The sequence below is a fragment of the Procambarus clarkii genome, chromosome 4 (genome assembly GCF_040958095.1).
Source record: "Procambarus clarkii isolate CNS0578487 chromosome 4, FALCON_Pclarkii_2.0, whole genome shotgun sequence".
In the NCBI taxonomy this organism is placed as follows: domain Eukaryota; kingdom Metazoa; phylum Arthropoda; class Malacostraca; order Decapoda; family Cambaridae; genus Procambarus; species Procambarus clarkii.
The window spans coordinates 8038223-8110311 of record NC_091153.1 but is presented as its reverse complement, the minus strand read 5'-3'; the positions used below and the strand labels follow the sequence as shown (position 1 = coordinate 8110311).

At 42.1% G+C, this 72089-nt stretch overlaps 3 protein-coding genes across 3 annotated transcripts; all 3 read right to left on the bottom strand.

Moving 5' to 3' along the window:
* Positions 1-9370: 9370 nt before the first annotated feature.
* LOC123751404 (uncharacterized) lies at positions 9371-25920 on the bottom strand. The gene is made up of 12 exons (XM_069332777.1): positions 25809-25920; positions 23617-23732; positions 23186-23382; positions 22699-22897; positions 20408-20557; positions 19559-19674; positions 17894-17981; positions 16286-16467; positions 15134-15244; positions 14695-14931; positions 10357-10495; positions 9371-9906 (listed from the first exon to the last, which is right to left on the bottom strand). Exons 1-12 carry the CDS (start codon positions 25840-25842, stop codon positions 9694-9696), a joined length of 1782 nt encoding a protein of 593 aa, XP_069188878.1. The 5' UTR covers positions 25843-25920; the 3' UTR covers positions 9371-9693.
* A 5504-nt stretch (positions 25921-31424) lies between these two features.
* On the bottom strand, positions 31425-51532 carry LOC138370568 (mucin-2-like). Its single transcript, XM_069334963.1, has 3 exons — positions 51504-51532; positions 49770-50659; positions 31425-32107 (listed from the first exon to the last, which is right to left on the bottom strand). The coding sequence occupies exons 1-3, from the start codon at positions 51530-51532 to the stop codon at positions 31425-31427; spliced, it is 1602 nt and encodes a 533-aa protein (XP_069191064.1).
* A 1189-nt stretch (positions 51533-52721) lies between these two features.
* On the bottom strand, positions 52722-59767 carry LOC123751414 (uncharacterized). The gene is made up of 3 exons (XM_045733507.2): positions 59281-59767; positions 56001-56284; positions 52722-55026 (listed from the first exon to the last, which is right to left on the bottom strand). The coding sequence occupies exons 1-3, from the start codon at positions 59282-59284 to the stop codon at positions 54523-54525; spliced, it is 792 nt and encodes a 263-aa protein (XP_045589463.2). The 5' UTR covers positions 59285-59767; the 3' UTR covers positions 52722-54522.
* Between the last annotated feature and the right edge of the window lie 12322 nt (positions 59768-72089).

Genomic DNA, 72089 nt, shown 5'->3' with positions numbered 1-72089 from the left:
ATTGTCACTTTATTCACCTTCGTGTTTGTTATGATATCCTAGTAATTTTTTCCAGTTTGATAGTGTAGATTATAATGGGCAAATGGTCCTGTTATCTCACCATATGTGAGTTGGGGGTTTATTTAACATCGGCTGCTTTTGACACTCTGTGCAACCTTTCACATAGTCTAGGGTAGCTGCATAAATGTAGTTGTATCTAAATATGTTGGTAGCTATATAAGTAAGTTTATACTTTAAGTAACTTTCGGATACTTAAAGCTGTTACACACGACCGATGCTGAGCCTCGGGAAATCCTTCAGATAACATATCACTGTTAATCACCTGCAAGCTTCACTTTCATTAACCAGTTTTTTACTGACTTACTCCTCCACTCTCACTTTCTCCTTCCACGTCAGTCTCACTAACTTCTTTCTCACCTCACTCTCAATTAACTCTCACCTCACATCTCTCCCCCGACCACACTCTCACTAATCTTCCTCAAACTTCAATTTCACCTCTTATCTCAAGCTCACTAAGCTCCCTCTCCCCACATGCACCTCATAAGCTTCTCACTTCAAGCCTCACTCTCTCTCACCTCTCTCTCACCCCTCACTGACATTCTTCAGACCTCGAACTCATCCCGCTCTCACTAGCCTCTCATCTCTGTTTTGCTAGTAAGAGTTTTTCATCAGAACATGTATATAGCATTTTTTTTATCAACATTGAAATTAATTTGCATTCTTGCACTTAGGACATTGTCTTTCAAACATACTAACGGCATTGAGCATATATATATATATATATATATATATATATATATATATATATATATATATATATATATATATATATATATATATATATATAAATCGTAATAATAAATTAACCTTTAGTCCAGGGAGTCTTCTCAAAACTTTCTTTTTAATTTAGCAATATATTTTCCTGATTACTTTCAGCTCATTTTTAATTACACATTAAGGAACAACCAGCCAGCATCTCCGGGTCGGCAACATTAAAACCGTATCAAGTCAAGATTTCTAATCGCTCCTATCCTAAAATAGATAATGATGAATATGTACAGGAATCCTGCAGTCACTCACACAGATGTAGTCGAAGTTAAACCAGTCAGTTAAACCAGTCGTTGCAACATTGCATAACTAACTCATTAAAGTAGCAACCACACAGTAATGTAATGCTCAGGTAACCCAATGAGGTTACTCGCATAGTTTAATTTATGTGACCTAAGAAGCCAGATATTACACAGAGAAATGGTGTCAAAGTTGCTTATAAATGCCAATAAATGGCGTCCCAGTTGCGTTATAAATGCCAATAAATGGCGTCCCAGTGGCCTTATAAGGCCACTGGGACGCCATTTATTGGACGCCATTTATATCAATATTCGCCATTTATTATTTATATATAAATGGCGTCCCAGTGGCCTTATAAATGGCGTCCCAGTGGCCTTATAAATGACAATAAATGGCATCCCAGTGGCCTTATAAATGCCAATAAATAGCATCCCAGTTGCCTTATAAATGTCAATAAATGGCGTCCCAGTTGCCTTATATATGCCAATAAATGGCGCCCCTGTTGCCTTATAAATGCCAATAAATGGCGCCCTTGTTGCCTTATAAATGCCAATAAATGGCGTCCCAGTTGCCTTATAAATGCCAATAAATGGCGCCCCTGTTGCCTTATAAATGCCAATAAATGGCGCCCCTGTTGCCTTATAAATGCCAATAAATGGCATCCCAGTTGCCTAATAAATGACAGAAGCCAGAAATCTTCTGGGTCAATGAACACGCTCAAATGTCGAGAGGAAGATCATACCTGGCTCAGCTTACAAGACAGAATTAATATACACATTTGTTAATATTCTGTTGTATTGTGTATTGTCCTCTCGTGTCCTCTAGTGTTGTGTATTGTCCTCTCGTGTCCTCTTGTGTTGTGTATTGTCCTCTCGTGTCCTCTAGTGTTGTGTATTGTCCTCTCGTGTCCTCTTGTGTTGTGTATTGTCCTCTCGTGTCCTCTAGTGTTGTGTATTGTCCTCTCGTGTCCTCTTGTGTTGTGTATTGTCCTCTCGTGTCCTCTAGTGTTGTGTATTGTCCTCTCGTGTCCTCTTGTGTTGTGTATTGTCCTCTCGTGTCCTCTAGTGTTGTGTATTGTCCTCTCGTGTCCTCTTGTGTTGTGTATTGTCCTCTCGTGTCCTCTAGTGTTGTGTATTGTCCTCTCGTGTCCTCTTGTGTTGTGTATTGTCCTCTCGTGTCCTCTTGTGTTGTGTATTGTCCTCTCGTGTCCTCTAGTGTTGTGTATTGTCCTCTCGTGTCATCTTGTGTTGTGTATTGTCCTCTCGTGTCCTCTAGTGTTGTGTATTGTCCTCTCGTGTCCTCTAGTGTTGTGTATTGTCCTCTCGTGTCCTCTTGTGTTGTGTATTGTCCTCTCGTGTCCTCTAGTGTTGTGTATTGTCCTCTCGTGTCCTCTTGTGTTGTGTATTGTCCTCTCGTGTCCTCTTGTGTTGTGTATTGTCCTCTCGTGTCCTCTTGTGTTGTGTATTGTCCTCTCGTGTCCTCTTGTATTGGATATTGTTGACCACCATCAATATAGAAAGATAATTTTCTTGCATTTCTACCTCTCATTTGTGTATCCTTCTTCCACGAATATCCTCTTTGGTTGTCTTTGTCTATCTTATTATTTTGTTTCAGTATCTTTTATGTTGTGATCATGTCTATGGTATGGAGCTGTGTTGGTTGTGGTGGCATGTCCGTATGTGTTGATTTTCATTTTATGCTACACTGTGTGACCTCTGGATGTATGTGACTTCTACACTATATGACCTCTATCTGAATGTGACCTCTCTATATATGTGACCTCTATACTATATGACCTCTATATGAATGTGACCTCTCTATATATGTGACCTCTATACTATATGACCTCTATATGAATGTGACCTCTCTATATATGTGACCTCTATACTATATGACCTCTATATAAATGTGACCTCTCTATATGTGAGACCTCTGCACTATATGACCTCTATATGAATGTGACCTCTCTATATATGTGACCTCTACACTATATGACCTCTATATGTGAGTGACCTTTACACTAACCTCTGAATACCTAACCAATATATGTTTAATCAGCATAGTTTATTAATTAGTGTACCGGACGGCCACACAAAACGAGGCAATTATGTTATGAATGAAGTCTGGCCACATGAGAGAAGGGTTTAGGCAGCATGATTTCTTTCATTCCGCACTTCTTTCATTCCGCACTTCTTTCAGATTAAGCTTTGCGGCGTGGCTCTTTAAAGCTAGTTGAAGGTGTACGGTGATCGAGGCTCTGTGGTGAGGCTCTATGGTGAGTCTCTGTGGTGAGGCTCTATGGTGAGTCTCTGTGGTGAGGCTCTATGGTGAGTCTCTGTGGTGAGGCTCTATGGTGAGTCTCTGTGGTGAGGCTCTATGGTGAGGCTCTATGGTGAGGCTCTATGGTGAGGCTCTATGGTGAGTCTCTGTGGTGAGGCTCTATGGTGAGGCTCTATGGTGAGTCTCTGTGGTGAGGCTCTATGGTGAGTCTAAAACTTAACACAAACAAACACTAACCCATAAACATCCTTCAAGTGTCTTCAATTATTTGTTTAAATAATGACAATTATCTTGTTAATTATAATTAAATAATGAATAATAATAATTTTATTACCAATTCACTTCACCGTTTAATTTTTTACCTTAAACATTCCTTCTCATGTATCGTATTTTACAAAGAAATATTAAACTCTGGAGCGAAAAAAAAACCGAGGATTCCGCCACAGATTAACGCCATCTAGAGGTTATCTTGAGATGATTTCGGGGCTTTAGTGTCCCCGCGGCCCGGTCCTCGACCAGGCCTCCACCCCCAGGAAGCAGCCCGTGACAGCTGACTTACACCCAGGTACCTATTTTACTGCTAGGTAACAAGGGCATAGGGTGAAAGAAACTCTGCCCATTGTTTCTTGCCGGCGCCTGGGATCGAACCCAGGACCACAGGATCACAAGTCCAGCGTGCTGTCCGCTCGGCCGACCGGCTCTTCCTCTAGGTGCCGCTAAACTGCTGGAAGGATCTGTTGCATATCGTGGTTCAGGGGTTATGGTGTGTGTGTGAGGTTATACCCAGGGTGATTGGTTCTATTCCGGGTCGTGGTTCAATGATTTTGTAAGAGATGCATCACGGTTTTGTCATTTCCTTCGGTAATAACATGACTCTTAATTGATGTAATTATGTTCCAGCCCGTCCACATAACATGGTAATGGTGGTAGTAATAATGTCGTCCAAAAAGAACCCCAAAAAGTGGTCCAAAAAGAACCCCCAAAAGTTCAAAAAGTGGTCCAAAAAGAAACCAAAGAGTCCAAAAAGTGGGCCAAAAAAAGAACCCAAAACGTTTAAAATGTGATCCAAAAAGAACTCAAAAAGTCCAAAAATGGTCCAAAAAGAACCCAAAAAGTTCCAAAAATGGTCCAAAAGGTTCCAAAAATGGTCCAAAAAGAACCCCCAAAAGTTCACGTTTTGTATTACTGAGTTTCCTATATCTAACCTTAGCCTAACCTAACCTTTTCTAACCCAATCTAACCTAAGCTATGGTAACCTAACCTAACCTATCCTATGATAATCTAACCAAACCTAACCTAACCCAACCTTAGCCTAACCTAATCTAACCTGTCCTATGGTAACCTAATCTGACCTAACATAACCTTATATATTTCGCTGATTTATATCATATAATAAAAACAACAACGTCAGTTATGACAGTTAAGACAGAATTAATTGTAATTAATTCATTAATTTTCTTAATTAATTAATTAAGAAAAAACAATTCTAAAATCATTCATTCTTATATTATAAAAGTCAATCGATGCCTTGAATTATCGTCATATAACATTTATAGCGAGTATGGCTGCTACTTGTACTTTTATAGCGAGATATTGTTCATTCTTATACTTCTATAACGAGATAATGCTGAGTCATATAATTTTATAGAGAAGGGGGAAATGAACTATGAGGGAAAGTGCCAAGCCATTACGACTATATAGCACTGGGAAGGAGTCAGGATTAGGATTTGGGATGGGACGGGGGGGGTAAAAGGTATGGTGGCCAACCACTTGGACGGTCGGGGATTGAACGCCGACCTGCATGAAGCGAGACCGTCGCTCTACCGTCCCGCCCAAGTGGTTAAGATATTGCTGATTATTATCCAGAAGTTTGGGTTTAAGGCACAAATTAAAAATATGTTTCTTAAAATCAGGCGGCACATGTGCTGGCAAGGAAATACAATCAATAAAATACGTAAATTTCTTTGTTTGTGCAAGTGAATTTATTTGCGCTTGTACATGTGAACTTTTTTGAGTGTTGGACGCTGTACTTCTTTATATAACATTACCAGACACGACAGGAAGAACGAAAGCCTACCAAACGTGCCACCGAGAAATGCTAATGCTGTAAATAACGCAGACGAGGAGTCACAATAACGTGGCTGAAGTATGTTGACCAGACCACACACTAGAAAGTGAAGGGACGACGACGTTTCGGTCCGTCCTGGACCATTCTCAAGTCGATTGTGACTTGATTTTATGGGCACCAGAGCTGTAAATAATCTTTGATCTGAAAATTCTGCTTCGGCAGCAGATATCTATAATGGGTGGATTAGATAACAAGACACAAGAGAAGGAAGAGTAACCAACCCAAGACCCGGCCCACAGACCCAGATCAGCTGGAAATCGTAAAAAAGGGCACTGAATCAGAAGCCCTGCAGTAAAAATCATGGCATGCAAATTGCTCATCGGAGAAAATCTGCAAGATGGCAGCGGACCCGACGCCAGCATCGGATTTGAAGTCGACTGTGCAAATAGAAAAGTGCGTATTGAGCTGAAGGTCCCAGGAATATCTGGCGGAATACACCATAAGGAAGGGAGGATTGACCTCCGTCGGAAGAGAGGCGTCAGGCGGCCATCAGATGGTCTTATCGGAGCCACTTTCGCCTCCTCAGCAGTGGAAATTTTGACTTGGTTGAAGGGGGGGGAGAAAAGTTAACTTCAATAATGTTGTGGATTGTATTACTCAAGCTTTTGTGGACTTAGTCTAAGTTATGTCTATAGAAGAGAGTAGCTGTTTGTCCGTTTGTTTGTCTGTCTTAGTTTGAAGGCCAGACTGCAAGATTAAAAGTGATTTTATAGAGTGTTATTGAGGGGGGAAGAGGGCCGGCCCCTATTCCCTCCTTGAAAGAGGGGTTGACACCAGAACACCTTTACGAAGTGGTTAGATGTACCTCCAAAAAATCGTAGAGTTTTACACTGGTTTAAATATTAGTGCATTCAGATATTGACCTGCAAAATGTATGTTAAGGTAACAGATTTACATTTAGGCTGCAACCTTTTCGTTACTGTGATTGTGACAATGTTTAGAAGAAATTATGTACAGTGTTGGCGAGAAAGAAAGGTTGGGAATGACAAGTAGGATGTGTGTGTATGGGGGGAGGGTGTATGGGGGGGGTGTATGGGGGAGGGTGTGTATGGGGAGTGTGGGGTGTATGGGGGAGGGTGTGTATGGGGCGGGGATTGAGATGGAAATATTTATAGTGTTGAAGACAGTGTAAAGTCTGCATAGTTACAGCAATGTGGGGAAGGCTGAGAGAGTATAGTGCAAAAACATAAGATTTTGGGCGAACATATGAGTTCTTTTAACCACGTCGTGACATAGTCGACTAAAACGCATCTTGGAACATCCTGGGTGTAAGTTCGAACCCTCATCACAGCCCTTATGGACTTGTTCAGATGATGATGATGAAGATTAAGCCACCCAAGAGGCACGGGCATGAATAGCCCGTAAGTGGTACAATTTTTTTTCTCAGTATTCTGAGGTTGCATTTAACCATCAAGCTGTTATCGCGGGGGAGGATACTGCTTCACAGTCTTTATGAGGGTGTCCAGCTGCTGGACACCTTTGTTGACCAGGAGAGTGGCTGTGTTGATGGCTTCAGGGTGGCCACTGCAAGATTCAGGAACTCTTAAAGCTCTTCTAAGGTCTTGATGCAGGGCAATAAATAGGCAAGAGAGAGAGGTGGCAAGGAGCAGGGCAAAAGGTACAAACGTTAAGGTGTAGTAGGGAGGATAGTAGTAGGAATAAGAACTGAGGCAGGCACACTCAGGCAATCTAAGTGTGCCTTTTGGGACGTTAATTGGGAGTACAAACTGCATCCCTATAATCTCTGTCTATTATCATTCCAATGGTCTCATCTACAGGCAAGAGTCATTCTCTCTCTCTTGACACCCTCGATCGCCCTGGTGAGTCAACAAATTCCTTTGAAGAACGAAAGCGCAGGGCTGAAAGACTGAAGCGCAGGGCTGGAAGACTGAAGCGCAAGGCTGAAAGACTGAAGCGCAGGGCTAGAAGACTGAAGCACAAGGCTGAAAGACTGAAGAGCAGGGCTGAAAGACTGAAGCGCAGGGCTGAAAGACTGATGTGCAGGACTGAATGACTGATGTGCAGGGCTGAAAGACTGAAGCGCAGGGCTGAATGACTGATGTGCAGCGCTGAAAGACTGAAGCGCAGGGCTGAATGACTGATGTGCAGGGCTGAAAGACTGAAGCGCAGGGCTGAATGAAGCGCAGGGCGGAAAGATTGAAGCGCAGGGCTGAAAAACTGAAGTTCAAGGCTAAAAGCGCAGGGACTGTATGGAGTTTGCAGAGAGCTCGATTGCTTAGCCAGTCCGCACTGTTGATGCCCAAAAGGTTCGGACTTCACCAGCCGACAGCTACTGGTGAGACCAAACCTGGATAGGGGCCTGACAGCTGAGTGGACAGCGTTCGGTATTCGTAGTCCTGAGGTTCCGGGTTTGATCCCCGGTGGAAGCGGAAACAAATGGGCAGTTTCTTTCACCCTGAGGCCCCCGTTCACCTAGCAGTAAATAGGTACCTGGGAGTTAGACAGCTGCTACGGACTGCTTCCTGGAGGTGTGTAACAAAAAGAAGGCCTGGTTGAGGACCGGGCCGCGAGGATGCTAAGCCCCGAAACCATCACAAGATAATCAAGATGGTTAACACTTAATACTAAACGATAAATAACTTAACATATAGGAATTGTTAAAGAAATTTAGCACATGATATACAGATTTTAAGTGATATATAATGAAGAAAGACGTAGACGACTATGCCTATGTCTTTATAGAAGACATAGACATAGAATATATAGAATCGGTTGTTTCAACAACAGAACAAAGTAATTTGTTTTAAATTCCTGTCTGGGTGCTCAAAGTAACCCAAAACAGACCCCTCAGCCTTTTGTTACGCATTTTTGTTTTATTTTTGGCTCTACTTTTCTTCTTGTTTTGGGTTTCCTTTGTTTATCTTTCTGTGTGTATGTCCAATGTTTGTCCTCATGCTCCTATCCTCATACCGTAGAGTGACTTTATCCAGACCCTCTGCCGCAACCAAATTTTCTTAAGTATACCATGTTATATAGTTTTCTTTGATACAGGTTTCTCTCCATTCTTTAATATATGAGGGCTATCTTATCTATATCTGTTCCGGCCTCCTACACGCTGGATCTATACAACTCGTGAAGCTATTGAACCATTTTAGTTGTCAACCGAATATGACTCAAAACCGCATGAACTAATTACAAAATTATAAGCAGTAGCAGATTTATTGAACTGTATACACACCAATCAGTTCATAGTTTCTGCCCAAAATGCTAAAAGTAAAAAATACTAATCTTATGTACTCTCACAATCCCATTGTATCTTGCGAAATTAAAATTATTATTATAAATTCTAGACAAGTAGGGTCTCCGTAGTAGAGTGAGCTTCGTTCTCGACTCATAATCGTAAATCCTGGGGTCCTAATTCCTTGCGGGACCAAAATGGTTGACTAACGTTTCCTATCACCTAATACATCTGTTTACCTAGCAGTAAATTGTTACCAGGGTGTTAGACAACTGTTGTGGGGCTGCATCATGGGAAAAGGTGGGAATTTCGACCTTAGGGGGGCGGGGACCTCGATATAAGTCTAACGTATATTCATACGCATACACAAAATTAATCATATCATATCAATCATATCAAAAGCTTTATTCGTAAATGGTGGAACAGCAACTACGGGCTCACCATAGCCCGTGCTACTTGGAACTTTTTGTTCTAGGTAGCGAATCTTTAACAACAACAACAACGTTAAATTAGTAATGCATGTTATAGAATAAGAACATTTTGGTAGTTATTTGATTCTGGTTGGCCGTAGTAGGCCTAATAATATTACTGCAATAAATGCCTTTTTAATTTATATAATTTGATTTACTTTATTATTCCCAATTAAAATTGTTTTAATAAAACTCATATATATTCCTTTGGAAAATGAATCACTATTAAGGTGAAGAATTTTTTTATTTAATTAATATGGGGGTTGAGCTCTAGCTCTTTGGTTCCGCCTCTCAACTGTCAAACAACTGGTGTACAGATTTCTGAGCCTACTGGGCCTCCCTGATTCCTGAGCCTACTGTATATACAAACTCTTGTATATTCAAATATATTTAAGGGTTCAAATCAAATCAAATATTTATTCAGGTAAAGCACATACATACAAGGTGAGATACAAAACACTGATGAATTTATTGATAGATCTAGTACATACAATGCCTAAAGCCACTATTACGCAAAGCGTTACGGGCAGTTCTTCGTCAAATCCTAATCATACGCCTCCAGCTTCGATCCAGGCGTCGACCTCCTCCTCCACCAGGGCCAGAGGTCCCACCGAATCCAGGACAACGTCGTGGAACTTCTTAATATCGAAGACGTCGCCAAGCTGGGAGGCAGCTTTCTCCCTGAGTTCCGTCAGCTTGCGTTCCCCGACCTTGTATGCTAGTGCCTGGCCTGGCCAGCTGATGTAGCGGTTAATCTCATGCTGTTGAGATAGTTATACTTAGAAATATTAACACTAGCAAGCACAGTTAAGTCAGAATGTGCTTAGACACACACACACAGTCTAAAAGTTTTAAATAAGTAGAATGGGTTAGATGAATATTGTGGTTGAAGCTAAGTTAATATTCAGTTTTAAATGTAGATTTGATAAGTAGAACTATAGAATGGACTGATTGTATTGTTAATGGCTCGAATGGCCGGCCTCTGGAGCAGACATTAGACTTTGCAAACACATTTAAGTCTTTACGCTTAAGTGAGTGCGCGCACACACACACACACACACACACACACACACAACACACACACACACACACACACACACACACACACACACACACACACACACACACACACACACACACACACACACACACACACACACACACACTCGTCTTAGCCAACACCAACCCACCCTACGACAGCCGAGGCCTACCTCAATGTCGGCTTGAGCGAGGGCTGTGTGGAGGAGCATGTAGTCGACGGCTTCCTGCCGTGTCCAGCCGAAGGTGTGCATCCCCGTGTCCACTACCAGCCGACACGCCCTGAAGATCTCGTCTGAGTAGTGGCCGTATCTGAGGACACGGAGACACGCACAGTAATGTCGGTTTCTCTGCACATGAGGACACATTGCATTGTTAGTACGTGTGTACATGAATGTACTCTGAACTGACTGTACCTATGTAAACAGGCACGCACCTCTGGTTTTACAAAGTCACCCTTACTGACAAATGTCAGTTGATAATAATTAAGCAATAGAGCATGGTGAGTAAATTGTAATAACTCCATAATAAAAGTAAGTAGTTAAAAACAGCATATATTGGAGTTGCACTTTACTGGAGAGTAATAATATATTACTACAAGGCCCACCAGCGCCAGACCTGCCTTGTTCCTTGAGTGATGCAACACTTCCCCCCTCCCCCTCCCCCAGCATGCAACACTTCCCCCTCCCCCAGCTTGCAACACTTCCCCCCTCCCCCTCCCCCAGCATGCAACACTTCCCCCTCCCCCAGCTTGCAACACTTCCCCCCTCCCCCTCCCCCAGCATGCAACACTTCCCCCCTCCCCCTCCCCCAGCATGCAACACTTCCCCCCTCCCCCCAGCTTGCAACACTTCCCCCCTCCCCCAGAATGCAACACTTTCCCCCTCCCCCCAGAATGCAACACGTCTCCCCTCCCCCAGAATGCAACACTTCCCCCCTCCCCCCAGCTTGCAACACTTCCCCCCTCCCCCAGAATGCAACACTTCCCCCCTCCCCCCAGAATGCAACACCTTCCCCTCCCCCAGCTTGCAACACTTCCCCCCTCCCCCTCCCCCAGAATGCAACACTTCCCCCCTCCCCCCAGAATGCAACACCTCCCCCTACCCCAGCTTGCAACACCTCCCCCTACCCCAGCTTGCAACACCTCCTCCATCACCATGGCATCTTCAAATACTTGTATGCAGGCACAACTAAACTTGGTATATGCTGATCTTAAATCAAATATCTACGATAAAACTAATAAACAAAAGTACTTTAATGACGTCTTAAGAGGTTCAGCAACACGCAAAACATTGGACAACAACATTGCAACATTGCGAAGTCCCCCCCCTCCCCACCCCCCCTCCCCACCCCCCCAAAAATTGGTCTTAAATTAAGTACATTCTTTAAAGCATAAGTATTTCACAAATTCTAACACACACACACACACTATTTATTGTGGGTTCGATTCCAATGGGATTCGAAACGTTCAGGCACATTCCATTATATTTTGATGCCTCCGTTTACGTAGCAGTACGTAGGCACCTATGAGCTCGTCAACTGTTGTGGGTTGCATCCGGAAAAAGGAGACTAAACAGGGTATTTAAAATAGCCAAGAGTTAGGTTAATGATTCAGGCAATAATAACCTAAATATTTCCTGAGCTCTTAGCTCGGAGAGAGAGAGCGGAGCGGAAGTAATGCTTCAAAACCTAGGGGGCCAGATTCACGAAGCAGTTACGCAAGCACTTACGAACCTGTACATTTTTTCTCAAATGTTTGGCGGCTTTGTTTACAATTATTAAACAGTTAATGAGCTCCGAAGCACCAAGAGGCTGTTTATAACAATAACAACAGCTGATTGGGAAGTTTTCACGCTTCTAAAGTGTTTAATAAATGTAACCAAAGCCGTCAAAGATTGAGGAAAGATGTTCACGTTCGTAAGTACTTGCGTAACTGCTTCGTGAATCCGGGTACTGGGCGGAGGTAACGCTTTAAAACCTGTTACATCCTGCCGTAACATTATCTTCCCCCCAGGATTGCTTTTCCATAAATAACATGTTACATTATGTCCCTAGCAGCCTAAGAATTAAGTGTTACTCTCCATTTATTCCTGTTAAAAAGGAATTACGTATTTCGAGATTAAGAAACCGAAGGGCAGCTGAGTATATGAATCGGGTGCGTTCACCTGCCGGAATATACGTCAATATTTGCAATATATCCATTATACCACAAAACTATACTCCCCCGACTTGCTAAAAAATACTAGTAGGTTATATTGTTTAAAGTAATCGCTACTTAACAGTTTAGAATGGTAATTGTCGTTCTCGCAGAGCGGCGAGTTCAGTCCATTGTTTACATCCTGGGTGATTGGACAAGGAGGAGCAGTTACCTCTCGACTGTCATATCGTGAGGATTATAAACGATTTATATATTTTTGTGGTATAAATCGCCGGTTTTAGTGAGGATTATAAACGATTTATATATTTTTGTGGTATAAATCGCCGGTTTTAGTGAGGATTATAAACGATTTATATATTTTTGTGGTATAAATCGCCGGTTTTAGTAAGGATTATAAACGATTTATATATTTTTGTGGTATAAATCGCCGGTTTTAGTGAGGATTATAAACGATTTATATATTTTTGTGGTATAAATCGCCGGTTTTAGTGAGGATTATAAACGATTTATATATTTTTGTGGTATAAATCGCCGGTTTTAGTGAGGATTATAAACGATTTATATATTTTTGTGGTACAAGTCGCCAGTTTTCGTGAGCTCCGTTATCAGTAAGTAGAGCCACGTGGATATTTAATCACAAGCCATCCAACAGCGCAACGTCACGGCCCCAGATAACAGGTAATGTACAAGTCGAAGCTTTAAGCACATTCACACTAGTATTTTGTGTTTTTCCAGTCCATACTGAAGCATTATTCCCATATGGAACTATAAACTCTTGTAAGCATTCTCTCTTGGTCAATGAATACGTGCAAATTTGTGATTCTCTTCATCCATATGTCAATTGTTTTTTATTTTTGTATCGTGTTGGATCTTCATTATTGATTAGGTACTCTTCTTTTGTGTGTGTTGGACGTGGTCTCCTCTAACACAAAAGTATGATAAATCTTTAACTAGAAATTAAGATTTGACATACTGAGCTTTTTTGTTTCTTTCAAATCGAGTGTTTTTCATAGTTTCTATGGCTATATTCTCGTGAAAAACGGTAGATGTAAATCACTTCACCAAGTTAATATGGCACAATTGTGAGAAAATCAATTGGAGCCATGAAGCAGGATTCGAACCTGCACCCGATTACTCCTAAGCATATAGTTTAAGCCAAATGAACCAACATACGGTATAAATAATATAACCTGGGATTACACTGAATCAAACAGGGTTCTTGAGGCACCAAACTGATACCAAATAAAGTTTTTACACATTACTTCCTACACTCTGGTGGGTACAACGAATAGTTTCAAATGTGACTTAGGAAAGTGAACTATCAGAGGAAGCGCCACGTCATTAGGACTATATAGCACTTTGAAGGGGTCAGGATAAGGATTTGGGATGGGACGGAGGGGGAAAGGAGTGATGCCCTACCACTTGGACAGTCGGGGGGATTGAACGCCGACCTGCATGAAGCGAGATCGTCGCTCTACCGTCCAGCTCGGTAGATCTCTAAACTACACTAAAATAGTGTAAGAAAATGTTCTTGTTTCTGGACTCCGGGAGATCAGAGGTGCAGGGTAAGTATTGTCCCAGGCAAGGGCTCTCGTCTCCATACAAACTCCGCTCTATAATCGCGCGAATCATCTCGCAAATGAGTGTATATGATATATGATGAAGTGCCAGTTCAGTCAGCCACTGACAAGCAGAAATGCTCTTTAAAGCAATGCTGTTTCATTACCCAACAGGTATACTTTTTAACGAGAATGCTTTTTAACTTTTAACGAGTATACTTTTAACTTTAACTGTTAACTTTACTTTTTAACTTTAACTATACTTTCAACTTTTAACGAGTAGCGAGTATACTTTTTAACGAGTAAAGAAATAGTGGCCCAGTCACTAGTGGGGATCAGAAGAGAGCCAGTGAGTATTCAAGCTGTCTTCTCGAATACTAAATGCATCGTATTTTGACGTATTAACTCCCCCCCCCCAACGGCTTATATATGGTGTATTATAAATCCCAGTAGCTCTCAAATTGACTAGCTGTCCCGTTTTCTATTCGTGGGTCCTCACTTAGGTTAGATTATGGCATTTTAGCACATCATATTTGTGACGTTGGGACAAAAAAAGGGTAATTTAGTATATAATTTTTGTGATGCTGGAACAAAAAAAAATAGGCAATTTAGAGTAGGGAGATTGACGCCAATCCACCTCTTTTTCTTTTTCAATCCACCAATCCATTGATCCTCTTCACCTGGAACACCTGTTGGGATACAGGTGTTACAGGTCGACCGCATCGCCGTTGGCGTAAATTTCCCTACTATTTAGCACATCATTTTTGTGACGTTTGGACGAAAAAGATCCTTACCTGTCGTAAGGATCTCCGTAGAGGTCCAAATTAAAGCCGAGAGTCTCAGCATACAGGCCCCAACCTTCGATGAAACCCGTGTATAGAGGGAACCTTGAGGGCGCTTGCCAGTAGTCGCGGTCCTCAGTCACTCTCCTGAAGTAGGGGATGTCGGGGCTCTCAATGCTGTGTGAACCCTGTAGGTGGTGGCCCGGGTTGCCCTCGTGCATGGAGAGGGTCAACATCTCGTATTTTGCCCTGAGGGTGAAGAGAGGTGATGTTTATTCAAAACAGAGTTAGCCCTGCGTCACATTCTTGCATCACATCTCATCCCTGCATCTCGTATATACTGTAATCCGTGCACCCAAAATATTAACATTCTATAATATAGAACACTTCAGGTTCAGCAGGTACAAAGCAACACTGCGGTGCATCTCAGTGTTGCCCCTCATTGACTTACTGAGCATCGTAGTAGTACGTGTTCACGTAGAATTTACCAGGACGAGAGCCGTCGTAGGACCCGCTCAAGTAGTAGGCTCCGGCTCCACTAGGTGAAGGATCAGCTTGCACTCTAAAACCACAGGAAATTTATATCACTCTCAGCACGTTTATAAACAAAAAATCTGCCTTTTTAAGAGCAGCATATCTTACAGAATAAATTTTAAACTCACTCTCATTTACCACATAACCTGATCCATGTGACTGACATATATTACATGGAAAGAATGAAAAAAATGACCTCTCCAACGTTCATTTTGCACCAATAATGGTCCTAACATGTTTTGGCTAAGTTCAACTTAACCATTTCCAAATATAAAATTTTATAACGCCCAAGTGGATATAATTTGGCGCTTCAGTCATCTTGGTTGACTAACGTGGTGATGGTTTAGTCAGGCTGAATAAAGGAAGAACCTAAAATGTGAGCTGGTTATTGGTAATGGGATTAGCATGTTTAGGGTGAAGTCCTTATGCTATGTCCAGATCATATATCCGTGTAAACTGTTGAAGAACCCAAACCCTTTCTATATGCTTTTGTTAAGCTTATAACAAACTAGATTGACGCTCATTTCTAGCATTTTTACACTGCATATTGCCTCATTGGATTATACTAAATTATTCCTAAACGTCTAAGTGATTTACTTATCAGGAGAAATAGCGTCTGTTGTGTCTTTAAAGATGCTATAGAGAAAACATATTGAATATTTAGAATCCAATCATTTTAATGTTGTACTTCCTTAAGCTTTTCTTTAGCGTTTTAGTGATAGTTTATGACTTATCCGCCTGTAACTTTAGTTATTTTATATATTATAAATATATTTAAATTGACAGTCATGTTTATACAAGTGAATTGTTTTTATGTGCTTACTCAAACTATGAAACCCGGAAAGTGGATACGTGATTTTGTCTCAGTGATCACATATTGTAACTCTAGCTCGAGTCGGCTAATTTTGCTCAAAGAGATTGCGTCCTTGCAAGGAAAAAACTCTGAACTTAGCATAGAGAAAAATATTGCCTAGCATTGTAACATCTCTCTGTCTCTGTCTCTCTCTCTCTCTCTCTCTCTCTCTCTCTCTCTCTCTCTCTCTCTCTCTCTCTCTCTCTCTCTCCTTACATCAGTTCCGCTTTGGGGATGTTCATGAAAACCTCCGGAAGTTTAGGTGTGATGACATTGTGTACGAGATCATCAAAGTCGTTCATCAGGTCGTCAGGGTTGTCGTAGAAAAACTCGGGGTCGTTCCTGATCATTTCTGAGAACTCTGCCACCGTCATGTTGTACCCAAGCTCTGCCACGATCTGCAACAACAACAACAACAACAGTGTCTATCTGTCTGCCTGCTGCACCTTGCAAAGACAAGGGTGATGAGTGACTGATGGGTGACTGATGAGTCCTGGACTGTTGAACCCGAGGGGCAAGTGACTCTAGTGCTCAGGGAATGTGAGGGCAAGAAGCTACCTAAGTTTAAATAAGTATCCCTCTGAATTTAGGTTTGAAATTGAAATTGAAATTGAAATAAGTTTATTGAGGTAAAATACACACAAAGGGATGAGGTAGCTCAAGCTATTCTCACCCCGTTCAGTACAACGTGTTAGTACATACATAGACACACATCACAAACAATAAACCTGTTACCAAACATTCTGAGAGATAAACATGTACATTTCCTCCTTCACAAGTGGTATGGTATCAGACGTACACAAATACTTTTATGACCTAGTTATACGGATAATTCAACAAAATATTACAGTCTTGGTGCAAAATTCTTATATCTCTCAAGAATATCCTCAACCTTTCCTTTGTGACACATCCAGGCTATTTGCTCAGGAACAGTCCTTATCTCAGTGTTTCTATATACATTAATCAACGGACAATCAAGAACATAATGGGCAAGGGTGTGAGACCTTAACATACCACATAGTTTCATCGCCCGAACACCAGTTCAACATAATACGGATATGGTACACCCAGAGGAACATTGGTGTACCTCTGGGTGTACCTCTGGGTGTACCTCTGGGTGTACCTCTGGGTGTACCGCACTTCTCGATGTACGTACATAGTCAATTTTAGTCTTGAGGTTTGTTCAAGACTGAGGTACACGCAAGTGAATAATACATATGGTTCTACGTATTCAGAAGCAGACTAGAAGTGTCGTATTTGTTGGACGCTAATTTTAGGTAATTACGGGAAGAAAGCCCCACGACCATTTAACCCATGGGTTAAATGAGGACAATAAGCTGGGATATGAGGACAATAAGCTGGGATATGAGGACAATAAGCTTGGATATGAGGAAAATAAGCTGGGGTATGAGGATAAGAAGCTAGGATATGAGGACAATACGCTGGGATATGAGGCCATGGTGCTGGGATATGTGGACAAGGAGCTGAGATATGAGTACAATGTGCTGGGATATGAGGACAAGGAGCTGCGAAATGTGGACAAGGTGCTGGGATATGAATACAAGGTGCTGGGATACGAGGATAAGGAGCTAGGATATGAAGACAAGGTTCTGAGATATGAGAACAATTTGCAGGAATACGAGGATAAGAAGCTGGAATATGAGGACAATGACCTTGGATATAAGAACAAATAACTGGGACATGATGACAGGGAGCTGGAATAGAACTGAGGGAAGGGAACTGTGCCAAGCCACCTGGACCATAGGGTATCGGACGCTGATCTGCGTTCGATACCCTATGATACTCAAGTATTAGGAGACTGACCTCGGCCATCAGGGCCTCGATGCGAGTGACTTCGTCAAGTCCCAACTGGTAGATCTCGGCCGCTGTCATGCTTGTGGTTGTGTGGAACCTGGAGACGAGAGGCAGTAGTGTACACAACGCTGTCCTCTCTCTCGTGACGAAATATTATACATATGTTGACCAAACCACACACTAGAAAGTGAAGCGACGACGACTTCTCGGTCAATCGACTTGAGAATGGTCCAGGACGGACCGAAACGTCGTCGTCACTTCACAATCGACTTGAGAATGGTCCAGGACGGACCGAAACGTCGTCGTCACTTCACAATCGACTTGAGAATGGTCCAGGACGAACCGAAACGTCGTCGTCCCTTCACAATCGACTTGAGAATGGTCCAGGACGGAACCGAAACGTCGTCGTCCCTTCACAATCGACTTGAGAATTGTCCAGGACGGACCGAAACGTCGTCGTCCCTTCACAATCGACTTGAGAATGGTCCAGGACGGATCGAAACGTCGTCGTCCCTTCACTTTCTAGTGTGTGGTCTGGTCAACATATTTCAGCCACGTTATTGTGACTCCTCGTCCGCATATTATAATTATCGCGATATTCATTTTGATGTTTCTTAACTTTAAATTGTATAGCTGTATGATGTGTAATTATGTCATACCTGATATACAATAATGCAATAACCCTTTGTCATCCTTCGCACATGTGTTGTGTTGCATTTCCTCCACACATGTGTGGAGGAATCCTCCACACATGTGCCCAACTGGGAGAGCCCAATGAGCAGTTAATACCCAATGAATGCCCAAAGGGATCTCCCAGTTTTGCTTGTACCTGTTATCTGGATCGCTTATCCGGATAGGAATGGAACAAATATAATGATAATTTATCTTAAAGTATCTCGGTTAATCCAGTAGACTAACGATAGTATCCGGATGTAGCTCCATGTTGTGTGAGGCAGTTTGATGTGGGGTAAATTTGTTGTTATTGTGAAGTAAACCTCCACGTGAGGTTTACTTTGTTAATTGTATACTAGTTTTCCGTTGATGTAGACTCTGTTGTTCTGGTTATTGACACGGCACCAAGATTATATAATCTTGGTGCCGTGTTTTTTTCAGCCTTGTTCCTGTTATTGTGTGCTGAGGAAGTCTCCCTGCAGCAATATCGATTTTTTGTGCTGATGTACTCGGAGAAAAGTCTCTTTCTCTCAACCCTGTTGAGCTTGACTCTAGTCTGATTTTGTAGAGACATCAGAGGTGTAGCATAAGTGAGAAGTCGTTTCGCCTCGCGTGGCCGGCCGTCAATGAAATACCACTACTCTGATCGTTTCTTTACTTTCTCTCTCTCTCTCTCTCTCTCTCTCTCTCTCTCCCCTTGTGGATTTGCTTCAGTGGATTGGGAAACATAGTTACCAGGATACTTGCAGTGTAGAAGTCTTGCCAGAGCACACCAGAAATTTGTTATCCTTTCAGATTGGGGGGGAATGAACCCTTCAGAGTGATTTGAATATTGAACTTCATTGAGGTGGATGACTTCTGCCCACAGTTTTGTTGTTAGCATATTTTATACATTCATACATCTTTTATTCATACTGAAGTTAATCTTCTCGCTGTTCAGATATATCTGTTTCATTCAGTCATTCAGTCATCATAGAGGTGTGTGATGGGACAGTAACCTACCTGATCAATTGTGAGTAAAAAGCCTCGCCATTGGGCAGGCTGGTGACTCCTATGTCTGGACGAGTGACATAGTCGTTATTTACATAGTCGCTCAGCTGCTGGAACGCTGGAGAGACCTGGAGGAGGAGGAGAAGTGTTGCACAGCATAACACAAGAGATAATTGTTGTCTTCCTTCACATTGTCACATCCTTTCTGTACCCAATCAGACTTATTTTTATAAAAATACAGAATCTATTCTCTTCAATATATATAACACTAGCAGGAGTATCCTTGAATAGAACTATGCTAAAATTAAACCAATGTTAGGATTAAGAATAATGTTAGACGTAATAATAAAATGAATAATGAAATGTTAGGATTGATATTCATGTTGTAGAATTGAATTCTACTTTTATTCTCGTCATTTTAATTTATTGAATCTCGTTTTCTTCCATTTAACTTGGTACAAAATAATTATACTTCTTTAAGGATAAACTGAGGAAACCTCTAAATGTTCATATCTCTGAAAATAATTACCTATTATTAAAAAATAATAAGACTATTATTCAAACAATCACTGCCTTTTAAACCTCGATTAAATTCGGAAAATAGATCCGGTCTTGTGAGACTCCCAAATTATAGGCAAATATTTAGTAAACACAGTTCAAGAAGGCAACGCTGTTGACAACGAATGAATTACTGTACAAAGATGTCGGAGAACATCAACATATCCTAAAATACGTTGATGTTCTCACTGAACAATTACTCTGTGTCCATGTACAAATGTAGCACGCAAAAAAAGTAGTTTATATTTTGTGCTACAGATGATAATTTACGATTTACGTTGATAAATGCTTCGTAATGCTCACCTGGTCGACGATAATGGTCCTGGCGCGGTTCTGGAAGTCACTGATCTGGTCCTGGGTGATGTTGTCGGGGAAGGTGGAGAGTGGAGACCACAGTGGTGACTCCTCCGCCACCTCCACCACGAACCTCTGAAGGCCCTCTACCACACCTTCCTGATCACACAAAGACCGGGTGATTTATGGATTTGTGATTTATGGTTATATATCAAGTCACAGCCCCGCTCCTGTGCCAGGTAAGTCCACTACGGGCTCACCATAGCCCGTGCTACTTGGAACTTTTGTTCCCAGTAGCTGAATCTATAACAACAACATGGAAATTTAAGCCATCGTAATATTGTCTCTACCTCGGTTTAATGGGCTACGGCTTCGATAATAAGACAAGATTCGTACTGTTGGTGTGGAGAGTGTTCGTATTAGCGTGGTGAAGGGTGTTCGTACAATGAGCTTCAAGCTAAACTCGGCAATATATTTTAAAAGACTAATCAAATCATAATTATATTCAAAAGACCAAGATTAACCATACATATATTTACTGGTGCATTCCGGTTGAGTGATCGAACATAATGTTATACCATTGACATTTGGTGTATTAATTTGGATGCAAAAATGGCATCGCATTAAATTTAAGCGGAAATCCACCATCAGCCAATCTAATTTAAGGTGTTACCAATAAACCAGTCGTTTGAAAGCAAGCAGAATATCCAGTCAGCGACAGGTATCAAGAAAGATCTGGGCGAATAGTCGCATGAATCTGTCAGTTCCAAATGACATGATATATGACGTGATATATCACAATGAGGTGATATATCGACGGAAATCATTTTGAGGCAATGGAAGAGTGTCTGGGAATCATCAGAATCGCAGGTTCGAATCCCTCTATTGCTTCGAAAAAAAAATCATTCACCCTGGAAGGTGTAGAGTACAGTGCTACACTCACCATGGCAGGTGTAGAGTACAGTGCTACACTCACCATGGCAGGTGTAGAGTACAGTGCTACACTCATCATGGCAGGTGTAGAGTACAGTGCTACACTCACCATGGCAGGTGTAGAGTACAGTGCTACACTCACCATGGCAGGTGTAGAATACAGTGCTACACTCACCATGGCAGGTGTAGAGTACAGTGCTACACTCACCATGGCAGGTGTAGAGTACAGTGCTACACTCACCATGGCAGGTGTAGAGTACAGTGCTTCACTCACCATGGCAGGTGTAGAGTACAGTGCTACACTCACCATGGCAGGTGTAGAATACAGTGCTACACTCACCATGGCAGGTGTAGAGTACAGTGCTACACTCACCATGGCAGGTGTAGAGTACAGTGCTACACTCACCATGGCAGGTGTAGAGTACAGTGCTTCACTCACCATGGTAGGTGTAGAATGCAGTGCTACACTCACCATGGCAGGTGTAGAGTACAGTGCTACACTCATCATGGCAGGTGTAGAGTACAGTGCTACACTCACCATGGCAGGTGTAGAGTACAGTGCTACACTCACCATGGCAGGTGTAGAGTACAGTGCTACACTCACCATGGCAGGTGTAGAGTACAGTGCTACACTCACCATGGCAGGTGTAGAGTACAGTGCTACACTCACCATGGCAGGTGTAGAGTACAGTGCTACACTCACCATGGCATGTGTAGAGTACAGTGCTACACTCACCATGGCAGGTGTAGAATACAGTGCTTCACTCACCATGGCAGGTGTAGAGTACAGTGCTTCACTCACCATGGTAGGTGCATGTAGAGTACAGTACTACACTCACTATGGCAGGTGTAGAATACAGTGCTACACTCACCATGGCAGGTGTAAAGTACAGTGCTACACTCACCATGGAAGGTGTAGAGTACAGTGCTACACTCACCATGGCAGGTGTAGAGTACAGTGCTATACTCACCATGGCAGGTGTAGAGTACAGTGCAACACTCACCATGGCAGGTGTAGAGTACAGTGCTACACTCACCATGGCAGGTGTAGAGTACAGTGCTTCACTCACCATGGCAGGTGTAGAGTACAGTGCTACACTCACCATGGCAGGTGTAGAATACAGTGCTACACTCACCATGGCAGGTGTAGAGTACAGTGCTACACTCACCATGGCAGGTGTAGAGTACAGTGCTTCACTCACCATGGCAGGTGTAGAGTACAGTGCTTCACTCACCATGGTAGGTGTAGAGTACAGTGCTACACTCACCATGGCAGGTGTAGAATACAGTGCTACACTCACCATGGCAGGTGTAGAGTACAGTGCTACACTCACCATGGCAGGTGTAGACTACAGTGCAACACTCACCATGGAAATAGCGTGATTAACGATGCCTGTAGCGACTCCTTCCTCCATGAGCGCCTGAATCTGCTTCAGCTGTTGAGGCAGCTTCTCGTAGCGAGACAACAGCTTCTCGTAGTCCTCAGGCGTCTCAAACACCATCCACGAGATAAGGGTCTCCAAGTCAATATGAACTCCTTCGATGCTACATAATGGTACCAAAAACCTGTTGATTTATAATCAAATGAGTCACAATAACGTGGCTAAAGTATGTTGACCAGACCACACATTAGAAGGTGAAGGGACGACGACGTTTCGGTCCGTCCTGGACCATTCTCAAGACAATCGACTTGAGAATGGTCCAGGACGAACCGAAACGTCGTCGTCGCTTCACCTTCTAGTGTGTGGTCTGGTCAACCTGTAGATTTACAATCAAATAAATACAACCATTCCAGACAGTGATGAATGTATTATATGGTGTATAACTTATGTAAATGTATTAAGGGATTCGAACCCTTGAAAGGGGTATCCGTCAATATAGGTGACTAGTTCGTCCTTCAAGGCTCGGATGTTGACTAGGTCTTCATTGAGGGTCAGGTTGGCCTCCAGAGCCTCAGCCTGGTCGAGGAACACTTGGCACTGGTCGTACCGGTTCTGGTAGGCTGCCAGAGACATGTCGTCCAGCTGGTCGTCGTAGTCGTGCACACCTACCTGAATCAACATGCAAGTGGTCGAATATACCAATGTTGTATAATGCGTTCCAAGAATATATTTAGTCCACAGCTGTTTCATCATTCATTTTCACGAAATAATTACTAAAGTATACAAAAGCGAGTGTTAATAGCAGTTATTCCCCAGCAAGAAATAGCCATGAAAGCGCCACATCAATTCGCCAGATCAGGTAGGATAAAATCATGTCTGAAATGTCCTATAAATATTACTTACTAAGGAAGCAAATTCGGGTTTGTCTGCTAGTCTCCAGTTGAAGAAGTCGTCAGCGAGCTGCTGTACCTCAGGAGAGAGTTGTGTGAGGACCCTGGTGGGCCCCCAGCACACACAAGCTGGGGGACAAGAAGCGAAACGAAATTACTTTATAGTTAATTCAGTATAATTACCTAAGTGTAGTTACAGGATTAGAGCTACGCTCGCGGTGTCCCGTCTTCCCAGCACTCTTTGTCATATAACGCTTTGAAACTACTGACGGTCTTGGCCTCCACCACCTAACTTGTTCCAACCGTCTACCACTCTGTTTGCGAAAGTGAATTTTTCTTATATTTCTTCGGCATCTGTGTTTAGCTAGTTTATATCTATGACCTCTTGTTCTTAAAGTTCCAGGTCTCAGGAAATCTTCCCTATCGATTTTATAGGTGTGTGTGTGTGTGTGTGTGTGTGTGTGTGTGTGTGTGTGTGTGTGTGTGTGTGTGTGTGTGTGTGTGTGTGTGTGTGTGCAAGATGATGTTTCCTGTGAAAATAGTTGTGTTATCTTCAAAGACGCAAGAACCTTAGCATTTGCGTAGCTCTAATAGAAAAATATGTTTGAATTATTCATTGACGGGTTACAAGGTCGATAATTAGTCATTAATCAAGCCTTCATAAAATTTGTATAATTGATAATTAGTCTTCTTTAATTTTAAAATGTTATTTTTTAAGCCTTGCGTAAATTGGGGAACCTGTCTTGTGAGATCAATAAATTGCAGTAGAGGAAAGACACTATATTTGAGCATGTCAATATTAGCATTAATACTGCCTAAGCGGTTTCGTATATATTCTTAGAGACCAGTAGTGATGTTCTTTGGAGAGTATGTGTGATGTCCTCTGGAGAGTAGAAGTGATATCCTTGGGATAGTAGAAGTGATATCCTTGGGATAGTAGAAGTGATGTCCAATGTCGTCTCGAGAAATACTCTTGATTACTGGAGACTCGATATCAATTCGAGGATGACTTGAGAAACTCCTTCAAGAAGGACGGTGGATCATCTTGTGAGTGAAGCCTTATGTGAGTGGAACTGTGTGAGAGGATGAGGAGGGGGATGTGCCTAAACCCTTCATGGCTAATCTTCTCATAATGAGTAATGACACGTAGGAGACATAGACCCAATATGAGGACATATGAGGACATAGACCCAATATGAGGACATATGAGGACATAGACCCAATATGAGGACATATGAGGACATATGAGGACCACATCTCCTCACATGTTTGTATAACATTGTCTACAGTTACCATCAGATTAGTCTCAATTTTGACCCTTATACCATCTACAGAGATTTGTTGAGCTGCAAAATTTGCAGTTATTGTATACTGTATAAGTATAATAGAGTACTATACTTGTACGGTATATTACTGTACTGTACAAAATACAATGGAAAAGTACTCAATTAAAACACCGCTCATATCTCTGTCATTATCGGTTACATGACCTATCTCGTTTTTTAGTATTCTTCCTAATCATTTTTTATATATCAAATCCTTGTTTGGTATCTATTTTTGTTTTTATAGATGATTTAAAATCAGACTTCTTCCTGCAATGGTCGATTTTAATATGCATTTCGGAAAGCCTTCCGAGCGAATATGTAACATATTTATATGCAACCCGAACCTATGTTTGTATTTGACTCTCTTTCTCTCTGTCTGTCAGTTTCCGTCTGAATGTCCGTCTCTCTTTATGTGTGTTTCTCTCTGTCTCTCTTTCTGTGTCTCTATCTCTCTGTCTCTCTTTCTGTGTCTCTATCTCTCTGTATCTCTGTCCCTGTCTCTCTCTGTCTCTCTTTCTGTGTCTCTATCTCTCTGTCTCTCTTTCTGTGTCTCTATCTCTCTGTCTCTCTTTCTGTGTCTCTATCTCTCTGTCTCTCTTTCTGTGTCTCTATCTCTCTGTCTCTCTTTCTGTGTCTCTATCTCTCTGTCTCTCTTTCTGTGTCTCTATCTCTCTGTCTCTCTTTCTGTGTCTCTATCTCTCTGTCTCTCTTTCTGTGTCTCTATCTCTCTGTCTCTCTTTCTGTGTCTCTCTCTGTCTCTCTTTCTGTGTCTCTATCTCTCTGTCTCTCTTTCTGTGTCTCTATCTCTCTGTCTCTCTCTTTGTGTCTGTCTCTCTCTGTTTTTTAACCAAAACAAATTTGATCGTCTTGAAAAACTTACAGAGGAAGATGAGGAGGCTCGAAGCGTGAGGCATGGTGGTGAAGGGAGAAGTGAGGGTGTGTGAGAGAGAGAGAGCTGTGAGGAGCCCTAGTATAGAAGCCACACACCTGACACTCACACACCTGCTGGCTCCCACCAGAGGACCTTCACTCGTTCCCAGATAAGACATAGGCAACGTTAGAAACAGTGTTTTTGCTTTCTAATTATAATACTCCAAGTCCTGTGTAGGTCGTAAGGGCTTGGTTCTTTCCTTCTGATAGTTCCCTTCACTTCTAGTTATAGTATCTAGTTTGGGTTGTTCATAACGTTTCCTACACGTACTAGAGAGCGAAAAAAAAAGAGGCGTATGGAACCTAGCTTACAAAAAAAAGTGACCTTGAATAAAGTTAAAGTTTTTTTCCATGTCCCAGTTCAATAATGTTACATAATAGTTAACCTAATTTTAAACTTTTGTCTCATTAGTAATGATGAGTTCATTTAACTAGATTCTTTGTAACTTTTTGATTTATTGATTTATTTATATATATATATACAAGAAGGTACATTGGGTTTGTGAGGATACATAGCATGGTGTTAACATTCTTGTAATGCCACTGATACTCGCAGCGTTTCGGGCAGTTTAATAAACTAAGGTTAACTAATAAATTATATAACAAATAAAATCAATAGGGTTGAAAATTGACCGCTTCAGCGGAACTTTAATAGATTTGCCTTCAGCTTGTTATTAGGGTCCAGTCTGGTTCACACGAGTGATAGTGCTACACAGACATCAACTTCACTGTTGAGGTGATTGTTATTTTTATTTAACCTCGTCAGAGTGGAAAATCCAACTTCACATATGTAACTTTAGAATGACGCAACAAACTCCACTTACATAAGAGTAGATACTTACCACTTATTTAAAAATTACTTCACCATAATAATGACAAAATTTGATTTGTTTCAAATTTTTACATATGAAATTCATTCACATTTCATTCTGTAAGGAATTTATTCTGTAATGAGACATGTGAGATGGAGCAGCCCATTTCCTAATTCAGGTGTTAGGTTCAGCCAAATGACAGAATTGGGCGTCTCAAAAGCAACTGGATCTTTTACTCGAAGCTTTCCTTGAAAATCTAAAACTTCTTTCCATAAAATTAATGATCAAAACTGGTAAAGAGATGTAACTGCATAGCTTCATTCATTTGATAAAAAAAATTCTTCAGCGATGTTCTTTTCTTCAGTGTGCTGCAAAAGTGTGCAACATGAAGAGTGGTGGATGGAACAATCAGAGAACACTGTATGAACATCAGAGGTCCGCGGTTGTTCAACATCCTCCCAGCAAGCATAAGGAATATTGCCGGAACAACCGTGGACATCTTCAGGAGGAAACTAGATTGTTTCCTCCAAGGAATGCCGGACCAACCGGGCTGTGGTGGGTATGTGGGCCTGTGGACCGCTCCAAGCAACAGCCTAGTGGACCAAACTCTCACAAGTCAAGCCTGGCCTCGGGCCGGGCTTGGGGAGTAGAAGAACTCCCAGAACCCCATCAACCAGGTATATGTGGGCCTGCGGGCCGCTCCAAGCAACAGCCTAGTGGACCAAACTCTCACAAGTCAAGCCTGGCCTCGGGCCGGGCATGGGGAGTAGAAGAACTCCCAGAACCCCATCAACCAGGTATATGTGGGCCTGCGGGCCGCTTCAAGCAACAGCCTAGTGGACCAAACTCTCACAAGTCAAGCCTGGCCTCGGGCCGGGCATGGGGAGTAGAACAACTCCCAGAACCCCATCAAGCAGGTATATGTTGGCCAGCGGGCCGCTCCAAGCAACAGCCTGGTGGACCAAACTCTCACAAGTCAAGCCTGGCCTCGGGCCGGGCTTGGGGAGTAGAAGAACTCCCAGAACCCCATCAACCAGGTATCAACCAGGTATAGCTATATATAGATGGTAGCAACACAGAGGACATTCTGAAACTCCTGCTCTGTGAATTAATTCAATTAGCAAATAAAGTACGAAACGCAAAGCAACAGAGATTAGCATCTGTATAACATAACAATAACTCGGTTAAATAACAATGATCTTTGGACAAATATATTCCAGGGAATACATATATACTTAGGGCACAGAGCAGTGACCGCCAGTATCTAGGTTATTGGAATGGGGTATAACCCTATTTTTTATCTTAAGTGGATTAGTATAGCATATACTCTTTTTATAGCACATAATCAAGTGTGCTATAAGGCTATATGACTTCCACAGATCTATCGGACTCAATAGACAACCATTAGGTCTCAAATATTAAGGTATCCATATATATTATATGATGTGATTTTTATATATTGTTTCGTTTGTTTCTGAAGCAGTAAAAAAATTAATTTATCTTTACTTCATATTAAGGATGTATATCACTCCATACTTTGTGGTTTTACCATGTCTATTAAGTGTGTTTTATGTTCGGGAGAGTTCTGATATGAAATGATAATGTATTTTTGTCTTTAGAAGTGTGAACGTCTTGAGTCGTGGATCCATTTGAGCCATTGGTTATTGCTTGTTGTGCTGCTGATTGGTGAGTGATAGTTTTTTATTTTTTTCTAGTTGTTTTGTTATATTTTTGATATCTGGGTAAGGCCTCCTCTTGAGTTTGTAAGAGTTTGGGGTCAATAGTAATATATATTTTACGTTTTCTCTTTTAGGTGGAGTGGATGATATCGGAAGGGGGACTGTGAAGAATGTGCTATCAGTGATGATAGCGTGATGAGTGTGTTTGTGTGTGTTAGTGGCGATCTGGATGTCGGGAAAATCAATGATTTCTCTTAAGAGTGATGATGGAATTAGGCTAGCTGGAAGTGCATTGCTTGGAAGAATTCTATTGATCCAGACACTTTCTTTAAAAAGTCCAATGTCACGCACACAAGGGGCAAGAGATTCTAGCTCAAGAAGCCACAATGTTAGGCAAACTACTTGGATGGTCGAGGATTGAACTCCGACCTGCATGAAGCACTTCAAGTTTGTTCTGTAGTGCTTCAGTGACTCTACTGCCTGTATTTCGAACAATGATTGGGTATTTTGTACTTTGTCCTTGTGCAGGGGGATTAGATTGTTGTTGATTAGCATTTGCTGTTGATTGGAAGTCTTTCTTTCTGTGGGTAATGAGGTATAATGTGCCTGCGTTTGTCCTGAAACGCGCTGGTATAATGTGCCTGCGTTTGTCCTGAAACGCGCAGGTATAATGATTGTAGCATTGTAAAATAATATCGTATCTGTGCAATGAATGTTAGCTGTGCCAGTAAATTGCAACCCCAATGTGCTATTCTGGCAGATTGACTGTAGAACAGCAATATGTATGTTGCTAACAATTATTGCAACAGTGTGTATTCGGTGAATGTGCATGAGGCCAGGGGCCAGATTCACGAAGCAGTTACGCAAGCACTTGCGAACCTGTCCATCTTTTCTCAATATTTGGCGGCATTGTTTGCAATTATTAAACAGTTAATGAGCTCCGAAACACCAGGAGGCTGTTTATAACAATAACAGCAGTTGATTGGGAAGTTTTCATGCTTGTAAACTGTTTAATAAATGTAACCAAAGCCGTCAAAGATTAAGGAAAGATGTACACGTTCGTAATTGCTTGCGTAACTGCTTCGTGAATCCGGGTCCAGGTCCTTAGGGTACGCTTCTGTTGGACCTAATCTTGTTGTCGCGTCTATGAAGTAACCCGTGTTCCCTGAGGTTGCGACATCCTACCTAAACTTATCTATCATTGTCTACGAAGGGAAAATGAGGTCATGCTCTTGATGCTCTGTCTATTAGCCTTATTTCACCTGATGTGTTAGATTTCAAACTTCAGAATAGTTAAATTCTTTATCTAATCTAGCTTTATATTTATGTCTGGAGATGGTTTCCACAGCTTATGTTTTGCAGTGAGTTCCATTTGCTGCCCACCCATACAGGGGGATAGTTTTTATATGCATTCCTTGATTCATTTGGTTTCCCAGCTTTCTATTTACATTGTCGTGTTCTGTTTTCTCTAAGTTTTAAGAGGCTGTCCTTATCCACCTTGTCTTTCCACCTCTGTTTCTTGTATGTTGTCCCCATATCCTTTTTGTTCCATTTCCTTAGGTTGGAAGATCTAGTCCCATTGGTCTATGCTAGTAACTTAAAACCCTCTTTTCTCTGGCACCAATCTTATAGACCTGCCCGAAACGCTGCGCGTACTAGTGGCTTTACAAGATTGTAAATACTATGCTATGTATTCTCACAAACCCAATGTACCTTCTTGTATATAAATAAATAAATAAATAAATAAATAATATATATAGCAAACTTCTCCTTTGTAATCCTGTACTTGTCTTTCCCTTATGATGCCTCCTGGTCTCCTTTCTCACATTCCGTTTTCTTTACCTTTCACTTCTTAAGAATTCCAGCAACCATTTATTGGCCCACTCTTGGAGTTAGTCCAAGTCCTGTAACTTTCTGCAGTCCTCTACAGAAAGGAGGACGTCAGAGAAGGATACTAATAAATTAGTATCCTCCAGAGGAGGATACTAATAAACTGAAGATACAGACGCAGAGTTAATTTGAATCGTGAATTATGTCTAGGATTAAAGTATACTTCCTGGTAGGTCTTAAAATACTATACTTGCCTTCTTTAGTTACCGCAAAAGCTATTTTGTTAAAGAAAACTTAATCTAAAGGTTTATAGAAAACCTATTTAGGCAGGGACTTCTGTATATTTGCTCTGAGCTTGAACCCAGCTTGTTTTGCTTAACAAAAGGCTAAATGGTCTCCTCAATGGTGGTCGGAATAATTTGTTAAAGTCATCACTGTAACTATAATACACATTCACCTCATCACTGTAACCATCTACACTATACGCAACCACCTTCACTACCCTACACTATATTAAAAAAAAAAATTGTATTTATTTATATATAATAGAGTTGTTACATTCTTATAGAGCCACTAGCACGCATAGCGTTTCGGGCAAGTCTTTAATCCTAATATTCCCCGGAATACGACCCGCTAAATCGTTTAACAACCAGGTACCCATTTTACTGTTGGGTAAACAGAGGCTAGAATTAAGGATTGGCGCCCGGTAAATCTTCCCCGGCCAGGATACGAACCCAGACCAAAGATCTGGCAAAACGTCAGGCGAGCGTCTTACCACTACGCCACGGACTGCTGATTGTCATTAATGCTGATTATGCTATACTGATCCAACCATCTTTTATTTCCATAATAGCTAAATAATATGATGTAAGCATTATGCTGTATGAAGATACTCATGATTCCGGGAGCTTCAAATCCTTACTCATCGCGTATAAAGTGCTAGATGAATCTTAGTGAGGACAGAGTCTGGCATTTAACAAAGCTGGAAGTTAGTATCAAAGGGGGCATTTGGGGGCCGGCCCTGACCCTCCTATGATTGTCCCATACACCATCCAGTCACCCCTGCAAAGTTTAGAGAGGCTATCCCAAGGTCTCAGGCCTCCATCTTTAAACAGACAGCTGAGCGGTATCCAACATTGTTCCTTGTGCACAATTCTCTTAGGTTTGAATAGTGTACAAGAAAAATAAGAACTTCTAGGTTTATTTCTTAATGTTGATCTACTGCAAAGACAGTTATTCATTTAGTCATGATAACTCTGCAAAGTTGTGCAACATGCTGTGGGCAACGGAGGGTCCACTGCCTCTAGGGAATCGTGATCTTCCTCTTCGTTGCAGAGAAGAGAAAGATACTTCCCAGCAGGAAGTATCGACATTGCAGAAGGTGATGTAGAAGACATCACAACGACGCCTCGACGGTGCAGCGAAAGACGTCAGTGTAGCAGGTGTCCTTGGTGCAACTGCCAAGGGTTTCGTTTCAATAGTACAGGGCGTCGACGCAATAGTGGGAGACGTCGGTTCAACAGTATGTGGCGTCGATTCAACAGTATGAGGCGTCGGTTCAACAGTAGGAGGCGTCGACACTACAGTATGTGGCGTCGGTTCAACAGTATGAGGCGTCGACACAACAGTATGAGGCGTCGACACAACAGTATGAGGCGTCGACACAACAGTATGAGGCGTCGACACAACAGTATGAGGCGTCGACACAACAGTATGAGGCGTCGACACAACAGTAAGTGTCGTCGGTTCAACAGTATGAGGCGTCGACACAACAGTATGAGGCGTCGACACAACAGTAAGTGTCGTCGGTTCAACAGTAATAGGCGTCGGTTCAACAGTATGTGGCGTCGTTTCAACAGAGGGAGGCCTGGACGTGGCATTAAATGGCGTCGAGGAAGAGGCAGCAGATTGTGGCGGGAGCCCCACAGCTCAAGTGGCAGAAGTGAAACAATAGAGAGGAGAAATCAGGAGCAGCTCTCCGCGCCTTTGTCCGGCAGGACGGAGGAGAGGCATTCACCACGCTCACGGACAATGCTCCGCTCGGAAAATACTAGACAAGGTGTGGGGGCCCCATTATCCTCTGTCATTATTCTCCGCTCTTACAACGTTAGATATGGAGCACCCCCTGTCACCCAGATAGCCCCCCATCACCACCTCTACTAGTACCATCACCACCACCACCTCTACACTACAACCACTATCACTCTCTGAACGTCCTCCACTATCGCCCACTGCACCTCCACCACCACCATCTTCTACACCTACACCACCATCACCACCACCTCTACTAGTACCATCACCACCACCACCTCTACACTACAACCACTATCACTCTCTGAACGTCCTCCACTATCGCCCACTGCACCTCCACCACCACCATCTTCTACACCTACACCACCATCACCACCACCACCTCTACACCACAATCACTATCACCCTCTGAACCTCCACCACTATCAACCACTGCATCTCCACCACCACCATCTTCTACACCTACACCACCATCACCACCACCTCTACTAGTACCACCACCACCACCACCTCTACACCACAATCACTATCACCCTCTGAACCTCCACCACTATCACCCACTGCACCTCCACCACCACCACCATCTCCTAAACCTACACAAACACCACCACCACCCCTCTATATCTACACCTACACCACCATCACCACCACTACCCTCTACACCACCACTACCACCCTCTACACCACCACACAACCTTGCTAACGGGTCACGTTATCATTTAACAAACATGAACATTAGTTACTCTTTAAAACAAAAATAATACGTCACTGCAGACGTTCCGTTAGTGTCCTCATTAATAAGTTCCTCGTTAGTATTCTCGTTAATAAGTGTTGATAACGCGAGTCCTCGCTGTCGCCAATGGCAGCTTTGGAGAAGAGAAAAGCTTCGTAACTAATGACATAATTTCTCCTCTATTCATCCTCGTGGCAATGATTATTTACCTGCATTAACGAGGGAAAAAAGTAATTATTAAAAAAATGCAAATATTCAGGCACTTCTTTTCTCAGTCTTCTTAAATATCTTTTGGTCTGCTCCAGAGAATTGTGGTGATTTGTATCTGTACCTTATGTAATGTGTATCTGTATCCCTGGTAATTTGTATCTGTACCTTATGTAATGTGTATCTGTATCCCTGGTAATTTGTATCTGTACCTTATGTAATGTGTATCTGTATCCCTGGTAATTTGTATCTGTACCTTATGTAATGTGTATCTGTATCCCTGGTAATTTGTATCTGTACCTTATGTAATGTGTATCTGTATCCCTGGTAATTTGTATCTGTACCTTATGTAATGTGTATCTGTAACCCTGGTAATTTGTATCTGTACCCCATGTAATGTGTATCTGTAACCCTGGTAATATGTATCTGTACCCCATGTAATGTGTATCTGAAACCCTGGTAATTTGTATCTGTACCCTATGTAATGTGTATCTGTAACCCTGGTAATCTGTGTCTGTACCCCATGTAATGTGTATCTGAAACCCTGGTAATTTGTATCTGTACCCTATGTAATGTGTATCTGTACCCCTGGTTATCTATCGTGACACCGGTTATCTATCGTGACACCGGTTATCTATCACAACAATGGTAATACATTCCTACCTTAAAGTGGAATAAAATTCGTGCCAAGACCATTACAAAATACAAGGAATAATAACTCTAGGCACAACACACTGAGGGGGAAAGTTATCGCTGTTATCTTAACGAGGGTAAATGAATAAACGATATATTTCATCGCTGTCAAACTACATTTTTCGTTAAATATAGAGAGCGCCAGGGTGTTATCACCGGATCTTAATGAGCACACGACATAAACACCTTCAAAAAACGGGAATTATAAGCATTTTGTGTGTGTGCGATATGTTATCTCAAATCATTATGATCTTACTCTGTCATGGATGTAAGATTGTACAATGTTTCCTCTGTGAACTTTAGTTCACAGTTCAATAAAGTTTTAGTTCCATAATGTGAGCTGTGAACTTTAGTTCACACTGTATCTGCGTGTACATGTACAATATATATATATATATATATATATATATATATATATATATATATATATATATATATATATATATATATATATATATATATATATATAATATATATACACATATATTGGTGTATACTGGCAGCAGGTTTTCTTTCAAACATGTTTCATTGAATATGACCGCATATTCTGTATTTATTATTTTCTGGTTTAGGGCTTCTATCCCTCTAACTATTTTCTTAGCATCAGGGCTTAATTGAAATAGGAGTTCTCCAAAACTCATTTTCGTACTTTTAAGGTGAAGAAAAGAAGTGATTTACTATAGAGTGTATTACACTTATTTGTATAATTTGCACGACGTTTCGAACCTCCATGGTTCATTCTCAAGTGAACAGATCTTACAATACTAGTTGATTTTATACCCGCATTAGGTCAGGTGATAATACAATGAAGGTGAAAACATGGGGGGATACATAAGGGATAAACATAGGGGCTGCAGAAGGCTTATTGGCCCATACGAGGCATCTCCTATCTAAACACAAAGATTAATCCAGTGTAATTGGCCTGTTATGTTGGACATTGTCTTCTGTGTTGGCATCGATATGTTCTTGTCTTGTCCTTATTCTCATGGTGGGTAGAGTAAATAGTTCCGTGATTTGGGTGTTCATGGTAGGTCGCTCTATTCTTATGTGAATTGCCTCAAGAATTTGTAATCTTCTTGAATCTTGGGTTTTGTCTATTATGCAAGTATTCTTGTTCAACATTTCTCTTGTTAGAGTAATGTCATGGGCTTGTCTCATGTGATTCCTAGGGGCACCAGATTGAAGATGGCATGTCAAACGCCATGCATGGCATGTCATATACATATATATACATATATATATACATATATATATATATACATATATATATATACATATATTTTATTAAATATGACCGAAAAAGTAAGATTAATAATTCTAACACGAATTTTCTCAATCTTTCGTACATTATGCTTCACTGTTGGAGGTAAATCAAAAATCACTTCTCCAAAATTCATTTTTATTTCTAGTCTGACGCGACACGGGCGCGTTTCGTAAAACTTATTACATTTTCAAAGACTTCACAAATACACAACTGATTAGAACTTGCATTTCCCTGATTTTATATCTACTTTTGAGTGAGGTGGGAAGGGTGATGTGGCATTACATTTGAGTGAGGTGGGAAGGATGATGTGGCATTAGAGGATATTAACCTCTCTGACCAAACTAAGTTCCAAAGGGTAACGAAGGACACTACAGCCGAATTAAAAGCAAAGGTCAACAAACTGATCGAAACTGTGAACGCCAAGAAATCCGGACTCCACCTGCCAAAGATCATTGGGGAATATAAACCTGGATATGCGTATGGAAATGTCAAGACGCACAAGCCTGGAAACCCACTTCGGCCAATCATTAGCCAGATACCCACACCCACGTACAGATTGGCAAAGCGACTCAACGGCCTGCTGACTCCTTATGTTCCTTGCGCCTTCAGCCTGAAGTCTCCAAAGGAATTTGTGGACTTACTGCGGGGCGCACGGGCCACAGGGATAAGAGCCTCGTTGGACGTAGAATCGCTGTTTACCAACGTACCTGTGGACGAGACAATCGGAATGATAGCCGACAGAGTGTATCGTGATCCAGCCTGTACTCCTCTTGACATGCCAGAAAGTATTCTGAGGAAACTACTCCAAGCTTGTACTAAAGAGGCACCCTTCTTGAGCCCGGATGGGCATATGTATAAGCAAGTAGATGGGGTCGCTATGGGTTCTCCCCTAGGTGTCCTGTTTGCAAACTTCTACATGGGTACCATCGAGCAAAAAGTCTTAGTCGACATGAACTTGAAACCGGCCATATACTGCAGGTATGTTGACGACATTTTTACACAGGTACCTGATGTCAGACATCTGCAGGAGCTGAAGGAGGCATTTGAGCAGAGTTCCGTGCTGCGTTTCACTTACGAGACGGAAAAGGATGGGAAGCTGCCTTTTCTAGATGTAACAGTCATGGAAAAGGGCGGAGGTTTCCACACTGCAGTCTACACAAAGGAAACAAACATAGGAATGTGCCTAAATGCCAACAGCGACTGCCCTGACAGGTACAAGAGGAGTGTTGTTAACGCATACGTCGACCGTGCTCTCAGCCACAGCTCAGAATGGAAGCAAGTCGACGAAGAACTCTGTAGGGTAAGGCAGGTTCTAGTCAATAACGGCTTCTCCAATGGTTTCATCGAAGACATCATAAGAAGGAAAGTGAAAAGCCATGCAACCTCTGAAGAGACAACTAACACAACACCTATACCCCCTATTAGACTATTTTACAGGAACTTCTTTTCCACAGCTCATAAAACAGAGGAAAGGGTCCTGAAAGATATTGTTAATAGAAACGTTATCCCTACAGACAAAAATCAGAGGATACAACTGACGATTTACTATAAAACCAGAAAAACGGCCAGCCTACTCATGAGAAACTCTCCAGACACGAAACAGAACGCTTTAAAAGAGACTAACGTCGTCTATGCCTTCAAATGCCCACTTGGGGACTGTAAGCTCCAAAAAACCCAGTATATAGGCAAGACAACAACATCTCTTTCTAGGCGTTTAACGATGCATAAACAACAGGGCTCCATTAAGGAACATATAATCTCTTCCCATAACCAAACCATCGCCAGAGAAATCCTAGTAAACAACACAGAAATCATCGATAGATACAGCGATAGCAGGCGGCTTGACGTTTGCGAGGCACTACACATCAAGAAGTCAACACCAGCAATCAACAGCCAATTATTGCACAACTATATTCTACCCACCTCAAGACTCCGCTCCAATATAGAAGCATCAAGAAATATGGACCAATAGGCTTTCTACAAACACTTCTATTCAATATCCATTGTTTCGTGTTCTGTCTTGTGTTGATACTTTTAATACCCTATTAATATCCTCTAATGCCACATCATCCTTCCCACCTCACTCAAATGTAATGCCACATCACCCTTCCCACCTCACTCAAAAGTAGATATAAAATCAGGGAAATGCAAGTTCTAATCAGTTGTGTATTTGTGAAGTCTTTGAAAATGTAATAAGTTTTACGAAACGCGCCCGTGTCGCGTCAGACTAGAAATAAAAATGAATTTTGGAGAAGTGATTTTTTATTTACCTCCAACAGTGAAGCATAATGTACGAAAGATTGAGAAAATTCGTGTTAGAATTATTAATCTTACTTTTTCGGTCATATTTAATAAAATATGTCTACAGGAAAGACTGCTACCAAAATATACTAATATACATATATATATATATACATATATATATACATATATATATATATATACATATATATATACATATATATATATATACATATATATATATATATACATATATATATATACATATATATATATATATATATATATATATATATATATATATATATATATATATATATATATATATATATTGTGACGGTAACGCGTTGGTGTTCGGCTGTTTAAGGCTAGGGGTATGGCCTCGTCACATAGTTATAAAAAAAAATAGAAAAAACTGGAACTTCGTCTGTGGTAAGGTAAGGAGAAGACACACAAAACACAAGTAAACTTTAACAATGAAATTTTAATTACGTTAATTAAATCAAAACATGAATAAAATGCACAAACAAATTCTTATAATAAAATCAATCAAAATAATAAGAATACTTAAATGACACAATGAAAAGTTACGTTAAGACAAAATAACAAGAAGTGCAATATACAAGTAAATGGGAGGTGCTGGAATATTGGCTTAAGCTACCACTTCCCTCAGTACACGCTAGCGTCTAGCCGGGAGGAGTGGTAACAACGAGAGCACTGAACATTCTGAGGTAGGAGGTTGGGGCGACCCCAGACATCAAGTAGTATGGGGGGCGAGTGCAGGTGCAGCCAGACCGGCGATCAATCAGCGGAGCCGGTAGCGATCAACATGTAGTTTGGTGGTTTGAGTCCGAACAGGTGGCTGGCTGCATATGTTTTGCTCACCCTGGCAAGCCTTGCTGGTGTTGTTGTTGTTGTTGGACATGTCTTCCATAGTCGTTTTATATAATTTCAACGACGTGTTTGTGGAGGGAAGAGCAGGCTCAATCTCTTGAAGGAGATTATTGTCACAATATATATATATATATATATATATATATATATATATATATATATATATACATATATTATAATTTAGATATTCCTATATTTTAATTTCCTCGGTATTTCCTTGAGTTTTTCTTGCGCTGAAGTAAATCCAAACGTCATAAAACAAAGAAAATCACTTGTTTTCCGATTGAGTTTGTCTGAATAATTAATAAGTCTCTGAATATTCGAACATTATATCGCTCTGGGCTTTTCCACAGAGGAGGGGGGTAGACAGCATTATACTAGAAGGACCAATAAACCCATTTCAGGCTCTTGTGGCGGTAATCTTATCCAAAAGACGGCACTGTTCGTCCTTAAAGCCTCAGGGGAGGGCCCCTCTCTCAGTCTTACAGGCCTAAATAGCCATTGTTCCCAAGTTATTCCTTAATAAACTTTTGCTATAATGACGGGTCTGGCTTTCTTGCTGGTGATATTAATGAACTCGTGGAGCTATAAGGTTGAGACATGAGCTGGGTCACCCCGGCCCTCCGGTCTGCTATATATTTCAATATTAAGCTTTGCTTCGAACCCGTTATCATGCGGAATATTAATTTTTGCTTTTTATTCAGGCATGGCATCAGTGCTTTCTGATCCCCTTATTCACGGATGAGAGATAATGTTTTGCAACGTCCTGATCATGTTCCACTACGTCCGATCATGTCCCACCACGTCCCACAACGTCCCATCACGTCCAAACACGTCCTACCATTGTCCAGGCCTCCTTCTCCCTCCACACTACACGCTAATATTTTCGCTCTCCTGATAAATATTAAGTGTAAATAAACAGTGTTCATTCATGGCAGGTACATTACTGTTTAATTAATGATGTTTTTATTAGTTGGATGGAGGTATATATATATCGTTCTTATAACAAAAATCTGTGAATTATATATGAACTCAACAGAGGCTTTGCAGTGTACTTGCATTTCTTTATTAAATATAGATTTCCGTTTTAGTTATAAAATTCATATATATATATATATATATATATATATATATATATATATATATATATATATATATATATATATATATATATATATATATATATATATAATATAATATATATATATAATTATATGTATCGAGAAAATGTGTTTTAGGGAAAAGTTATCATTGGTGTCGATATTTATTTTTCTTGTAATGACTTTTATTTGTTTATTTATTTGTTTATTTTTTATTGGCCGAGTAAATTTTACTCTGAAACTGGTTTTTGAGATTTATTCTTACATATTACGTCTTTAAACATTGGCATGATTAATGTGAATTGATTTTAAAAATAAATAAATATATTTTTAATAGACTACACAATTTTTTTATTTTTGCTTCTCTTTCCTTTTTATAAATTAGTAAACAATTTTTACTAAATTAGTATTACAATTATTACATTAGTAAACACGTTTTTTGGGTTGAAATGACCAGAAAAAGTTATATAAATTATTTTGTTTAAATTATAACATTCTGTCGCCCAACCAACAAATCAGAAAATATAAGACTCGACGTTTTGGGCTTTTCTGGGGCCAGATTCACGAAGCAGCTACGCAAGCACTTACGAACCTGGGACCAGATTCACGAAGCAGCTACGCAAGCACTTACAAACCTGTACATCTTTTCTCAATCTTTGGCGGCTTTGTTTACGATTATTAAACAGTTAATGAGCTCCGAAGCACCAGGAGGCTGTTTATAACAATAACAACAGTTGATTGGCAAGTATTCACGCTTGTAAACTGTTTAATAAATGCAAACAAAGTAATCAAAGATTGAGAAAAGATGTACACGTTCGTAAGTACTTGCGTAACTGCTTCGTGAATCTGGCCCCAGGTTCGTAAGTACTTGCGTAACTGCTTCGTGAATCTGGCCCCAGGTTCGTAAGTACTTGCGTAACTGCTTCGTGAATCTGGCCCCAGGTTCGTAAGTACTTGCGTAACTGCTTCGTGAATCTGGCCCCAGGTTCGTAAGTACTTGCATAACTGCTTCGTGAATCTAGCCCTAGGTTCGTAAGTACTTGCGTAACTGCTTCGTGAATCTGGCCCCAGGTTCGTAAGTACTCTCGTAACTGCTTCCTGAATCTGGCCCCAGGTTCGTAAGTACTTGTGTAACTGCTTCGTGAATCTGACCCCAGGTTCGTAAGTACTTGCGTAACTGCTTCGTGAATCTGACCCCAGGTTCGTAAGTACTTGCGTAACTGCTTCGTGAATCTGGCCCCAGGTTAGTAAGTACTTGCGTAACTGTTTCGTGAATCTGGCCCCATGACCATTACCAACTCCTAGATGGACCGAAACGTCGACACACACTTATTTTCAGACGTGTGGGGTTGGGGTGTTAAATTTTCAGTCACTTTATTATAACTTACTGCCTGCATTTTTATATTGCATTTCCTTATAATAAAACTTAAATCATGAATCTGGTGAGGGGGGGGGGGGCGGTTCACCCCAAAAATGATATCTAGGTTAAAAAAAATAGGAAAATAACACAGATAAAATATATCACATTATATATGATATAGCATATTATCGTGATATATCAAGGAGAAAATCCACAGGAGCAGTGATGTGGATTCGAACCTATGCACTCGGTGTTCCAAGAAGCACACTCTAAACCACTACGCCACGACAAGATATCGATGCAGATAACTATCGTTGATATATATCGTTGCACATGAAACTTGACATCTAACGCTCTCATCCATTATCAATGCATAACTCATATCCAGGCATCATCACCCAACCACTTGGACTGGACGGTAGAGCGACGGTCTCGCTTCATGCAGGTCGGCGTTCAATCCCCGACCGTCCAAGTGGTTGGGCACCATTCCTTTCCCCCCGTAAATTGTAAACAAGAGCTCTAGCATCATAAACAAAAGAATAGAGCTATTCTCTAGCATAGTAAACAAAGCTCTAGCATCGTAAACAAAAGAATAGAGCTATTCTCTAGCATAGTAAACAAAGCTCTAGCATCGTAAACAAAGCTCTAGCATAGTAAACAATTGAACAGAACTATTCTCTAGCATCGTAAACATGTCCTATACATATTCCGTAACATCCAACGTTTAGGATGCTCAAATGTTTTGGTAAAAATTGAGAGTTGGTGTGCGTCAAGTTTGCCCGGGTATTACGAGGGGCATAAAACTGGAATGCCAGGTTTATCGGGCATGTTAAATACTGGGCCAGGTGTCCAGCGGGCCCACTCAGGTTGATTGGTGGGCCAAGTCACTCTACTGGCCTCTGGTGGGCCAAGTCACTCTACTGACCTCTGGTGGGCCAAGTCCTGACTTCTGGAGGGCCTTCACTCTCTCTTGACTTCTGGTGGCAGGCACTTAAAATACTCTTCTTATTATTTTGCTTGTTATGGGACGAGATTAGATTAAGCGTTTTGATTGTACTCGGTTTTACTCGTCTAGTTGTGCTTGCGGGGGTTGAGCTCTGGCTCTTTGGTCATGCCTCTCAGCTGTCAATCAACTGGTGTTCAGATTCCTGAGCCTGCTGGGCTCTATGTCCCAGTACTGTCTACTATGTAACTAGTAGTGTCTACAAGACAGAGGGATTGATTGTAATTACTTAAGTGTAGTTACAGGATGAGAGCTACGCTCGTGGTGTCCCGTCTTCCCAGCACTCTTTGTCATATAACGCTTTGAAACTACTCTAGATTGTGTCTAGCTATATGTGCTAGTTGGGTGGGTATTAGCTCCTGGGCCCTGGTTCTCCTCAGCTGGTTCTCGTTGTGTGCAATGCTTCCCAGGCAAGATTGATTCATATTCTTGAGGTTATCTTGAGATGATTTCGGGGCTTTAGTGTCCCCGCGGCCCGGTCCTCGACCAGGCCTTCACCCCCCAGGAAGCAGCTCGTGACAGCTGACTAACACCCAGGTACCTATTTTACTGCTAGGTAACAGGGGCATAGGGTGAAAAAAACTCTGCCCATTGTTTCTCGCCGGCGCCTGGGATCGAACTCAGGACCACAGGATCACAAGTCCAGCGTGCTGTCCGCTCGGCCGACCGGCTCTATATTCCATCTATTCATGAAATAGGGAGTTCTAATTTACCTCGCCTATTTCATGTAGTGTTCTTTTTTTTATTAGTTCACTATTCTTCGAGTGTTGAAGATGTTCATCTGAAGTTTTCTTGATTCCACCTATAACCCTATTCCATCTATTACATCCCTATTCATTTTTTTTTAACTTGATAAGGGTATGTCTCTCAAAGAAAATAATGCCTTTTCCTGAGGGATACATATTCAGACCATGTGTCGCAATATGTGTCATAATGAAGGATAAAGGAAACTGAAGACCCTATTGGTCCAAGACCCATGCGAGGGAGGTCCTTTTATTTACTCGTTGAAGTGAGGAAGGGAATTAATTATCAAGGGAAAGTGCCAAGCCATTACGACTATATAGCACTGGGAAGGGATCAGGATAAGGATTTTTGATGGGACAGGAATGGTGCCCAACCACTTAGACAGTCGGCTTTGTTTACAATTATTAAACAGTTAGTGAGCTCCGAAGCACCAGGAGGCTGTTTATAACAATAACAACAGTTGATTGGGAAATTTCAAGCTTTTAAACAGTTTAATAAATGTACCCAAAGCCGTCACAAATTGAGGAAAGATGTACACGTTCGTAAGTACTTGCGTAACTGCTTCGTGAATCTGGCCCCAGGTTCGTGAGTACTTGTGTAATTGCTTCGTGAATCTGGCCCCAGGTTCGTAAGTGCTTGTGTAACTTCTTCGTGAATCTGACCCCAGGTTCGTAAGTACTTGTGTAACTGCTTCGTGAATCTGACCCCAGGTTCGTAAGTACTTGCGTAACTGCTTCGTGAATCTGACCCCATGTTCGTAAGTACTTGCGTAACTGCTTCGTGAATCTGACCCCAGGTTCGTAAGTACTTGTGTAATTGCTTCGTGAATCTGGCCCCAGGTTCGTAAGTACTTGCGTAACTGCTTCGTGGTCTGGCCCCAGGTTCGTAAGTACTTGCGTAACTGCTTCGTGAATCTGGCCCCAGGTTCATAAGTGCTTGTGTAACTTCGTGAATCTAACCCCAGGTTCGTAAGTACTTGTGTAACTGCTTCGTGAATCTGATCCCAGGTTCGTAAGTGCTTGTGTAACTTCTTCGTGAATCTAACCCCAGGTTCGTAAGTACTTGTGTAACATCTTCGTGAATCTGATCCCAGGTTCGTAAGTACTTGTGTAACAGCTTCGTGAATCTGGCCCCTGGCATATAAGGACCATCTGGCCCATCACGTTTCGTGCTGATTTTCCATTATCGTCTTTCCAGAAAACATTCAAGGGATTTACCAGGTCCGAGATCGATCCAGGTCCTTACCTGTAGCAGTTTTCCTGGTCTGAAGACGTCTTCAAGATTGGACACTAATGACCAATCCGGCATAGCTTCTGACTCCTATTTGATAATGTTTCACATTTGTATTTGAATCATCATGAATATCAGAAGATAAAAGGTAGAAGACACATCATGCATAGATTGCATGCAAGTCCTTATTTCCCAAGACGTTAGGACAGTTGAGATCAAATTAGTTTACGAATTGACATATTAATTAAGAAATTAATTGGTATATATTGCATATCTTCCGGAATTATTACAACATTAATTAAATCTGTGAATCTAACAGTAGGCCATAAAAATTACTTTTGTAACAAAAGTATATATTTCAAAACAATATATGTATATAATGTCCCCAAAAACCAACACGTGTTACTGTTCAGATAATTAGATCACTCATTGATGCAGTGAATATTGTATTAAGGGGACGGCAGCTGCGGCTCACTTATATACAGTGGGCGTCGCTTGATTAACTGCGGTAAACACAGTTATCAACTCACACAGTTATCAACTAATTGCGTCATTCCCACACACAACAATATGACTCTTTCGTGGCAGCCTGCCAGCCTCTCCTACCACCTCCACTATAGTCAATGCCACCAGAACTACCACTATCTGAACCACTATTAACTACCACCACTGGTTGACAATCCACACCTTATGAATCACTAGGCCAAACAACTATACTAATAATCAGGCAGTAATAATAATCAATGCCAATACTAATCAGGTTGTTTAATTGTTTTGCTTAAATATTTGTTTTGTCTATTGCCAGAACAGACATATAGGCCACAAAGATATTTTAAAATTAACTATTTCTCACCACCCTGGAAGAGAGAAGGGGGGCATGATCACAACATACAATATACCGAAGGGAAGTAGACAAAGAAAACATTAAACGCAAGAGTTATAGAAATGCATGAAACACTGGTATCCTGTACCGGTGGTTAATAAGTTATAAATGCACTGAAAGAAGAAGTTATAAAAGCCACCTCCACCCACAACTTCATATCCAGATTCGACAGAGATTTCGAACATCAAGTTTAACTAAGGCACAACAAGAAGGCTAGTAGGCCTACAAGCCTACTAGCTAATAGAGTTAAACCCTACTTACCCGTTATCATTCTAGATAATCACCACGACTACCATCACTACCACCAAACTACTACCACCACTATCATCACCACCTTGCTGCACACCATCAGCTCGGGGTCCTCGTGCTATTGATAACCTATCGTGCAACATCGGTCTATCTGTTTCCTGGAAATGCGAGGCAGATATGTGGCATTTCCAGATGGATGCTGGAGCGTATCAGCATGTCCAGGGCTAGAAGCGAGGAGGGGATAGGGGGTTGTGGCAGGAACTGTCGCACACGGGATAGGCAAAATACACAAAAATTAAGAAAAAGTTGTTGTTATTGTTATTCAGGCAACAGGTTAGAGGTTGGCTACACTGACACTTCAACATACCAAACAACTTGACAATTAGTTAATAACATACAACAGTTGACCAGACCACACACTAGAAGTTGAAGGGACGACGACGTTTCGGTCCGTCCTGGACCATTCTCAAGTCGATTGTGACACAATCGACTTGAGAATGGTCCAGGACGGACCGAAACGTCGTCGTCCCTTCAACTTCTAGTGTGTGGTCTGGTCAACATACTTCAGCCACGTTATTGTGACTCATCGCCTGCAAACATACAACAGTATTCAGTAACCGTAAAGAAACCTGAAATTTCTTCAGATAAGGTAAGGGAAACTTTCCTTGGAGTTTACAACTTTAAGGTAAACTTTCACGTGACGTAAGAAAAAAAATGAGGGGGGAAACCTAACCAGTTCTGTAAATAGTGTACCAATACTAACCTGTCCTCATGCCAGGCTCGTTAAAGCAGCGGCCTTCCCCCAAAGATGCATTCATTAATTTGAACATGCTGTGTAAATCAAATAGGTTTGCTCTCATATATAAATCCATGTTGTTATATTGATGCAATTCAAGGTGTAGTTAGGCCTAGGTTTGGTTAGATCTCTAGGTTCTGTTGGCGATTGTTATATGTGGGTGAGTTATTTACAGACATGTGATTCGAACAGAGGTCGTCAGTGAGGCACAGTTCGAAAATTGTTCGAATGTCATTAAATTGTGTGTAAACCGTTTTTTATTCATAAACAGGGGAATTGGCGGGTGGATTAAAGAACATTTGACCTTTGTTGATGAGAGCAGGCTGTCTAAGGCATCACCCACGTACTACAAATACAAATAATCGCCAAAAAGAAATTAAAACACTTAACCTATTCCTACCAATACATATAATTTAAATATATAATAATAATCATTTAAATATGGGAAAAATATATATTTTTAATGTATAATGGTGAATGCCTCTTAAGGAACGGCTGCTGCTTTAACGAGCCTGGCCTAACGATAGGGTGGACCACAATCATAAATAGTTGCCAAATAACCTTAAACATCTAACCTGCACTTATGTACAAAATTGTAATATAAAATTTTGTATTTATATATAAATAAACATACTTTCAATACACATCACGATTCAGCATTTCGGATCGGCAGCTGATTGAGTACAGGTTATCACTTATTTGAATGCCTTATGCAGGCGATGAGTCACAATAACGTGGCTAAAGTAAGTTGACCAGACCACACACTAGAAGGTGAAGGGACGACGACGTTTCGATCCGTCCTGGACCATTCTCAAGTCGATTGTCACAATCGACTTGAGAATGGTCCAGGACGGACTGAAACGTCGTCGTCGTCCCTTCACCTTCTAGTGTGTGGTCTGGTCAACAAGGGAGAGGAGTAGAGTGGGGGAAAGTGTACATTGATTTGATTGATTGTTGCAAACTGCAGGCGCAGCAACCTGCACCTTCTGGCTAGTGCAAGGAGGGGGTACTCCTAGAGTAAGCAAATATATCACTCCAGGAGAGTGTTGACACTCATCAAAGTAATCCTGGGTGCCAGGGGGCACTCACCAACACTCTGGCTTGTCTGCTCACAAAACCCGCCCAAAATAGTCCATCGCGGCTGACTAATTCCTACAAGTGATGATGGCTAATTACAAGTAATTACAGGGGCCTGAAGCATTAGCGACGTGATGAATCGTCTTTCTTAATTATGATTTATGATATAATGATTTAATAATTGATGCTACGACCTCTAATACAAGCACGTAAATTGTTCTTCCAAAGGCAACGGGAGAATTTAACTAGGGGTAAAAACCCTATTTATTATTGAAAGACCGTTATGAGAAGATTGTAGTGAAAGGAATTTGATCATCCATTATAAAATGGGATTGATACTGATCTGTCTTGAGGTTATCTTGAGATGATTTCGGGGCTTAGTGTCCCCGCGGCCCGGTCCTCGACCAGGCCTCCACCCACAGGAAGCAGCCCGTGACAGCTGACTAACTCCCAGGTACCTATTTACTGCTAGGTAACAGGGGCATCAGGGGTGAAAGAAACTCTGTCCATTGTTTCTCGCCGCCGCCCGGGATCGATCCCGGGACCACAAAATCACGGCAGATCGCCTGCAAACACTCAACGTAATGGTCCCTATGATTTCCTTCTTACATCTTGTCATAACGTTTTTATGACCAATATTAGAACGTTGTTACAACGTGCTATATTGGTTGTTACAATTTTTAGACGTGTTAAACCTTGTTCGAATGTTGTAGCGACGTCGTACTTTGGTCGTGTGCTTGGCAGGCGACGCTGTTGTCACTATATTTGGCTTCCCTTCCCATTAATGGGGAGACGAAGCCTATTAGGTTCAATGAGGTACTCATTAGTCGACGACTCGTCTTCCTCATGATGACAACCGTCGACTAACTTTCTGGCATCTATGAACTGATGGGTTAACAGAGGCATTAGGTGTCAGAAAATGTTGCCCAGACGTCTCCTAAGTATTATTATTTTCATGCTGTGGCAGGAACCCAAGGAATATATACACCTAGATCTGTAGACTACATATATATATATATATATATATATATATATATATATATATATATATATATATATATATATATATATATAGGAGCAGTTTCTATGTTTTGACTTCAATTTCACTCTCTCTAGTCTCAGCTTAGAGAGAGAGAGAGAGAGAGAGAGAGAGAGAGAGAGAGAGAGAGAGAGAGAGAGAGAGAGAGAGAGAGAGAGAGAGAGAGAGAGAGAGAGAAGAAAAGAGTGTGATACCAACTTTAGTCATTAGCCTGGGCAGCCAAAGGTGATCAAGTTTACAATCTATGTCTCCATTATGAATACTGATGCTCGAATCTGTTTCCAGGTAGTGCACTTGACTTAGTTTGTGGGACGAGGTTAAGGAGCCGAGGTAGGGAGGGACAAGTTACTGGAGATACGGAGAGAAAGGGAAGCTGTGGTTTTTAAGATGTTTGTTATAGATTCGGCTACTTGGAACAAGTTCCAAGTAGCACGGGCTGTGGTGAACCCGTAACTTACCTGGCACAGGAGCGGGGCAAGTAGCACGGGCTATGGTGAGCCCATTGTGGACTTACCTGGCACAGGAGCGGGACAAGTAGCGTGGGCTATAGTGAGCCCGTAACTTACCTGGCACAGGAACGGGGCAAGTAGCATGGGCTATGGTGAGCCCGTAACTTACCTGGCACAGGAGCGGGGCAAGTAGCACGGGCTATGGTGTGCCCATAACTTACCTGGCACAGGAGCGGTGCTGTGTCTTTAGGTTGACCTTCAATGTGGTAGAGGTGGTTAATGTTGATAGGGAGAATGGGGTAATTACTAGTAATAGGGATAGAAAGAGGTCATTCAAGGGATAGACAGGAATGTTGGACAGACAGAGAGGGTCTGGAGAAATACGGAAAGCTTGATATAAATTGGATAATACGGAAATACTGAGAGCTGATCACTAGTCAAGGGTCATATTACTGTGTAAGAGTAAGGTCCCTCTTGTCAGTGTTAAATACGTGAGTTAAGTAATATACTGAACACTGAGAAGCTGCGGTGATTATCTTCACTAAAATCCAAATGGGTCAGAGTGCCTTGCCTTGAGGTTTTTTCGGGGCTTAGCGTCCCCGCGGCCCGGTCGTCGGCCAGGCCTCCTCATTAAAATATAAGAATTTATCTAAATTTACCTGACGCTCAACAGCGCTATGGTCTCGACGGGGACAGGAAGCCGGCGACTTGCTGAAGGTCTCAATCGTTATAATTTTATTGTTTCATTTTGTCAGGAGACAGGCAGCCTGTGTATGTATATACATCAGGCGTATATTTTGGTCTCTTCAAGGTCGAACTACTGTCCCCTAAGAGGATGTAACTACACAATAGTTGACTAACTCCCTTGTACCCATTTACTGCTAGGTGAACAGAGGAATTACATTATTTGGAATCGGGCTCAAACCATTTCTGTTCCGCCCGGGATTCGAACTCGGAATTCCTGAATGCGAGGGATGAACGAACCCAACTGTGCTACCGAGGCTGAATGTTCAGTTAGAGTACTGTGTTGAGCGACTCTAAACATACATAGTTTCAGCAATACCCTACTCCATGAGTTTATAATTTGTTGTGCATTAAAAAACTTTTTTTCCTATTCAATAGCTTGTTGACCTCGACACTGTCGGCTCATATGCGACTCACAGTGTACCTTTTTAAAGAATTTTGTCTGAGTTAACCCTGGAAACACGAACCGAAACTGTCTCTATTTTCCGCTTGTTACAACTTGTAATAAAGTCGTTACATCTTGGCTTAACGTGTTTATGACGTATTAGAACGTTGTTACAACTTGCTATATTGGTTGTTATAACTGGTTATGAGGTGTTAAAACTTGTTCGAACGTTGTACCAACGTCGTAGTTTCGGTGTGTGTTTGGCGGGAATGTCCTCAAATTTGTTCAGTATTTTAATGGTCTGGATGAGGGCTGCCTCGTCATTTGTGGCTGTTGAGTCATTAGTCTTGAGACGCGAGAGTTGACTCACTTCTCTCGCTCGGTTCTGAATCTTTTTTCCTGAAGTATTTATGTCCTTTCGCAGGAGAGTCCTTTATGCTTACAGTAGCTGGGTTGTCCCTGACGTACTGGTGAAGTTCCTGCGGTACTGGTGGTGTCCCTGGAGTACTTGGTGGCGCCCCTGGAGCCCTGAGGGTGTCCCTGGAGCCCTGAGGGTGTTCCTGTAGCCCTGAGGATGTCCCTGTAGGCCTGGGGGTGTCCCTGGAGCCCTGAAGGTTGTCCCTAGACCCTTGGGTGTGTCCCTGGAGCCCTGACGGTGTCCCTGGAGCCCTGAGCGTGTCTCTGGAGCCCTGGGGGTGTCCCTGGAGCCCTGAGGGTGTCCCTGTAGCCCTGGGAGTGTCTCTGTAGCCCTGAGGGTGTCCCTGTAGCCCTTAGGATGTCCATGGAGCCCTGAGGGTGTCCCTGTAGCCCTGAGGATGTCCCTGGAGCCCTTTGGGTGTCCCTGGAGCCCTGAGGATGTCCCTGTAGCCCTGAGGGTGTTCCTGTAGCCCTGGGGGTGTCTCTGGAGCCCTGAGGGTGTCCCTGTAGCCCATAGGATGTCCGTGGAGCCCTGAGGGTGTCCCTGTAACCCTGAGGGTGTCCCTGTAGCCCTGAGGGTGTCCCTGTATCCCTGAGGGTGTCCCTGGAGCCCTGAGGGGTGTCCCTGTAGCCCTAAGGGTGTCCCTTGACCCTTGGGTGTGTCCCTGGAGCCCTGAGGGGTGTCCCTATAACCTTGATGGTGTTCCTGTAGCCCTGAGGGTGTCCCTATAGCCCTGAGGGTGTCCCTGTAGCCCTGAGGGTGTCTCAGTAGCCCTGAGGGTGTCCCTGTAGCCCTGAGGGTGTCTCTGTAGCCCTGAGGGTGTTCCTGGACCCTTTGGTGTGTCCCTGGAGCCCTGAGGGTGTCCCTGTAACCCTGAGGGTGTCCCTGGATCCCCAAGTTCTTAATAGATTGCAAATGTGTGTGTAGACACACATCCGATCTTGAAGTAAGCGCAGACAGACATCAGAGCCTGAAGTAAACTCAGACTGACATCAGATCTTGAAGTAAGCGCAGACAGACATCAGATCTTGAAGTAAGCGCAGACAGACATCAGATCTTGAAGTAAGCGCAGACAGACATCAGATCTTGAAGTAAGCGCAGACAGACATCAGATCTTGAAGTAAGCGCAGACAGACATCAGATCTTGAAGTAAGCGCAGACATACATCAGAGCCTGAAGTAAGCGCAGACAGACATCAGATCTTGAAGTAAGCGCAGACAGACATCAGATCTTGAAGTAAGCGCAGACAGACATCAGATCTTGAAGTAAGCGCAGACAGACATCAGATCTTGAAGTAAGCGCAGACAGACATCAGATCTTGAAGTAAGCGCAGACAGACATCAGATCTTGAAGTAAGCGCAGACAGACATCAGATCTTGAAGTAAGCGCAGACAGACATCAGATCTTAAAGTAAGCGCAGACAGACATCTAAGCTTCTAGCAGAATATAAACAGCGCTTCACAATAAAGGCGAACTTCTACTGTAAGAAATTCCAATGAAAGACAATAAGAGAGATTAAGCCGATATTACGGCAGCTTAAGTGCGCTCTTAGTATTCAAACTTGCGCTATTAATAAGCTTTATTGTCAATTGTGTAAGACACTTTTTGGCAAGTTTTAGCTTTGGCTCATTCTTCTGGTCCACGGTCAAGGGGGGAGGAGGGGGTTAGGGTGACCTGGGGAGGGGGGGGGTTAGGGTGACCTGAGGGGGGGGTGTTAGGGTGATCTTAGGGGGGGGGGTGGAGGGTGTTACAAGGATCGGGGTACCATTAGGGTTGTTACAGACATGTTGCTATCACTACTACCATCTTCCATCTTAACTACCAATACCACCATTACAGTCACCAGTACCCCCCCCCCCTTCCAAGGGGTATTAACCCTGGTAATTAAGGAACCCTTCAGGGATATAATTATCATGTAGTGGTTAATGCTTGTTTGGGTAATTTTTATTTCTACCTGTTTGTCTCTATTCTGTTCTATTTTATTAATATTTTTTGCCTCTGTTTTGTCTCTCTTTTATTTTCTGTCTATAATTCCTATCTATATTTTCAGTCTATAATTCCTATGTTTATATTTTCTCTCTATAATTTCTATGCCTATATTTTCTCTCTATAATTTCTATGTCTATATTTTCTCTCTATAATTTCTATGCCTATATTTTCTCTCTATAATTCCTATGCCTATATTTTCTCTCTATAATTTCTATGCCTATATTTTCTCTCTATAATTTCTATGCCTATATTTTCTCTCTATAATTTCTATGCCTATATTTTCTCTCTATAATTTCTATGCCTATATTTTCACAATGCAAAGCTGTATGGAATTACCTTATAGATTAACGGAGTTAAATTCTTGTAGAAAATAACCCTTTGTGTTTCGAGTCACCTCTATGTGTCAATCTTAAACATATAAAATAATATTAATAATCAATAGGTTTCGTCTTTGCAAATGACAACAATAATACAAATAAAAAAAATACATATGTTATCTTAAGGTTATCTTAAGATGATTTCGGGGCTTTAGTGTCCCCGCGGCCCGGTCCTCGACCATTCCTCCACCCCCAGGAAGCAGCCCGTGACAGCTGACTAACACCCAGGTACCTATTTACTGCTAGGTAACAGGGGGCATAGGATGAAAGAAACTCTGCCCATTGTTTCTCGCCGGCGCCTGGGATCGAACCCAGGACCACAGGATCACAAGTCCAGTGTGCTGTCCGCTCGGCCGACCGGCTCCGTACGGTCACTTTAGTAACTTTAGTATCTTAAAGTACTCAATTGTACTTCCTTGGATAATCAGAATTTCAAGTTAATTAAATTCTCATGTTGATATTAGTTCCAGAACTTTGAATAAAGATTTGCGTGTTGATTTTAGGTTCTGTTTACACTTGGATGAATGAAGAAGTGCACTCAGATCTGATGTTGTTTACAGATATATATTTAACGCAGTGACGCGAGCCGACATTTAGGGGTTGAGAACAGCTTAATTTAAAATGCCTTTTTAAATTGTTTTGAATATAATATATTTAATATATTTATTTTTAATATATTTAATATATTTATTTTTAATATATTTAATAATATATAGTAATAGTAATATTAATTAAAATTAATAATTTAATAATATATTAATATTTAATATATTTATATTTAATATAATATATTTTTGAAGTAAGACTTGAGAACTTTGTTATATAATTCGAACCTGGTAATGCGTTGTAATGTTATCTAAGTAACACTGAAATTGTACAGATAAGACTCTACTTAGGGACAATTAGGTCATTTGAGAAAAATTAAAAACACCCCCAAAAATAAAGATCTAAATAACTAAAAAAGAACAAAATTAAATTTCATGCAATATTATCTTTTTCTGTTCTGCTTTATTAACTCTATTAACTTTATTAACTTTATTTTATTATTAAATTTTTAAACCCCCCAAAAATATGTGAATACTGGTTAGCACTCACAGTGCTAACCAGTATTCACATATTTTTTGGGGGTTTAATAATATGTAATTATTGTGGAATAATGTGTAATAATTATTACACATTATTACGCAGAACCAAACCCTACATATACAGGGATTGATACCGGTCCGACTACATATAGTGTAATCAGTTACCGGGGATTAAACTACATAATGTGATTGAATGGTTTTACAATGTCACTGACATAATAGTGAGGATTAAAGCAGCAGTGACTCTGAGGATTAACGACTGAGAAGGGGACATCAGTAAGGGCAGTTTCCCCAGTGAGCAGTGAAAGTGATAATTGATCTACTTCCCAGGTAGCGTAATCGATCTACTTCCCAGGTAGCGTAGTCGATCTACTTCCCAGGTAGCGTAGTCGATCTACTTCCCGGGTAGTGTAGTCGATCTACTTCCCGAGTAGCGTAATCGATCTACTACCCGAGTAGCGTAGTCGATCTACTTCCCAGGTAGCGTAGTCGATCTACTTCCCAGGTAGCGTAGTCGATCGACTTCCCAGGTAGCGTAATCGATCTACTTCCCAGGTAGCGTAATCGATCTACTTCCCAGGTAGCGTAATCGATCTACTTCCCAGGTAGCGTAATCGATCTACTTCCTAAGTAGATCGATCTACTTCCCAGGTAGCGTAATCGATCTACTTCCTAAGTAGCGTAATCGATCTACTTCCCAGGTAGCGTAATCGATCTACTTCTCAGGTAGCGTAATCGATCTACTTCCCAGGTAGCGTAATCGATCTACTTCCCAGGTAGCGTAATTCTGTGCCTGGGACCTGAGCGTACTGGCGGACACGAGGAAGTTCTCAAAGTTTTGAGGTCCAGGGATTGAACATTAGAAAGAAGTATCTGATTCCTAGTAAGGAGTTCAATCCCTGGATTTGTGTAGACACTTATAGGGCCAGGAGTGAGCTGACCGAACGGTCTTTATGGAAGAATGAACAGGGCCTGGAGGTCTTTGCGTGTAGACAGACCAGGGGCCAGATTCACTAAGCAGTTACGTAAGCACTTACGAACCTGTACGTCTTTTCTTTCAATCTTTGACGACTTTATTTACAATTATTAAACAGTTAATGAGCTCCGAAGCACGAGGAGGCTGTTTATAACAATAACAACAGTTGATTGGGAAGTTTTCATGCTTGTAAACTGTTTAATAAATGTAACCAAAGCCGTCAAAGATTGAGGAATGATTTACACGTTAGTAAGTGCTTGTGTGACTGCTTCGTGAATCAGGCCCCGGGTGAATAGAGCGCCAGCACAGACAACCTGGTAGACCCATAACATGTGTCTCGTGATAAGGTCAAGAGTTTCAGATTAAAGGAACCGGATTAGGGAACCGGAGGATTGTTTCCAAAAACGTCAATAATGAATTGGAGTCCATTTCGAACCTGGCGCAGGACCCTAAAACCTCTATCGGAGCGCAGCACAGTATCTCCGCCCTTATACATCCGCACAGACAGGTCCCTGACGAGGTGCTGCTCAGGCTGAAGGCCGCACAGGAGCACCGTGGCTATGAGGGTATCAATCAGGTCTTCCAGGAAGGCGTGGACTTCTGCTATCTGACTGGCGAAGATATCTTCATGCAGCGTCTGGTCTAAAAGCAGCGTCTCGAAGGCTACCGCGTAGCGCTGGACGTAGCCCAGAACAGACACGAGCGCAAGTTTCAGGCCCTGCTCGGTGGCTGGTGGTGTGTGTGGCGGGGGAGGCAGGTTAGGCAGTACAAATATGCAGTATTCTCCGTTCTCGTCGCAGATCTGTAAGGAGGTGTTGTCTCTGGCCTCAATAAGCAGTTCGTCCATTGTGTCCCAAGTTGTACCGAACTCGTATAGTGTCTGAAAGATGTAAGTCCTCAATTATTGCCTTTTCCAGCAGTAAGTCCCTTGAAGGATCCTTGAGGGACTTACCCACGAGTCCCTTACCTAGGACTCTTACCTAGAAACAATCATAAATTCCTATCGCTAAATACAATTAAGCAACATGGCGCCCAAAACTGTGCACATATTTTTTTTAATATGGTTTTTAGAATTAATATTTAAATGCATTATTACAGAAAAAATTGTTAGGAAGAAACGCTAATCCATGCGAATACATAGAGTTTTGGCTTGATGTAAGCATAATAATGTCTTTGTGTGAGCGTGTGTGTGTGTGTGTACGTTCGTGCGTGCGCGTGTGTGTGTGTGTACGTGCGTGTTAGTATTCACACGTAAGTACAGTATCAGTGTTCGTGTTAGTACTGCTTGCTTATCAGAATAACAATCAGTAACTATATTCGTGACAACTTTTACAAATCATTGCAATACTGCCTGGACTAAACAGATGTACAGCCATTGTAAATCTAACAGGTGTGCAGCCATTGTAAATCTAACAGGTGTGCAGCCATTGTAAATCTAACAGGTGTGCAGCCATTGTAAATCTAACAGGTGTGCAGCCATTGTAAATCTAACAGGTGTGCAGCCATTGTAAATCTAACAGGTGTGCAGCCGTTGTAAATCTTACAATTTAGACATAAAGAGAGAGTAACATTTACCTTACAATTTGAAAAGTAATATATAGAAATAAAACAAAGTAAGACTTATCATTAGAGCGATAAGATATATTGGCACATATTATAAAAAATGGATAATATAACAATTAGAAGTAGATCTTAACCTAATCATTCCATGTAGGAATTTGTGTAAATTCCTCTGTCAGTGATAATCTTCTGAGTTAAATAGCTGCTGTATCTACCTGAGTTAAATAGCTACTAAGGAAGAACAAGTTACAACATAATCCCTCCTACAGACTTCCCCAAGGCACAAACACTCACGTAATTATTTTTCATGGCGTCGATCAGGTCAAGGAGAACCCTAGCGTCTAAGACCGCCTCCTGAATATTTCCGCAAGTGAGGTTGGCTGTCTGGCCCCACCGTGTAGCAGCGCCGCTGGCCGGGGCGGTGGTCGAGGTGGTGGGGTCCACGTTCATGGCCCTGGTGCCATGAACGGGCCCCGGGCTCCGTTGGCGGTGATCTTGGGGCTGGGTGAGACAGGTTGACACCCAAACTCCCATCACAAGTGTCAGGAAGCTGCGGGTGGAATGCTGGCTGTACCAGCCTGTGAGAGACAATAGTTCGTAGTCAGATGGTGGGTATTATACCAGTCACGTGTCGTTACAATAACAAGAAAGAGGTGTATGATGTTATATGCCGCTCGGGAAATCTTACAGTTGAGAGGCATGAATTACATGGAAAGATCATTACACCTTGCGTCATTTGGAAGAAACAGAGGAGATATTATCACAACATACAAAATCTTCAAAGAATAGACAAAGAAGATTCAGCGTTAGTCATAGTTGGTATACGAACAAAGTATCACAGAAACACATAACCAAATGATCCACACAGACATTACAAAAGAAAAAATTCACTGCCACAGCAGTAAAGTGGTGTAGGCAAAATGCACACATTTTAAAAGTAAATATAACACAGCCTTACAAGCTCGAGAACCTTTGTACACAAACTTCCTGTTCCAGTTCATCAGTGTACCTGTACAGAGGAAAAACTGCCCACTGCATTCACGATACACGTCCATCCTCTGAGCAGCTTGAGCAACTCTGCATCCTTTGACAACTAACTTTCTACCTTTTAAGTTTCCAATATGTTGTACTAAAACCATAAAATATATTGTATATATTGTATATGGCAGATGATAATATGCAAGGACACGTGCTTGACCCTATTGGCTCTATTAAGTTTTAGTCCACACACACACTCTCTCCAGTTGATTGACAGTTGAGAGGCGGGACCAAAGAACCAAAGCTTAACCCCCGCAAGCACAACTAGGTGAGTACAACTAGATGAGTACACACACACACACACACACACACAGGGGCCTCGTAGCCTGGTGGATAGCGCGCAGGACTCGTAATTCTGTGGCGCGGGTTCGATTCCCGCACGAGGCAGAAACAAATGGGCAAAGTTTCTTTCACCCTAAGTGCCCCTGTTACCTAGCAGTAAATAGGTACCTGGGAGTTAGTCAGCTGTCACGGGCTGCTTCCTGGGGTGTGTGTGGTGTTGGAAAAAAAAAAAAGTTGAGAGGCGGGCCGAAAGAGCAAAGCTCAACCCCCGCAAAACACAACTAGTAAACACACACACACACACACACACACACACACACACACACACACACACACACACACACACACACACACACACACACACACACGAGAGAGGAGGTCAAGAGACACCTGCTGGATCTGGATGTTAGAAAGGCGGTTGGTCCAGATGGGATCTCACCATGGGTACTGAAAGAGTGTGCAGAGGCACTTTGCTTGCCACTCTCCATAGTGTATAGTAAATCACTAGAGACGGGAGACCTACCAGAAATATGGAAGACGGCGAATGTGGTCCCAATATACAAAAAGGGCGACAGACAAGAGGCACTGAACTACAGGCCAGTGTCCTTGACTTGTATACCATGCAAGGTGATGGAGAAGATCGTGAGAAAAAACCTGGTAACACATCTGGAGAGAAGGGACTTCGTGACAAATCGCCAACATGGATTCAGGGAGGGTAAATCTTGCCTTACAGGCTTGATAGAATTCTACGATCAGGTGACACAGATTAAGCAAGAAAGAGAGGGCTGGGCGGACTGCATTTTCTTGGATTGTCGGAAAGCCTTTGACACAGTACCGCATAAGAGGCTGGTACATAAGCTGGAGAGACAGGCAGGTGTAGCTGGTAAGGTGCTCCAGTGGATAAGGGAGTATCTAAGCAATAGGAAGCAGAGAGTTACGGTGAGGGGTGAGACCTCCGATTGGCGTGAAGTCACCAGTGGAGTCCCACAGGGCTCTGTACTCGGTCCTATCTTGTTTCTGATATATGTAAATGATCTCCCGGAGGGTATCGATTCATTTCTCTCAATGTTTGCGGACGATGCTAAAATTATGAGAAGGATTAAAACAGAAGAGGACTGTTTGAGGCTTCAAGAAGACCTAGACAAGCTGAAGGAATGGTCGAACAAATGGTTGTTAGAGTTTAACCCAACCAAATGTAATGTAATGAAGATAGGTGTAGGGAGCAGGAGGCCAGATACAAGGTATCATCTGGGAGAGGAAATTCTTCAGGAGTCAGAGAAGGAAAAAGACTTGGGGGTTGATATCACGCCAGACCTGTCTCCTGCAGCACATATCAAGCGGATAACATCAGCGGCATATGCCAGGCTGGCCAACATACGAACGGCATTCAGAAACTTGTGTAAAGAATCATTCAGAACTTTGTATACCACATATGTCAGGCCAATCCTGGAGTATGCAGCCCCAGCATGGAGTCCATATCTAGTCAAGGATAAGACTAAACTGGAAAAGGTTCAAAGGTTTGCCACCAGACTAGTACCCGAGCTGAGAGGTATGAGCTACGAGGAGAGACTACGGGAATTAAACCTCACTTCGCTGGAAGACAGAAGAGTTAGGGGGGACATGATCACCACATTCAAGATTCTGAAGGGGATTGATAGGGTAGATAAAGACAGTCTATTTAACACAAGGGGAACACGCACAAGGGGACACAGGTGGAAACTGAGTGCCCAAATGAGCCACAGAGATATTAGAAAGAACTTTTTTAGTGTCAGAGTGGTTGACAAATGGAATGCATTAGGGGGTGATGTGGTGGAGGCTGACTCCATACACAGTTTCAAGTGTAGATATGACAGAGCCCCCGATAGGCTCAGGAATCTGTACACCTGTTGATTGACGGTTGAGAGGCGGGACCAAAGAGCCAGAGCTCAACCCCCGCAAACACAACTAGGTGAGTACTAGGTGAGTACACACACACACACACTATATATATATATATATATATATATATATATATATATATATATATATATATATATATATATATATATATATATATATATATATATATATATATATATATATATACATATATATATTTAGTAACTGATTGTATTTATGTAGGCATAATTTTTTTCTAATAATAACAGTGAATAAAAAATTCAGTTTTTAATAGATTCAGATTTGGAAAAAATGCAAACTTTTCTCTGACCAAAGAATTGTAAAATTACTTAGTTGATGAAACACAAGTACTTACTCATTTTTAAAAAATGATAGAGCTGCTTCACATTTTTCAGTACAGGTGAAATTGAATACAATTGTTCAACGTTTATAATTTCCTTATAATCATCAAACAGTAATATTTTTTAACGAGTGAAAATTATGTTGCAAGTGAAGTTTCTACAACTTCTAGCCTGGACAACGGACCAGGCTACAGAAATTATTATTTTTAATTTAAAATGGATATCAAAGCCTGGCGTCTGAAGTTCTTTATCTGAAACTCTATATATATTCCGATATATATATAAATGTTCTTACTACTAAATTTCTTAAAACACAGCTGGGATTTTCAATACACTTGAGCCCAAAAACCCTCCAGTTGTTTTTATCACAAAAAACTCAAAATCTAACTCTTCTGTGTCATTTGCCAACTAGAAACCCTATTTCAAAGATCAAATTATACTCGAGAAACGCCAAGAGACCGATGGGAGGTTTACAGTCAGTTGCCTCAAAGCTTTCTGATGCCGTTCGTCACTCGTGGCGTATATATATGTGCCGGCTTTAACACAATCTCGACTGCGGTGTGCCACTAACTAACATGACTCACGACCAGCCGTGGTCTGCCCAGCGAGTGTCAGAGCGAGACGTCTCTACTTGGGTACAATGAGGCTCACAATGGCGCTGATAAAATATGATGATGAAGTAGATATAAAAGATGATGATTACTACTTCTACCACTACCACTACTACTACTACTGTTCGTAAGCTACCACTACTGTTTCCTCCATTACTACTACTACCACTATTAATAGTGGTAGGAGTTGTTTGGTTACCACGTACAAAATTTCAAAGGGAATTGATTGGGAAAGTAAAGACTAAATTTAAGACGGGGACGCAGGTGGAAATTTAGTACCCAAATGAGCCACAGAGACATTAGAAATATATTTGTTGTCAGTGTCTGAGTAGTAAACAAATGAAATGCACTTGAAAGTGATGTGGTGGAGGTTGACTCCATACACGGTTTCTAATGTAGATATGATAGATCTCAATAGGCTCAGAAACTTGTTCACCTGCTGATTGACAGTTGAAAGGAGGTACCAACGAGCCAAATCTCAACCCTCGCATCTTTCCAAGAACAATTAGGTCAATACACACACACACACACACACACACACACACACACACACACACACACACACACACACACACATTATGACATATATGTTATATGTTGTTATATGACAAAGAGTGCTGGGAAGACGGGACACCACGAGCGTAGCTCTCATCCTGTAACTACACTTAGGTAATTACACTTAGGTAATTACACACACACACACACACACACACACACACACACACACTGTTTAACAGGTGGAATGCATTAGACAGTGATGTGGTGGAGGCTGACTCCATACACAGTTTCAAATATAGATATGATAGAACCCAGTAGTCTCAGGAATCTGTACTCCAGTTGATTGACAGTTGAAAGGCGGGACCAAAGAGCCAAAGCTCAACCCCCGCAAGCACAAATAGGTGAGTATAAATAGGTGAGTACACGGGGGTCTGGAAGCTGACCGGACGGCGCGCAGGACTCGTAATTCTGTGGCCAGGGTTCGATTCGACTCGGCCCGGGTTCGATTCCCGGACCAGGCAGGAAGAAATAGGCAAAGTTTCTTTCACCCTGATGCCCATGTTACCTAGCAGTAAATAGGTACCTGGGAGTTAGACAACTGTTACTGAGCTGCTTCCTGTGTGTATGTGTGGGGGGGGAGGGAAATTGTAGTTACAGTTGATTGATTGACAGTTGAGAGGCGAGCCAAAAGAGCAGAGCTCAACCCCCGCAAGCACAACTATGTGAATACAACTAGTTAAATACTCACACCCACACACGCCCACACAGGTGAGTACAAGCATAACTAGGTGAGTACAACTATGTGAGTACACACACACAGCAATAAGCATATATACATATTTAATTTTACAACAGGGAACAAATTGCCGACAACATCGTAGAGAACTACCAGCCAACACCGCTTCCCCTTAACAAAAAACTCTCCTCGTATATACACCAAAAGCAGCATCAGGAGAGTCCAGAACACACAAGCAAAGTCGGGCCAGATTACCGCACAAAAGCCCTTCAACTACTGACCAAGTTCCTTAATGCTGACTCAACTCACGTTAGGAACAGTCACCCGGAGATGAGTTGAATATAACCTCTTCCAGTTAATGTGTTCCTGGCGTGGAGTGAGAGTGAATATAATTTACTCACGGCGTGGAGTGAGGGTGAATATAATTTACTCACGGCGTGGAGTGAGAGTGAATATAATTTACTCACGGCGTGGAGTGAGAGTGAATATAATTTACTCACGGCGTGGAGTGAGAGTGAATATAATTTACTCACGGCGTGGAGTGAGAGTGAATATAATTTACTCACGGCGTGGAGTGAGAGTGAATATAATTTACTCACGGCGTGGAGTGAGAGTGAATATAATTTACTCACGGCGTGGAGTGAGAGTGAATATAATTTACTCACGGCGTGGAGTGAGAGTGAATATAATTTACTCACGGCGTGGAGTGAGGGTGAATGTAATTTACTCACGGCGTGGAGTGAGAGTGAATATAATTTACTCACGGCGTGGAGTGAGAGTGAATATAATTTACTCACGGCGTGGAGTGAGAGTGAATATAATTTACTCACGGCGTGGAGTGAGAGTGAATATAATTTACTCACGGCGTGGAGTGAGGGTGAATGTAATTTACTCACGGCGTGGAGTGAGGGTGAATGTAATTTACTCACGGCGTGGAGTGAGAGTGAATATAATTTACTCACGGCGTGGAGTGAGGGTGAATGTAATTTATTCACTCGTTCTGAGGCCCTGTTGGATTGGGGGTGCTCGAGTTTAATAGAAAATATTGTGCAGAATGTTTGGCCAGCATGCGTGTTCAATGTTTGGCCAGCATGCGTGTGCAATGCTTGGCCAGCATGCGTGTGCAATGCTTGGCCAGCATGCGTGTGCAATGTTTGGCCAGCATGCGTGTGCAATGTTTGGCCAGCATGCGTGTGTAATGCTTGGCCAGCATGCGTGTGCAATGTTTGGCCAGCATGCGTGTGCAATGTTTGGCCAGCATGCGTGTGCAATGTTTGGCCAGCATGCGTGTGCAATGCTTGGCCAGCATGCGTGTGTAATGTTTGGCCAGCATGCGTGTTCAATGCTTGGCCAGCATGCGTGTGCAATGCTTGGCCAGCATGCGTGTGTAATGTTTGGCCAGCATGCGTGTGTAATGTTTGGCCAGCATGCGTGTTCAATGCTTGGCCAGCATGCGTGTTCAATGCTTGGCCAGCATGCGTGTGTAATGTTTGGCCAGCATGCGTGTGTAATGTTTGGCCAGCATGCGTGTTCAATGCTTGGCCAGCATGCGTGTTCAATGCTTGGCCAGCATGCGTGTGTAATGTTTGGCCAGCATGCGTGCAGTTCTTGAAGACATGTATGCTCAGTTTTTGGACACGTACAGGAGCTAATTGGATCCATACAGGCACTGTTTGGACACATACAGACGCTATTGGACAATACAAGCACTCTTGGGCACATACAGATGCTATTGGCCAATACAAGCACTCTTGGGCACATACAGATGCTATTGGCCAATACAAGCACTCTTGGACACATACAGATGCTATTGGCCAATACAAGCACTCTTGGGCACATACAGATGCTATTGGCCAATACAAGCACTCTTGGACACATACAGGCGCCATTGGACAAAACAGGCACTGTTGAAAAATCTTTAAGCTCCTGTTGGACACCATAGCAACGGGTTAAGACAGCAAACAGGAGGCACGAGACTCGATAACAGGAACTTACCAACAGGAAGTGGCACTAAAAAGTTTGGGGGACAAAACAGTGACACGTGTGGCTAATAAATGCAAGTGTTCATCTCAACACGGAGGAAGTCAAGGTGACAGCAGTTCAGTAACCAGTAGAGAGGGGCAGAAGTCGAGAAGTCAAGATTGCATGGAGAATATTCAGACAACGGAGGCAAGTCGGCCGCATCATCATTGGTTTCAGCAACAGTAGTCATCAACACTGGTTCCTACAACAGAAGCCATCAACACTGGTTCCTACAACAGTAGCCATCAACACTGGTTCCTACAACAGAAGCCATCAACACTGGTTCCTACAACAGTAGCCATCAACACTGGTTCCTACAACAGAAGCCATCAACACTGGTTCCTACAACAGAAGCCATCAACACTGGTTCCTCCAACAGAAGGCATCAACACTGGTTCCTACAGCAGTAGCCATTAACAATGGCTACTGCAACAGTAGCCATTAACAATGGCTACTGCAACAGTAGCCATCAACACTGGTTCCTGCAACAGAAGCCATTAACAGTGGTTCCTACAACAGAAGTCATCAACAATGGTTCTTGCAACAGAACCCATCAATATTAGTTTATAAAAACGCCAATAACATTAGAATTTTTATCTGGAAATATTAAGCAAATTCTGCAAAGGAAAATCTTATAAAGAAAACTTTTCAATATAAGAATATCGAAAAAAAATCAGCGATTTTACTAATCAAGTTAGAAACCCGAAATAAAATATAAAAAATATTCACACAAACGGATAAAATATTAGACAAATACAACTAATATATATTTATATAATGAATCTTGCAAAATCATCAAAAATATAACAAAATTATTCATTATATAAAAATTATAACATTATTCAACGCTACAGTTAAATAATTTACATAAATAGATATTTCTAAGGAATGAAATGCAAAAAACAATATATAAATAGGTGTACTCAGAGCACAGGAGTAAAACAAAGTTGAGAACTGTGACTTTCCGCCATTTTCGTAGCTGGTGGAAAGTGACAACGACGAACGCGACACAAAACAATTTAATTTTCACGAGAGATAATGTAAGCGGAACGACACACCTCGACCCGTCAGGGGAAGAGGAAACTTTTTATATTCCCTGGCCAGCAGCTCCTCCTGCTGCTGCTGCTTCTGCTGCTACTGCTGCTGCTGCTGCTGCTGCTGCTGCTGCTACTGCTGCTGCTGCTGCTGCTGCTGCTGGAAGGACCTCTTGTCTCATAGTTGTTCGTTATTCCACCAGTGTTTCTGGCCTTCTCATGGAGGAAGGGTAGGTGCCTCGTTCCTAATATTTTCCCGAGGGGTTACAAAAAGGGTCATTTCTGCAACGGGAGTTAATTGCTGCTCGGTTAAAAGTTCGGGTGTGTGTGTGTGTGTGTGTGTGTGTGTGTGTGTGTGTGTGTGTGTGTGTGTGTGTGTGTGTGTGTGTGTGTGTGTATGTATGTGTGTGTGAGTGTGTGTGTGTGTGTGTGTGTGTGTGTGTGTGTGTGTGTGTGTGTGTGTGTGTGTGTGTGTGTGTGTGTGTGTGTGTGTGTGTGTGTGTGTGTGTGTGTGTGTGTGTGTGTGAGTGTGTGTGTGTGTGTGTGTGAATGTGTGTGTGGGTTTGTGCGCGCGTGTGTGTGTGTTTTGTTTTGTTTTTCCTGTTTTGCGAGGGAGGCGGGAAGGAGTCGGAATGTGATATTTTCGTTAGGTGAAGACAGAGAAACGGAAACTAAACGAAATATTTTTTGGGGAAAAACATGGCATGTTGACCGAGCTTTTGTCGAAGAGGATAATTTGTAGTCACCGAGTCTGTGTCCACTTCAGGCCACTCGGATCCCCCAGTCTCGTTAAGTTCTATGGTCAGTTCCAGGCCGCAAGGTCTTGAGTCCTCTTACCATCTTCTCCCGGCGCCTACCGGTTCCCAGAGGGTTGAGAACGAACCGATTAGGCCATACCAGGATCCTCAAAACCCAGCTCAGGTCTCTCTGACAAGGAATGTTATTTACGAAACTCCGCTTTATACACCTCACTGCGGCTGGCGTTCCTGAGACTTCTTGAAGTCTTGGAAGCATCTTGAAAAGGCCGCTTAAGGCACCGGAAGATGCGCTTAGGGCCCCGGTAATGTCTCTGAAGATGAGAGCTTTGGGGAAATAAAGAGTCGTTCTCATTTGCATCCATCCGACATTTTCCGCGTCACCTCAGGTAAGCTATGAGTGATGGTTCGAGGGGTCACGCCATCGTCACGCTCGTGGTGTGACATTGAGGGACAATTCGTCACCTTTTCAGCTAATTCACAGGATGTAATGAATGCCCATTACATCCCGTGATTTTTTTTTGACCATGTTGTGGCACAGTCGATTAAGGCGCATCTGGGATCCTCTCGGACATAAGTTCGAATCCTCATCACGGCCCTTGTGGATTTGTTCATTTGATGCAAAACGCTATTGGGATTTCTGTGTGTTAAAAATGAGTTGCTTTTTTTGAAGTTGTAGATTTCTTCGAAGTCTTCCGACGATGGGCTGGAGCCGAGGATGTAGTGAACATGTCCCCTCTGGTTCGCCACAATGAGGCGCTGGAAAAGGAAGTTCGCTTCTTTTGGGTCTCTTGTTGCTTCGATGAGTCTGGAACCCATAATATATAATGTGCATAACGTCTAAATATCTTTTTTTTAAAGAGGAAACCTACGTAGGTAAGGAGTAGAGAACGGAGGAGCGGAGTAGGCAGGACTACTCTGGGAGACAGTAATTGGGTGGACATTGTTCTGGCGCAGATGGGAGAGAGAGGGAGCACCAGCCTCCCGTCCCATCCTCCTCCTCCTCTCCCATGCTATTCCTGGACACAACACAAAGGAATAGCCAGATCGTGTGTTGTGTGGTCGCGCTCCTCTGTGTGTTGGGTTAGAGGCTTTTTGTTTTGGGGTATATGAAGACCCTGGCCTCCGTCTCTCTCTCTCTCTCTCTCTCTCTCTCTCTCTCTCTCTCTCTCTCTCTCTCTCTCTTTCTCTCTTTCTCTCTCTCTCTCTCTATCTCTCTTTCTCTCTCTCTCTCTCTCTCTCTCTCTCTCTCTCTCTCTCTCTCTCTCTCTCTCTCTCTCTCTCTCTCTCTCTCTCTCTCTCTCTCTCTCTCTCTATCTCTCTTTCTCTCTTTCTCTCTCTCTCTCTCTCTCTCTCTCTCTCTCTCTCTCTCTCTCTCTCTCTCTCTCTCTCTCTCTCTCTCTCTCTCTCTCTCTATCTCTCTTTCTCTCTTTCTCTCTCTCTCTATCTCTCTCTCTCTCTCTCTCTCTCTCTCTCTCTCTCTCTCTCTCTCTCTCTCTCTCTCTCTCTCTCTCTCTCTCTCTCTCTCTCTCTCTTCTACCTCCTCTATAAATCCATACCAGTCTTTTAGAAGCCAAATACTTTTGCTTTCTTTTCTATTCTATTCTATACACTCTCAGTGGTTGAATTTTTTCTTTGAAATGGAATCGGGGGGGGGAAAGGGGGGGAGAAAGGGGAGGGATTCGAACGTATTCAATTGAATCAGTTCCCTTCCAGCCAGCCGGAAGGGAAAGAGACGGAGATGAAATGGATGATTTCATCTAATGCCCCAAAAAAGGACTCTTGTATTTCTCATATCCTGTTTGGCAAATATTTTGTTCGCGTGTATTTATTTGCTATTTGTGTCGGTTTGGATCGAGCTGTGTAGTCATCTAGTTGTGCTTGCGGGGGGGTTGAGCTTCGGCTCCTTGGTCCCGCCTCTCGACCGTCAGTGGTGAAATGTTCAAACTCACACACACACGTACACACACATTCCCAGGAAGCAGCCCGTAGCATGTGTCAAACTCCCAGATACCTATTGATGCTAGGTGAACAGGTGCATTAGGGTGAAAGAAACTGTGCTCGTTTGTTTCCGCTTCCACCTGGAATTGAACCCGGGCATTTAAGATACGATTTAATTTTTTAAATTGGATGTTAGTTAAGATACTAAGTTGGAGATTGGGAGAGAGGTGAGTGGAGGGAGGATTGGCAGAGATGATTGTGATAGAGACATGGGAGATTTGGAGAGAGAGAGAGAAAGTTGGGGAAAGAGGGGGGGATTGATTGGGAGAGAGGGGAGACGTAGGGAAGAGGGGGGAGAAAGACCCAGGCACAGCCAAAAACTCCTCCCAATATATATATATATATATATATATATATATATATATATATATATATATATATATATATATATATATATATATATATATATATATATATATATATATATCTCAAGCAAGAGTAACTTGAACTCAAGTAGGGGAACACCACTGATAAATCTGAAGATTGTGTTAAACGTTTTGGTTCGTCTCGTCATCACAACAACCCACAGAGGAAGGGTCCGAGTTTGACCACACTGATGTAACTAGAGCGAACGAACCCCTAATATCACCCTCCGATGTATCTCTTGTAAGACGAGAGAATCTACTGCAGACGAGGAGTCACAATAAAGTGGCTGAAAAATGTTGACCAGACCACACACTAGAAAGTGAAGACACGACGACGTTTCGGTCCGTCCTGGACCATTCTCAAGTCAGTTGTAACGTCGATTGTCGACTGTGACGAAATGGCGTCGTCTCTTCAATTTCTAGTGTGTGGTTTGGTCAACAAGAGAAACTACTCTATTGAGAAGTAATGGTAATTTTAATATTTTCTCAAGACAGTAAACATCAGATTTGAAGAGCGACTGAAACGACAATATCACACAGCTGAGATGTTACACTAAGCCTACTTGGTGTGTGACAGGTACCAGTTGGTAACCACTGTCTACTCTATACATGGTACTTCTCTGCTGGCCATGACAACATGATGTATGGTCCTGGTGACCAGGTACCTGCTCTACACATACCAACATGTTATCTGCTCTGGTAATACATTCTCAGGGCCTGGTGACGTGCAATCTCTCGTTATCTCGTGTTAATTCAATCTGAAATTCAACTATCTAATCATCTCATTTTCTATCACTTGATAAGGATGCTGATTGAGGTTAGTGGTTTTGGTCACCAGCGGGTGAAGTACCAAACTGGTTCAGAAGAGAATAGTTCGTAAGGACGAAGAGAGGTTTATAGACTGTAAATGTCTATGGGAGAATGTCTATTCTCCCATTGACATGCCAGTTTAGTTTTCACTTATTATGCATCGTATACATATTCCGAGGGGGGATAGTGGACACCTTGCCATGGTCATTCGTTTACAGCGGTAATTGGCTTGAATGCATCATCGCAGAGGGTCATAGAGAACTCAACTACAGGGTATGATTTAAGTTCTTAATCAATATTAAATTCATATATGTTCGTTACAGTATTGATGAAACATTTAATTTATGTTATAGGTCTGGTACAGGTTGTCTTTGTAAGTATTTCTACTGTATAATAGTTTGAGAAGCTGGCATGTGAGACTTACAACTGGTTACTCATATGAGGTGGCTCACAACTGGTGGCTCACAACTGGTGGCTCACAACTGGTGACTCACAACTGGTGGCTCACAACTGGTGACTCACAACAGATGACTCACAACAGATGGCTCACAACAGATGACTCACAACTAGTGCCTCACAACAGATGCCCCACAACAGAGGACTCACAACAGATGACTCACAACAGATGACTCACAACAGATGCCCCACAACAGAGGACTCACAACAGATGACTCACAACAGATGACTCACAACAGATGACTCACAACAGATGCCCCACAACAGAGGATTCACAACAGATGACTCACAACAGATGACTCACAACAGATGACTCACAACAGATGACTCCCAACAAATGACTCCCAACAAATGACTCCCAACAGATGACTTCCAACTAGTGCCCCATAACTAGCTAAGTAAAACACCACTCCACCACAACTTCGACCTTACCGAAGTACCTGCAGGTGAGGTACTTATCCAAGTTATGAAATTAAGCAACAAGATCCTCGCATTTTTCCTTGGCGAGTCCTTCAGGCCGTCCCCGAGGCCGTGGGGTTGACTACACTGGCAAGGGGAAAACGTGTGTCGAATCCTGAAAATATTGCAGTGTATCTATAAGGTTTTCTCCGGCTTAGAACATAGTTTTCATTTAATGGTTGTTGGGTTAAACCTGATACTGTTCTTCATGTTCCTTTATGAATCATTTTTACTCAATATTCCAGATAGATTCAGTAATGACTACGCTTACTCCATAAGGGAAACAAGCAACCGTCTAATCACCTCGTTCACTCGGTCCACCCCGAAGAGGATCACGGCATCATCAAGACCTTGATGGTCGTCTTGAAGGGTGATGAATGCGTCTGCGAGGTGTTTGATGAATTCAAAATGACAGGAGTCCTGATGAGTCTTACAGACGGGTTTCCCAAGGTCCCCGGCAGTCTTTGCCATTGGGACATAATGGCATAGGGACACTATAGGGACATAGGGACAGCATAGGGACATAGGGACAGCATATGGTCATAGGGACATAGGGACAGCATAGAGACATAGGGACAGCATAGAGACATAGGGACAGCATAGAGACATAGGGACAGCATAGAGACATAGGGACAGCATAGGGTCATAGGGACAGCATAAAGACATAGGGACAGCATAGGGTCATAGGGACAGCATAAAGACATAGGGACAGCATAGAGACATAGGGACATAGTGACAGCATAGGGACACTATAGAGACATAGGGACATAGGGATAGCATATGGTCATAGGGACAGCATAGGGACAGCATAGAAACATAGGGACAGCATAGAGACATAGGGACAGCATAGAGACATAGGGACAGCATAGGGTCATAGGGATAGCATAGGGACATAGGTGTCATGGGTCTCATGAAAGTTGTATGAAACATTCGGGAGATTCCTTTCTCCTAGTTCTTGAAGTCTACACGAGCATCAGTCATTTGGCTCATGCTGTCGAGATTATTCGGTTGATGTGTTCCTTTGATGTTAGAATGTGAGAAAAGTCTGTACTAACATGTTGACCAGATCACACACTAGAAAGTGAAGGGACGACGACGTTTCGGTCCGTCTTGGACCATTCTCAAGTCGATTGTGTTGAAATAAAGTTTGTAATATTTTTTTTTCTGAGGAAGAACGATGCATTCTCTTCATTCTTTACTGAAGTTTGGATATTTTTATTCTTATTTCTATCTTCATAACTTTGAATTTGACTCACTTGCGTTTCAGTGCCCTTTTTGTAACACTCTGGAGGCTGTTCACTCTATTTTTCAATGTGTTTTCACTCGGCCGCTAGGACCTGTGTGTGTGTGTGTATTCACCTATTTGGGTAAACCCTTTCAAGATAGGGAGCCGGTCGGCCGAGCGGACAGCACGCGGGGCTTGTGATCCTGTGGTCCCGGGTTCAATCCCGGGCGCCAGCGAGAAACAATGGGCAAAGTTTCTTTCACCCTATGCCCCTGTTACCTAGCAGTAAAATAGGTACCTGGATGTTAGTCAGCTGTCACGGGCTGCTTCCTGGGGGTGGAGGCCTGGTCGAGGACCGGGCGGCGGGGACACTAAAGCCCCGAAATCATCTCAAGATAATCTCAAGAAGATAATCTAACCTATACCGTTGATAGGTTAAGTAATAATTGTAATTAGGAAGCAATAAGATGCTTATCTTAACATACTAAGAAGGTTAGGTGAGGTCGGTGTTTTCTATGAAGCTTTTCAAGGTAAACTAAAATATTCACAATCAATTAGTATGTCACATATGCACTTATTAAATAAGCCAATATTGACTAAAAGCAAGTGCGAGAACGGGTTGATTTGTCCCTATCCCCTTATATCCCTAGGGAATAGATTCCCAATATCCATAGGGAATAGATTCCCTATATCCCTAGGGAATAGATTCCCTATGTCCCTAGGGAATAGGAATAAAATTTTTACCGTGTTCAGAAGAAAAAGGTGATGGTGATGGAACTGGATCCCACAACTCACTAGGTGACTCTTTTATTGGTGGCAGCGGTGGGACCAGCCCAGCATCTGACCACCTTTACACCCCACCACTAGAGAGCCAATAACTCTATTTGAAGTAGCTCTTACTTTTTATGTAGCTAAATTTTATACCGATTTACATTAATACATACAAGTTGAAGCCCAATTGCTTAAATTGCAAGCACATGAATTCACAATTAAGTGAAGCCATGTGATTGCATTTGGTCTCGAAATAATTTTAATTGAAGGTTAAAAACATTCACTAATCCAACAGACAACATATTTTTTAGCAGTTCTGATGTAAAATGATGCTTATAGTAAATTAACAGCGCATATAAATTTGACTCTAAAAAAACTGTAATTTGGATATTAGACACTGAGGGAAGGGGTGTACCAGGCGACGCTCTGGATAAGATTTGTGTTCGGTTTACAGTAAACTTTTGAACACACTGCATCAAGTAGATTTGAGTTAATTCTTTATGGATGTAACGCAAACCTCCGGCCATATTGCATTCTCATTCTAACTCACCGTACTTCGCGGAAACCACTGAATGATCTCAGTAACATGAAGATTGGAATGAATACCCATTAAAAAAAATACCCTTTATTCCAAAAAATACACTTCATTCAATACCCAACAGATCTCTGTTTTCACAACGGGACTTGTCACGTTCCAACAGTGGGTTCCTAAACAGGCAGGTTGTAGAACCATCGGATAAATACAGGTTTCATTCATACAATAGTCTAGCTAATCAGGATATCAGCATGGGAACCTTTTCAAGATAAAAGCAAAGGCTTAAATTTCATTAAATTGCATTAGCATGGGAGTGGGCGGAACATCACGCATACAAGGCCGACAGCAATGTCTCCCATATTAAAAGTGTAAACAGAGAAATACATACAACCAGCGAATACATCTGGCCAATTAGAACGCGGGTTGTTCATCTCATGTTCAGTCAGCTGATTCATAATAATATCGGGAGAGGGGAAATTTGTATGGATTTCCACTTGGGAAGAATATATTCTATTCAATGGGGACGTTTTCCCTTGTAAACTGTT

What these genes read in the sequence shown, in the direction of transcription:
- LOC123751404 (XM_069332777.1), bottom strand. Translation starts at nt 25,842, where the DNA reads ATGCCTCACGCTTCGAGCCTCCTCATCTTCCTCT. An exon ending in AACCCGAATTTGCTTCCTTA is followed by an intron (nt 23,383 to 23,616) that starts GTAAGTAATATT and finishes ATGTTGATTCAG; the next exon opens with GTAGGTGTGCACGACTACGA. An exon ending in TTAATCACGCTATTTCCATG is followed by an intron (nt 20,558 to 22,698) that starts GTGAGTGTTGCA and finishes TTGTGTGATCAG; the next exon opens with GAAGGTGTGGTAGAGGGCCT.
- LOC138370568 (XM_069334963.1), bottom strand. Translation starts at nt 51,532, where the DNA reads ATGGAAGATGGTAGTAGTGATAGCAACAT. An exon ending in GGTAGTAGTGATAGCAACAT is followed by an intron (nt 50,660 to 51,503) that starts GTCTGTAACAAC and finishes GCTTACTTCAAG; the next exon opens with ATCGGATGTGTGTCTACACA. An exon ending in GTACCGCAGGAACTTCACCA is followed by an intron (nt 32,108 to 49,769) that starts GTACGTCAGGGA and finishes CTGCCACTTGAG; the next exon opens with CTGTGGGGCTCCCGCCACAA.
- LOC123751414 (XM_045733507.2), bottom strand. An exon ending in ACGCCATGAAAAATAATTAC is followed by an intron (nt 55,027 to 56,000) that starts GTGAGTGTTTGT and finishes TACATCTTTCAG; the next exon opens with ACACTATACGAGTTCGGTAC.